We start from the raw sequence: 72,089 nt of genomic DNA, 5'->3' as shown, positions 1-72,089 counted from the left end.
GTATTGAGCAGGACCATTTAGAGGTCGTTTCTTTTATACTGGCTTTATAAAGGAACAATGACCTCAGTTATTATGGAAGTGTGTGCTCTTAATCCTAATATAATAACAAGCACATATATATGATATTTATTTCTTTAATTTATCAATGGGTGAGATTTAGTTCGATAAATCAATAAGCCTAATAAGTTGGGAAATGATATCACTTATAGTGTGTGTTGTTGATTATAGAAGGAAACTGTGTCCTAGTGATCTAGGTTGATAATGTCCCTAAGAGGAGCTCATAAGGATTGTCATGTTAAACCCTGCAGGTGGACTTAGTCCGACATGATGATAAGGTTGAGTGGTACTACTCTTGGACTAAGATATTAATTAAATTAGTTGTTAGTAACTCACTTAATTAGTGGACATTCGACATCTTAAACACAGGGAGACTAACACACTCATAATAAGAAGGAGCCCAAAAATGTAATTTGGGATTGGTGCGGTAGTTCAATAATAGTTCTTTAGTGGAATGAATTATTATTGATGGAATTAAGTTGTGTGTTCGGGGCGAACACTGGAAGCTTAATTTCATCGGGAGACCAAAACCAATTCCTCCTCTCGGTCCCTATAGTAACCTCTTGTATATAGAGATTTATACCCACCACATACCCACCTTCTTACCCAACCTATAGGGGCCGACCAAGCTAAGCTTGAAGCTCAAGCTTAGGGCCGGCCAGTGGTGGCCAATAGCTTGGGCCCAAGCTTAGGTGGCCGACCACATCATATTAAAAGGATTTTTATTAAAATTATTTCTTATGTGGATATCATGGTTTTAAAAGAGAGTTTGAAATTTAAATCTTTCCTTTTATAGCTTTCTACAAAAGATTAAGAAAAGATTTGAAATCTTTCCTTATTTGTAGATTGAAAGGTAAATTTTAATTTTGAGAAAAACTTTCCTTTTTTAACCATGTTCATGATTTAAAAGAGAGTTTAAAAATTATATATTCTCTTTTATAAGTTTCTACAAAAGATTAAGAAAAGATTTGATATCTTTCCTTATTTGTAGATTGAAAGGAGATTTTAATTTTTAGAGATAACTTTCCTTTTTGGAAATCATCCACATGTTTAAAAGAAAGATTTTAATTTATAAACTTTCCTTTTTATAATCCACCATGAAGGGAAAAATTATTGGAGAAATTTTTTATAAATTTCCGGAGACAAATTAGGAAGTTTTAATTCTTGTGTTAATTAAAACTTTCCTTGTTTTGGAGATTAGTGGCCGGCCATTATTTTAATGAGAAGAAAATTGTTTTTTAATTAAAATAAATTTCCCTTTTCATGGCAAAAGAATTAAGGAAGTTTTTATTAAAATTTCCTTATTTGCCAAGACCAAGGATTATAAAAGAGGGGGTAGAGGTGTCTTCATGGGAACAACTCTATTCTTTTCTTCCTCTCTTTTTCTCCTTGGTGTGGTCGGCCCTTAGAGGCTCTCCCTCTCCTCTTCTCTTCTTCTCTAGTGGCCGGTTTTATCCCCTCTTGGAGCTCTTGATGGTGATCGGTTCAAGCTAGGAGAAGAAGGAGAGAAAGGAGGTTTTGTTTCTTACATCCCTTGGAGCTTGGTGGTGGTGGCCGGACCTCTACTTCTCATGGAGAATTCTTGGTGGCCGAATCTAGCTTGGAGAAGAAGGAGCTTGGTGGTTCTCGTCTCGGAAGATCGTTGTCCACACAACGTCCGAGATAAAAAGAGGAATACGGTAGAAGATCAAGAGGTTATTTTGCTTACAAAGAAAGGTATAACTAGTAATTATTTTTCGCATCATACTAGTTTTCTTTGTATAGTTATTTATGGAAATACCAAACACAAGAGGCATATGATTCTAGAGTTTTCGAAATAGTTTTTTCGAGTTTGTGTTTTCTTCTTTTTCGAATTTGTGATTCGATTGTTCTTTTTGGTTAACCTAGAGTTATTTAAGGAAATAAATATTAGCTTTCCTTAAAAGGCTTTGCCTAGGCGGTGGTGGTTGCTCCCATATCCAAGAAGGTCATGTGCCTCGCCATGCAGTCCTGGAAGCCAATTTTGGAAATTAATATTTATGGAATTAATAACTTAGGCAGATTTGAATCAATAGTGTTAAGTTCCGCTTGCGATTCAAATCTAAACCATTAAGAACAGATAAGTTAAATTTGGAATCAATGATGTTAAGTTCCGTCTGCGATTCCTAATTTAACTTCTAAAGAACACAATAGGTTATTTAAGGAAAGGTTCAACACTTGTACAAAAAAAATTTGTACAGTGGAACCGGTACGTTTTCCTAGGACTAACCAACAATTGGTATCAGAGCTAGGGTTTGCCTCTTGTGTTTGGTTTTCAAATAGGTTATGCACATGTCATACATAATTTAGGCAGGATAATAGTAGGATGTGTTAACTTTGTGGTTGCAGGCTCCAACTATTATGACATATTTTTATTGTGTGTGATTGGACCCTTGGACATGTCAAGGGCATTTAATTGTGTGTGCATGATTGTAAAATTAAATACAGCAGGAGCTGTATTAGTTATTAGGATTTTACATTTTTTTGTTCGATCTAGAATACATGTACATTCTATTTATGAAATATAGGATTGATATATGTAAACTTCTATATTTGTCGCGGATCGGATTCTTGTGAGGCGTGGTACTTATGGAGCACTAGGGGCGCAGCGGAATAAGAAGTAAGATGGATGCGACGACTTGACCCGATGGCGGTGGCTAAAAAAGGCAGCAGCTAGGGTTGGAGCACACGGAGGACAGTGATGAAAATGCCATAATAGTTGGAAAATAATTTCCATATTTATTGCTTTTATTTACTGTAATGTGTGTGTATGCATGTGATGTATGCTAGGATAGTTTAAAATTCCTCACTTTAAATAACTAAGTGGGAGAGGGATTAGTATATTAATCCCACGGTCTCCATTACTGGTTTGTAAGTGATGCAACAAGCTTACGTGCTGGCTCTGAGTGTCTCCCTCCACAACGGATGAGTTTGTTTGCGGATCACTATATCAAACTTCCTTAATGGATGGTTATAGGAAGTTATTTAGGATGTGTGTGATCTTCTCCAACTGAAGGGGCACAATTCTATTTAATGGACTTAGTATCAAGTAATGGTATACACTTAGACGCATTTAATAGTATCCTCCCCAACGGAGTCACTGCTATCACTTGTGTGACCAAAGGGAAACCAACTATTAATTTATCATAAAACTAGGGTGACAAGATAATAAAATTAATGGGTTAAAACTCCTCTTACAAATGATTGATTTTGTATACGTCCATACTAACGTGGCATACAAAATTAACGGTGTTTGAGATAATTTTATTTGTCATACAGTTAGGTTGACAAGATAGTTAATGGATAAAACCCTCCTCTTACAAATGATGATTTTGTATACGTCCACACTAACGTGGCATACAAAATTCACGGTGTTTTGAGGTGTTGGTAAATTTAAATAGTATTGTTAGAGGAATCAATATTATTTTAAATTTAGAGTCTTGACCAAATATTTGATCAAAGACAGACCAACTATTAATTTTATTTGTCATAGGTTGATGAGATAATAAAATTAATGGATGAAATCTCCTTTTAGAATTTGTATACGTCCACACTAACGTGACATACAAAATTCACGGGGATTTTGAGATGTTGGTCTTGACCAAATATTTTTGTGATTCTTAGGATTTCAAATGTTAGTCAATCCCCTAGTTGTTATACTATAGAATAGACTTAGTAGTCCCAATTGTAATGATTGGAAAACTTGGACATTAAGGTAGACTGTCCTCTCAGAATTGAGAACAATAACGGTGTATTTTATTAGTTGTTGAAACATATTTAGTGGTGTTATCTACCGGTACCTGGTGTGTAGATACATGAACCACTGATTATGTCTGCAATTCATTGTAGGGGTTCCAGAAAATCCAACAACTATATAAATCACCGTCCACATGGGCACTGCTGTAAAAGTAGCAGCTGTTGCAGTGGGAGATGTTTATCCTTTGATAGGAATAAAATATGGATTATTAGAAATTGTCTTTACGTACTAAGTTTAGAAAGAATTCGATTTCGATTTCTAAACTATCAAAGAATAGATATTCTATCTATTTTGATAACAAACTTGCTATCAAGAAAATAGGAAAATTATCTGTTCCGGTACATTGGTTGACAATTTATAAATCCAATAACTCCCATGATGCAATAAATAACACATCTTCTAACTTTAAGAGAAAGCAACCTTCGAAAATGAACCAATTATATCTTTGGCATCTAAAGCTAGGTTATATTAACTTGAGTAGGATTCATTGGTAATCAATGAACTCTTGGGTTCATTGGTAGTGGAAATCTTTCTAACCTGAGAATCTTACTTGGAAGGAAAAATAACCGAGAAGCTTTTAAGTCTAAGGGATATGGAGCCAAAGATATAATGGAATTGGTTCATTTTGATTTGTGTGGTCCTATAACTATCCAGATAAGAGGTAGTTTCGAATAGTTTGTCTATTTTATAGACAACTATTCGAGACACAGATAGATTTACTTGATACACCGCAAGTCTAAGTGCTTTGATTAGTTCAAAGAGTACGAGGTTGATGCGGAGAAATGTCAAAGTAAAAATATCGAGACACTACGGTGAGATCGTAGTAGCAAATACCTCTGGGGAGAATTTAGGAGTCACTTATCAGAAGTAGGGATTCAATCCCAACTAACTGCACTTGGTACATCCCAACAGAATGGTGTAGTAGAAAGAAGGTATAAGGCTCTTATGGAATAATTAGAATGATGATGAGTTATTTAGAAAATTACCAAATTCGTTTTAAGGATATACACTGAAAACGAAAGTGAACATAGTACCTTCTAAGTCAGAACTCTCTACTCCCACAGAATTGCAGAATGGGCGTAAGCCTAGTCTGAAGCATATTCGGATTTGGGTGGTCTAGCACGTGAGAGACACTGAAAAGTTGGACATGAGTTCACTTGTTTGTGAGTTATCCTAGAAAAACGAAAAGAGGTTTGTAGTCCTTAAAATCGGAAGGTCATTGTTGGCACCAATGTCCGATTTTAGAAAAGGACTATATTATGAACCATAAGCCCATAAGTAAATTTGTTCTTAAGAAAATAATAAAGGATATGTCTAATCTAGTACCAACTGTACAAGATGAAATATCACAATAAACTGCAACACGTATCACAATTGATACACAAACAGTGTCTCATCGTAGTGGGAGGGTTGTGAGGCAACTTGAGAGATTCAAGTTTCTAGGAGAATCTTCGGACTTGATCCCGAGTAAATATGAACCTGATCCCCAGACATATGACGAAGCACTCCAAGATAAAGATGCAGCATCTTTGCAAAAAGCAATGAATACAGAATTAGAATATATGTATTCTAATAAAGTCTGGAATACTTCTAAACCGAAAGGAAAGAAGAAGAAGAAACAAGTTAGCGCAGCAAAGAAGGTGAATAAATCTCAGAGTACAGAAGCTAAAGATGGAATGAAGAAGCCGAAGGGCAAGTGCTTCATCTGCAAGCAGTCAGGGCATTGGAAGGCGGACTGTCCTCGTAGGAATCAAAACAACAAAGGTATATCTCATGCTCTGGTTGTTGAAACATGTTTAGCGGTATTATCTACCAGCACCTGGTGTGTAGATACGGGAGCCACTGATCATGTCTGCAATTCCTTGCAGGGGTTCCAAGAAACCCGACGACTATATGAAGGGGAGATAACCGTCTACATGGGCAATGCTACTAAGGTGGCGGCTATTGCAGTGGGAGACGTCTACTTATCTTTTGATAGAAATAAAAAATTGGTTTTAAGAAATTGTCTTTATGTACCCAGTTTTAAAAAGAATTTAATTTCAGTTTCTAAACTGTTTTTAGATGGATATTCTGTTTCTTTTAATAACAATGTAGTTATAAAGAGAAATAAAGTGATTATCTGTTCTGGTACATTAGTTGACAATTTGTATACTTTAAATCCAATTTCTCCCACAAAGTAAAATATGGAAATTTATAACACATCTTCTAACACTAATAAGAGAAAACAACCTTCGGAAATGAACCAAGCATATATTTGGCATCTAAGACTTGGTCATATTAACTAAAGTAGGATTCAAAGGCTTATAGCCGTTGGACTCTTGGATTCATTAGAGTTGGAAAATTTTCCAACTTGTGAATCTTGGTTGGAAGGTAAAATGACCAAGAGGCCTTTTAAGGCCAAGGGGTATAGAGCCAAAGAAGTGTTAGAATTAGTTCATTCTGATTTGTGTGGTCCTATGTCTATCCAGGTGAGAGGTGGTTTTGAATATTTTATCTCTTTTATAGACGATTATTCAAGATATGGATACATTTACCTAATGCGCCGTAAGTCCGAGTGCTTTGATAAGTTCAAAGAGTACAATGCTAATATGGAGAAACGACTAGGTAAAAGTATCAAGACACTACGGTCTGATCGTGGTGGCGAATACCTCTTAGGAGAGTTTAGGAATTACTTATCAGAGGTCGGGATTCAATCCCAATTATCCGCACCTGGTACACCCCAACAGAATGGTGTGGCAGAACGAAGGAATAGGACTCTTATAGAAATTGTTAGATCGATGATGAGTTATTCAGAATTACCATATTCGTTTTGGAGATACGCTCTGGAAACAGCAGCGCACATTCTGAACTTAGTACCTTCTAAATCAGTATCTTCTACTCCCACAGAATTGTGGAATGAGCGAAAGCCTAGTCTAAGACATATTCGGATTTGGAGTAGTCCAGCACATGTGCTGAAACCAGATGCTGATAAGTTAGAATCTCGTACAAAAGTTCGCGTGTTTGTGGGTTATCCCAGAGGAACGAAAGGTGGTTTATTTTACAGTCCTAAAGACCAGAAGGTCATTGTTAGCACCAATGTCCAATTTTTAGAAGAAGACTATATAATGGATCACAATCCCAGTAGCAAAGTTGTACTAGAAGAACTTAGAGATGACACGTCTACTTAGTACCAACAGTACAAGATGAAGTACCACAAGAGACTGCAACACGTGTCACACATGATACACAACCACATACGGTGCCTCGTCGTAGTGGGAGAGTTGTGAGGGAACCTGAGAGATTCATGTTTTTGGGAGAGTGTTCGGACTTAATCCCGGGTAAACATGAACCTGATTCCCGAACACATGACAAAACACTCCAAGATATAGATGCAGCATCTTGGCAAAAGGCAATGAATTCTGAAATAGAGTTTATGTACTCTAATAAGGTCTTGGAGCTTGTAGAACCACCTGATGGTATAAAAGCCGTCGGATGCAAGTGGATCTACAAAAGGAAAAGAGGGACAGACGGGAAGGTAGAAACCTTCAAAGCTAGGCTTGTTGCGAAAGGGTACACTCAGAAAGAGGGAATCGATTATGAGGAGACCTTTTCACCGGTAGCCATGCTTAAGTCTATCCGGATACTCTTATCCATTGCTGCTCATATGGATTATGAGATTTGGCAAATGGATGTCAAGACAGCTTTCCTTAATGGAAGTCTTGAAGAGAGCATCCACATGAAGCAACCAGAAGGGTTCATTGAAAAAGGCAAAGAGCATCTAGAGCGCAAACTCAATCGGTCCATTTATGAACTGAAGCAAGCTTCAAGGTCTTAGAACATCCGGTTTAATGAAGTAATCCAGTCATATGGATTTATTCAGTGTCTGGATGAGTCTTGTATATACAAGAAGTGTAACGGAAACGTGGTGGTATTTCTTGTACTATACGTAGATAATATTGTGTTAATTGGCAACAATGTCAAGGTATTATCGGGCGTAAGGGTATGGTTGTCCAAACAATTTGATATGAAGGACTTAAGAGATTGTGCACACATTCTTGGGATCAAAGTTATAAGGGATCACAAGAAAAGAATGTTGTGTCTATCCCAAGCTTCATATATAGATACAATCTTTGCTCGTTTTAGCATGCAGAATTCCAAGAAAGGTTTCTTACCTTTTAGGCATGGAGTAGCTCTATCTAAAGAGATGTCTCTGAAGACATCAAAGGAGATAGAGGATATGAAAGCAGTTCCTTATGCTTCGGCTGTCGAAAGCCTTATGTATGCAATGCTATGTACGAGACCTGATATCTGTTTTGCCGTGGGCATGATTAGCAGATATCAGAGTAACCCTGGACAAGGACATTGGACTGCGGTAAAGCATATATTAAAGTACCTGAGAAGGACCAGAGATTATATGCTAGTTTACCAAGCAGACGATTTGCTCCCTGTGGGTTACACAGATTCAGATTTCCAATCAGATAGGGACAACAGTAAGTCTACATTAGGCTATGTGTTTACTTTAGGAGGTGGAGCCATTGCATGGAGGAGTGTTAAGCAGAAATACATTTCGGACTCAACCATGGAAGCTGAGTATGTAGCAGCCTCTGAGGCAGCTAAAGAAGCAGTATGGCTCAGGAACTTTCTATTGGACTTAGATGTGATTCCTGGTTTGCCCAAAATCATCACAATTTATTGTGATAATAGCGGTGCAGTTGCAAACTCGAAGGAACCATGAGCTCATAAGGCAAGTAAATATATAGAGCGCAAGTACCACCTGATACGAGATATCGTGAAGCGAGGAGAAGTTGTTATCGCCAAGATTGCATCAGCAGATAACCTGGCAGATCCTTTCACTAAGGCCCTTTCAGCAAAAGCTTTCGATCGGCATGTGGAGGGAATGAGAATCAGATGTATGGCAGCAGATATGGTACCTTAGTCATTAGTATAAGTGGGAGATTGTTAGAGTGTATACTGAAAGCCTAAGCTTTTGTAAACATTTACTTTGAATAAAGAATCACATTTGGTCAAATTATCTACATTTGTTTGTAGTTGTTCAATTAATTTAAATTGAAGATAACATAGTATGTGGTGTCACATACAGAAGATAATGTTATCAGTACCTTATAAATTATAAATGGTAGCTCACGACCAAAATGGAAAGGAACAAACCATTGGAAGGTCGTAGTATAATTAAGAATTATTTTATCTTAACTATATAATTACACTAGTACACTTAGAGTGTATTGAGTAGGACCATTAGAGGTCGTTTATTTTATACTGACTTAATAAAGGAACAAAGACCTAAGTTATTATGGAAGTGTGTGCTTTTAATCCTAATATAATAACAAGCACATATATTTGATATTTATTTCTTTAATTTATCAATGAGTGAGATTTAGTTCGATAAATCAATAAGCCCGATAAGTTGGGAAATGATATCACTTATAGTGTGTGTTGTTGATTATAAAAGGAAACTGTGTCCTAGTGATCTAGGTTGATAATGTCCCCAATAAGAGCTCATAAGGATTGTCATGTTTAACCCTGCAGGTGGACTTAGTCCGACATGACGATAAGGTTGAGTGGTACTACTCTTGGACTAAAATATTAATTAAATTAGTTGTCAGTAACTCACTTAATTAGTGGACATTCGACATCTTAAACACAGGGAAACTAACACACTCATAATAAGAAGGAGCCCAAAAATGTAATTTGGGATTGGTACGGTAGTTCAATAATAGTTCTCTAGTGGAATGAATTATTATTGATAAAATTAAGTTGTGTGTTCAGGGCGAACACGGGATGCTTAATTTTATCGGGAGACCAAAACAAATTCCTCCTCTCGGTCCCTATCGTAGCCTCTTAGTTATAGAGTACTATACCCACCTATACCCACCTTCATACCCATGGTGTAGGGGCCGGCCAAGCTAGCTTGAGAACCAATCTAGGGCCGGCCAAACCTTGGTCCATGGGTGGCCGGCCCTAGCTTGAACCCAAGGTTAGGTGGCCGACCCTATTAAATTAAAAAAGAATTTAAAATTTAAAATTTTCTTATGTGGAAGATATAATTTATTGGAGATATTAAAAATTAAAATATCTCTTTTATAAGTTTCTACAAAAGATTAAAGAAAGAGATTAAATCTCTTTCCTTATTTGTAGATTGGAAGGATATTTTATTTTTCTTCTTTGTAAATTATTCACATGTTGAAAAATTAAAATTATAGAAATTTCTTTTTATCAACCATGAAGGGATTTTAAATGGAAATTTTATTTTTTAAAAATTTCCGAAGACAAATAAGGAATTTTAATTGTTGATTGAAAATTGCCTTGTTTGCTCTCCATAAGGTGGCCGACCATGACATGATCTATTAGGAAATTTTATTTATTTTTTCTTAATTAATTCATGTCAAGGAAAGTTAAGGAAATTTTATTGTAATTAAATTTCCATATTTGCCAAAGCTAAGGATTATAAAAGAGGGAGTTTTGGGTGCCTTCAAGGGGAACAACCTCTTTTGTTTCTCTCTCTTTTCTTCCTTGGTGTGGCCGGCCTCTTCCCTTTCTCTTCTCTCCATCCTTGTGGCTGAACCTCTCTTCCTCCTTAGAGATCAAGTGGTGGCCGGATTTTAGCATGGAGAAGAAGGAGAGAAAGTTTGCATCCCTTGAAGCTTGGTTGGTAGAAAAAGATCTTCATCCTTTGGAAGCTTTGAGCTTGGCCGAATCTTGAAGGAAGGAGAAGAAGGTGCTAGGTGGTCCTCGTCTCGGAAGATCGTTGCCCACACAACGTCCGAGATTAGAATAGGAATACGGTAGAAGATCAAGAGGTCATTATCTTCTAAGTAAGGTATAACTAATATTATTTTCCGTATCATGTTAGTTTTATCTTCATGTAAAAATACCAAATACAAGAGGCATGCGATTCTAGTATTTCGAATTAGTTTTCGATGTTGTTTTCTTTTGTTTTTCTTTTCCTTGTGATTTGATTGTTCCTTTTGGTTGACCTAAAGTTATTTAAGGAAATTAAATATTAGCTTTCCTTAAAAGGCTTTGTCTAGGCGGTGGTAGATGTTCCTATATCCAAGAAGACCATGTGCCTCGCCATGCAGTCCTGGAAGCCAATTTTGGAAATTAATATTTAATGGAATTAATAACCTAGGTGATTTGGATCAAACGTGTTAAGTTCCGCAGGAGATCCAAGTCTAAACCTAAAAGAACAAATAAATTAAACTTAGGATTAAACGTGTTAAGTTCCGCAGGCGATCCGAGTTTAATTTAAAAGAATACATGGTAACTAGGAAAAGGTTCAGACCTTTGTACAAAATTTTTGTACAGTGGAACCGTTAGGTTTTCCGAGTAGCAACCAACACTTCTTGTGATCTAAGAGTGTTTGGATCAAGGTTGTGGTGAAGTTTCTCCACCCAGAAGGAGGTTTGAGCTAGCCAGAGGTTTGAGCTACCGACGGATTAGGATCGCCCACCTTACGGACAGCTGTGGAGTAGGAGCCTGATGAGCGAATCTGTCACATCCGCTAATCAAATTGTACAAATGTATTTTCCACTGAACCCCTTAATTTTGCAATAACGTTGTAGTAACGAGCCCAGGATCGGTCTCGAGGAATCAACAGTATGATGTAATCTAGGATTGTCTTTTTATTCCTATCTTTGGGGGTTTCGATATAAAAATGGAGTTGGGGGTTTTAAAGCTTTGAATATAAATCTACAAAGGAAAACACACCAGTAAAGAAATTAATCTAAAGCATAACTAAAACCTACCTATATGCCAACAATCAAACCTTAACGCATTGTCACTCCTACATTGAGATTAAATCATTGACACACTCTTAAACTAAGGAATGAAATACAAGATGCAAATAAATCTGATCTACAACACCAATTAAACCCTAGCTTGAATTTAAACTCTAAACACTTAACCAAGCAAAAAATTAAAATTAAATTAAGCTTCAACAAGAAAAGAAATGCTAACTACTTGCATAAAAATATAACAAAACATAAAAGTAATCTGTTATAAGCTGTAAAAATAATAACAAAACGAAATAAACCCTAACCAATCCAACTCGCAACCAATCTCACCAAACTTCACACTCAAGCCGTCACACAAGAGGCCAAAATCGAGACCACCCAATTTTGGACCTCAGTGGAGCATCTAAGCGGCGTATCAATTCAAGGAGTGCTCAACAACGCCGACAGACCACCCCCGGCGAGCTAAGAACATCCCGGAACCCATAAATGCCGAAAAATCTGGAAATCTGGTCTATGGATCTGTGGAACGCGGATGAACGTCGGATGGAGTTCAGCAATGCCGGAGGACCACCGCCGAACGCTTCTGATGAGAATCGGAGCTCAGATTTGGAGGACCACCTCCAAATCTGAGGTGAAACAGGGAGATGTCGCGAGCCAAATTCCACCAGAGAGAACACCCTCCAATGGCTCCAGAAGATCGGGATGATACCGCCGAGAAGCTCTCCACCGAGATTGAAGCTCGGGAGATTGAAAGGAGAAGGAAATGGACTAAAATCCGGAAGAATCGCCATGGGACGAAGCTGCTGTGCGCTGTGGAGTCGACAAAGAAGCTGGGTACTGTAGCTTCTCATTTAAATCAGATCTGGATCTGGAATGGCTAAATCAACGGTGAAAAGTCATCCAAAATCTGATCCGAAGGTACTGATGTTGACCTAGGATCTGGATCTACCCTCCCATAGGTCGGATCGATCAGATCATCACTGGATGGCCCATATCGGCCCAGTCTTCATTGCACGGTCCAGATTAGTTCGGGATGGATCAATGGCTAGATGAACTTAGATCTGGATCAAAACTTCTGGATCTTCATCAATGGCTCAGATCTGCTCCCCATTAGGTTGGATCGGCCAGATCTTCAACGGATGGTTCAGATCTCTTCTATTCTTGATAAACAACCCATAATGCTTCAAAACTTGATCTTCTTGTTTGAACTCCGATTTAAGCCCAATTTCGGTCCAAATAGATCCAAATCTAAGATCCTTTGATGCCTACAAAATAAGAATCAAATATTAGCATCAAATAACACAAAAAATAATATAATTTGTAATTAAGTCCAAAAATACACACTATGCACAAAATGTGATGTAACCATGATTTAAACTATGAAATCAACATCAAACCATGCATATATGAATCAAAATAATGCAGTGAAATCATGGTTATCAAATCTCCCACACTTAGTCTTGAACGTCCCGTGAAAGTAAAGAAAACTAAAAATCATCTCCATAGAAAATTTCCTAGCAATACCTAGAAGATATTAAAAAGAATTTAACTAAGACCATCTAAAGATCACAAACAATCATGAATACAATTCAAACAATAATCAGTAGGTATGGTAGTTTCAATCTAATTAAAAAATTAAGCAAGTTGCAATCTCACAAGGTATTTACCTATTCTAGCTCTCACACTCAAACATGTGTATAAGTGGAGCTCACTCAATGCAACTCACAACATTTCACTACCCTAAGCTTGCTTATTTTCTAATTCTCCACCACTATAAACATAGCATACATGAATCTAAAGGATTTATCAACAAGAATTGAAATGGAAGCAAGAAGAACAATAAAAGTGAATGAAATAGGCAAAAGAAAAGTATTTAGTGAAAAATTGAGAAGATGAGAGTATTGGAGGAATATGTAATACCCCGGTTCTGAGATTCTGGTTAAGTATGGCTTAAAAGGTTAGATGGTACTATCCATATCACCAAGGTGCACCTTCCTTTTCGGAAGCCCAAACTCAAAGAACTCCAAAGTTAAGCGTGCTTGGCTTGGAGAAATCTAAGGATGGGTGACCTCCTGGGAAGTTTTCCAGGGTGCGTGCGAGTGAGGACAAAGCACGCTGAAAGGACCTCCGGTGGTCTGTGGAGCTAGTCGTCAACCCAATGGGCAATTTAGGTAACGTTCCCGGTTCGGTTCGGGTGGAGCCCGCCTAGGGCCGGGGTGTTACAGATGGTATCAGAGCAACCTTGCGACCGTGAGTGTGCCTGTGGCAGGAGCACCCAGGGCACCACCTAGCGAGGGAGATTCTGGGATTTGTTTGTGGTGTGATTCTTGGTTACACAACGAGGACGTTGTGTCTTTAAGTGGGGGTGATTGTAATACCCCGGTTCTGAGATTCTGGTTAAGTATGGCTTAAAAGGTTAGATGGTACTATCCATATCACCAAGGTGTACCTTCCTTTTCGGAAGCCCAAACTCAAAGAACTCCAAAGTTAAGCGTGCTTGGCTTGGAGAAATCTAAGGATGGGTGACCTCCTGGGAAGTTTTCCAGGGTGCGTGCGAGTGAGGACAAAACACGCTGAAAGGACCTCCGGTGGTCTGTGGAGCTAGTCGTCAACCCAATGGGCAATTTAGGTAACGTTCCCGGTTCGGTTCGGGTGGAGCCCGCCTAGGGCCGGGGTGTTACAGAATATACTTGATGAGTTGACCAATTTGATGTAAAAAGAGATGAATACCATTTGTCATTACCAATTCAAAATATCAAGCTAACCTCTCCTTCAATTTGATGGCAAACAAAGAATCTTGATACTCTCTTGATGTGCCAAAAAAAAAATATTTCTCACTATTTTTGCTCTTTTCCCACTTCAATTCCAGCATTTGAAACTCAAATCATCTCAAATCAACTAATGGATAAGGAATCCCTCCCCCACACTTAAAACATTTTCCGTCTCGGACAATGAAACACATCATGCTTTCCACTTACTTGAAACTCTTCAGAATATTATTTTCTCTTCTTATCCTCTGTTTCAGTGTTTTTCTTCCTGCTGCAGGATTGTAAATGAAATAGGCAGTGCTAATGACTAACTCTTTAAGAATTCAATTTCAGGATTAAATTCAGAAAAAATCAGCACTCAACAGCTGTGCATTCTTAGAAATCAGAAGTAAATATGGACAAAGCAATCGAAATCATTTAAGAAGTTCCTGTCGAAGTACAGAGAAGTTCTGGAATTTTCAGAATCTACCCAAACTTCAACCAATCAGATATGCAGCTACATATTTTAGAAGATAGTTTCACTGGATTCACAGAAATCCTGCACTCAAACTGTAAACTCAGTTTTCCGACTTCAGGTTTCAGAACTTGATTCCAGAAACAATTCCAGGTTCTGCCTCAGGGTACAAGTTATCAAAGATTGCAAGAACATTATATTGCAACTCTTGAAATCCAACTCAAAACGAATTACATCCTGCAGATTTAGCTTCTGGAATTTCTGTTCTCACTGCTTCAAAATTCCAGCAATTGCATTCTTCTAAGCTTCTGAATATATATCCTCAAATGACATTGAAAATTAGACCTTAAACTTGTATTAGCCACTGTCCAGGAAATTCATAAGAAAAGGTGACACAAAATAGACTTGGAAGTGCATATTATGAAATCTGAAATTGATTTCTGCAACCAGATTTTGTTACTGATCAAAGAATCAGTGACAATATTTCTTATCAGAAACAATACAATATTAGCAGTTGGCACAAGAAATTCAATCCACTGCAGCAACAAAAGTCCAGATTTCTTAGAATTTGAGCTATCATCATTTCGGAAACTCAGTTTCAGAAACTCGAATCTGTGCAGTTCAGTGTGCAATACAATGAAATGTTTCAACAAAGTGCAGAAATTTTTAAACTCAGATACTTTAATAAAGAAATCAAATTCAAAGAAATCAAGTTGTAACTCAGCTTGAGAAGTTCAGAAAAATGCAGCAAACAAACAGCAACTTCTGCATTCAGCTTTCACAGCAACAGCAATTCCAGAAGATATCTTGAAGATTTACATCACCTTGTATCACTTATCAATCTGAGCAAAGTTTTTGGAACCTAAACAACTCCTTTATTCCTTTGATAGTTTTACAACACAATTCTTGAAGCTGTCATCAATTAAAACTCACAATAGAATTAGGCACATAACAATTTCAATTTCGTCCATAGCTCAACTTCCAACAGCTCTGCATTCTGAGTTCAATTTCAGAATCAATAAAATATACAATCATCCGACCTCTACAACTTCAAAAATTTCACCTTGATCCATGAAGAGTTAAGTTTTGTACAGGGCTTCATTTAGCACTTTGTTATGTAAGAGTTTCAAAAATTCTGATATCAGTTTCAGATTCAAGATGATGTATTGCTGCATCTTTTGTCTTCAATTTTCCTTTTAATTTACATTTTCTTTTGCACTTGGTCTTAATCAAAACTGCATCTTATTTCTGTTCAATGGCAAATCTCACACAATGCAGAACATTATCAAATGACACCATTCTTGCATTCCTAACTGCATTCTTGTTTCTTAGTAATTCAGTTCTGAACATTTCAATTTCATACATAAAGCTAATGGTTCCCTTTACTGCTCAAGTATTCTTCATTGAAAGAAAGGTTTTTATCTCATTTCAAATGCCAAAAACTCATGCCATCATTGGAAAGCTCTCCTAACACAGAATCCAGAAATTGCAATACAGAATTTCAGAATTCTGTTTCTTAAATCTAGATATGTTCATTCAAATAGTTTGATTCATATGCTTGGATTCCGAAATTTCTGCACATATGCAAGAAGCAAAAACCCTCTTAAAATAGCCAAATTGAATTCGAGTTACTCTCTTTGTGTGCCACTCAAGTTCTATAATTCTTCACAGTCATCTCTGATTTCTTTTCATATTCTTTGCAGTGACAATATGAATCTGCCATTTAATCTCCAAACTGGCCAGCATGATGTTTAAGCAGAATTTCTTGACCCATAATAATGTATCTCAGCAAATCAACTTCAGAATTGGCAGATCAGATTCCATAATTTGGTACACAATTGGTATAACTACTGATTTCAATGTTTCTTCAATGCTGGACTTTGTATCAACCTATCATGTTCAGCCACAAAAAATTTTCAATGCTCCTTCATCTTGTCTCTATAGACCCTTTACAATGCATATTTGAAGGTTCTCCAGTATTCCAGCAGCTTTTGCTCATCTCAAACCTCTTCCCAATTTGGCACAGAATTTCCTCACTATTCTGCAAAATCTGCATTTATGGAGTTTCTGTTTCTCTGTCAGTTTCTGTTATTTCAGCAGCCACACCTCAGTTTCTAATTATTTCCATTGCTGGTAAATCAGAACACCCTTCAAATTTGATAGTTCATTTGCTTATCAAGTAATCTTCATTAGAAGCAAAGTTTCTATCTTAGCTCAGGTGCTAGGGATTCAACTTCTAAAAATTTCCAGCATTAAGGCCGATTCTGCATTTTGGTTTCAGCATTGAGATTCTAAGGTGGCTTCAGCTCAAATCAAATAGAATCCAGCTAGGATGAGGGTATCACTTGACTCTGGAATGCTAGAAGATCAAATTTAGATTGTTGTTGATCAGAATTAGCACGCAGAACTTGCACTCTGTAATTAATACTCCAACCAGCAGCTTTGAACCATAGTTTCCAGCTGCTACTACAACTTACAGCTTTTGATTTAACAGATTTCATCAACAATCTGACTTCAAAAATTAGCAAATTCCACTCCAACAGCTTAATTAAATTACACTTCCAGATTTCAGGATTTGATTCAAATTTTCTGCAGCTTTTTCTTCATTTCTGTTCTTGCAAATCTGTCAAAACTTCCTAATTCAGCATTATATTCAGAAATCAGCTTCAATTCCTGTGCAATTCATTACTATCCAGATTATGTTCCATTGCAGAATTTTGGTACACTCATTGCCACATAATGCTATCTTGGTTACTCCCTTTCAGATGGCCAATTCTGGCAAGAACTTTAAGCACCAAGTTCATTATCCGAAATGAAACCTGTTGTTTTGTTAGCAGCAGTAATTCAGCTTAAAATTCTTCTATGCAAGTGTTCTCTATAAATTTCCCTTGTTACAACAATCTAACTGCTAACTACAATTCTGCACTGCATTCTTCCAAGCTTTTAAGTATATGCCATCAAATAACTTTGCAAATTAGATACTTAACTTGGACAACAACAACCTTCAGAGAATTTGAGAATTTGAAATTGAACTTGGTTCCATTCCAAAAGCAATTCCAGAAATCAGATCTGCTTGTCCATCCAACTTCAGAATCCAGCATCAGTAATTCAATAACCATATCAAATTCTGAAACTCCTCTTCTCCATTGGCTTCAAGCTTAACCCACAGATTCTGCATTGACAGATTTCTTGAAAGCAGATTTCTGTCAAGCTTCAAATTGAGGCTTTTGATTTAATGAAATCTGAACTCAATCTCAGCTGCTATATCCTTCGATAGCCCAACCTCCAATTCTGCTCCACCTTCCAAGCTTCACAATTTGTTACTCTTTCAATTCTAACAGTTGATCACAACTAATAGAAATTTAAGTAATTGAGCAGAAGCAAAGCAATTCCATAGACTTGTCAAATAATCACTCCTTTCCCCACACTTAAAACCTTGGACAACCTTACTCATCAAGTATTCAACCCAAAACACTCAATTAAAGAATGACAAGCAAAGATTATCAAGAATAAAATTGCTAGATGAGAATGTATAAAGAAAATCGTGAGGAAAGGAATTAGAAAGTATGAAGGGAACAAAATTGACAAAATCCTCAATTTCCATGCACACAAATGCTATCGTGACTTTGAAAAGAAACTAAGCAAATTCTAGAGTTTCAATTGTTATGAGTGCATGCCACACAACAATTAAATAAAATGTAGGCTTTAAGTGGTTCTCTCTAGGTATTTTTTATGCAATCAAGCTCAATTAATCAACATGGAATCCACTACCATTTTAACCAAAATCATGTAAGTAGAGTATCCAATCATGTCAAATGACCTAAAGTTGATGATCAAATTTAAGAGACTTTTACCATCTTAAAAGTATCACTAGAAAAATTCATGGAGAATTTTATTCAAATGACATACTATGTATACCAAACTAAATGTAAAGTATGGAAATAAAATTGCAAAATGTATAAACAAAGTGCAAATGCAAAGTATTAAACTAAAGACACGTATAAAGAATTTATTAAAGGAAAACTAAACACAAAGCATGAATTTAAATGCAAGAGTAAGCAAAATTGGAACTAACTTCCCTTTAATTTCCGGTGGTTGAAGAAGGTTTAGAAGTAGTAGCCACCCCGGAAGTGGAATAATCATGGTTCCACTTAAATTCTTTTTATTAATCCTTTTTCCCTTGAAAAATTTTTCTGGAGGTCGTAGACGGTTCAGTTTTAATACCCACTCCGGACGCTTAAATTCTCTTACACAATCAATAAAAGAAAACACCTCCCACACACATGTGGGGTAAAAAGAAAATAGGAGAAAATTAGTGTGGGTATAAGATATTTCAAGAAATGAATCACAACTAATAAAATCAACAAATGTTACCTCTATAAAATTCTCTGAAAAATCACACAAAATACTCACCTTGTCATCTAGAAAGGTACCTGGAGTAGTGTTTATTACCTCTTTCTCATCAAATAAATGCTCAGACTCCAATTCTGGCGAATGTTCAACTTCATGTAGTGATTCTTGGGTGCTTGGCTCCATAGCACAAGTCCCTACACTTACATCCTCCATTCTGGGTGATTCTTGAGGTAATGCTTCCAGTAAGCACTCCCCTACACTTATATCATCTTCTACATCAAAACCTGCATCTTCAACAACATCTAAAGCAACAACATTAGTTGAATCAGAAATTTGAACAACTACATCATCACAACAATAAAAAGTACTAAAAGAATCTAGTAAAGAAGTAGATGCAGTGTCAGGCCTGACAATATCTCCACAATCCACCTCTTCACTGGCTCTTTGTGCTTGTAACTGATTAATAGATGATGCTATCTGATCTAACTGACTCTATATATTCTGTATCCTTGCAAATTGCTGCTCTTGATGCTCTCTCATTTGTTGCATAACTTCATTGCATTTCCACATTGATTCTTCAATTTGTTCTTGTGCATCCTCATACCTATTCCGCTGCTCCATAGGTAGGTAGGACTGAGTCTGAGGCTGATAGTAGTTATTCTCCATCCTATCTCCAAAATACGGATAATATGGATCCATGGTCACATAAATTTCCTATTCTTACACTAAAACACTAGCAAATAAAATCAGAAGACTCGGGAACAAATAAAATCAACACATGAATATATAATCATGAAAGCAATCAAACAACAATCCTAAAATTACCAAACATTGCATATTAATGTTTTCCCCGGCAACGGCGCTAAAATTTGATGAGCGAATCTGTCACATCCGCTAATCAAATTGTACAAATGTATTTTCCACTGAACCCCTTAATTTTGCAATAACGTTGTAGTAACGAGCCCAGGATCGCTCTCGAGGAATCAACAGTATGATGTAATCTAGGATTGTCTTTTTATTCCTATCTTTGGGGGTTTCGATATAAAAATGGAGTTGGGGGTTTTAAAGCTTTGAATATAAATCTACAAAGGAAAACACAGCAGTAAAGAAATTAATCTAAAGCATAACTAAAACCTACCTATGTGCCAACAATCAAACCTTAACGCATTGTCACTCCTACATTGAGATTAAATCATTGACACACTCTTAAACTAAGGAATGAAATACAAGATGCAAATAAATCTGATCTACAACACCAATTAAACCCTAGCTTGAATTTAAACTCTAAACACTTAACCAAGCAAAAAATTAAAATTAAACTAAGCTTCAACAAGGAAAGAAATGCTAACTACTTGCATAAAAATATAACAAAACATAAAAGTAATCTGTTCTAAGCTGTAAAAATAATAACAAAACGAAATAAACCCTAACCAATCCAACTCGCAACCAATCTCACCAAACTTCACACTCAAGCCGTCACACAAGAGGCCAAAATCGAGACCACCTAATTTCGGACCTCAGTGGAGCATCTAAGCGGCGTATCAATTCAAGGAGTGCTCAACAACGCCGACAGACCACCCCCGGCGAGCTAAGAACATCCCGGAACCCATAAATGCCGAAAATCGGGAAATCTGGTCTCTGGATCTGATGGGAAGCTGTGGAACGCGGATGAACGTCGGATGGAGTTCAGCAACGTCGGAGGACCACCGCCGAACGCTTCTGATGAGAATCGGAGCTCGGATTTGGAGGACCACCTCCAAATCTGAGGTGAAACAGGGAGATGTCGCGAGCCAAATTCCACCAGAGAGAACACCCTCCAATGGCTCCAGAAGATCGGGATGATACCGCCGAGAAGCTCTCCACCGAGATTGAAGCTCGGGAGATTGAAAGGAGAAGGAAAGGGGCCGAAATCCGGAAGAATCGCCGCGGGACGAAGCTGCTGTGCGCTGTGGAGTCGACGAAGAAGCTGGGTACTGTAGCTTCTCATTTAAATTAGATCTGGATCTGGAATGGCTAAATCAACGGTGAAAAGTCATCCAAAATCTAATCCGAAGGTACTGATGTTGATCTAGGATCTGGATCTACCCTCCCGTAGGTCGGATTGATCAGATCATCACTGGATGGCCCAGATCGGCCCAGTCTTCATTGCACGGTCCAGATTAGTTCGGGATGGATCAATGGCTAGATGAACTCAGATCTGGATCAAAACTTCTGGATCTTCATCAATGGCTTAGATCTACTCCCCATTAGGTTGGATCAGCCAGATCTTCAATGGATGGTTCAGATCTATCCTATTCTTGATAAACGACCCATAATGCTTCAAAGCTTGATCTTCTTGTTTGAACTCCGATTTAAGCCCAATTTCGGTCCAAATAGATCCAAATCCAAGATCCTTTGATGCCTACAAAATAAGAATCAAATATTAGCATCAAATAACACAAAAAATAATATAATTTGTAATTAAGTCCAAAAATACACACTATGCACAAAATGTGATGTAACCATGATTTAAACTATGAAATCAACATCAAACCATGCATATATGAATCAAAATAATGCAGTGAAATCATGATTATCAGAGCCCTAATCTCTGAACCACGTAAATGCCTTGTGTTACGGTTTATTTTTGGTTTATTGTCTTTCCTTATTGTTTATAGGGTTTAGCTTTCTTCTTGTTAGTTTATATTTTGTTTTCTGCTGCGTACTAACAAGTGTAGGAAGTGATGATTTGGGTGAGACGCTATTCACCCCCCTTCTAGCGGACGTCAAGGTCCCAACATTTTCTACTTGCCAATCGGTTGGGGGGGTCAATCGATCGTCCAATCGATTGGTTGACACGATTTGGTGCAGAAATTATCTTGATCGATTGGGTAATTGATCAAAACTTCCCTAATCGATTGGTCAATTGATTGGGAGAGTTTCTGAGTGAATAATGAGCTTCTAAATCGATCAGTTGATTGATTGAAAGCTATCAATCAATTAGCCAATCGATTGGGCTCAGTTTTTGCCGCGAGAACGCGAGGTAGACGGAATTGATTGGTCAATCAATTCTGAATTTTTTTCAAAGAGCACAGAGGCTTTCTAAATCGATTAGTCAATTGATTCAGGCATCCCCAATCGATCAGCCGATTGATTGGAATTCGACCGTTGCGCAAGAAGCGAGCGATGGATGGTTGGGATGGCGCAAATCTGACGTGACAATCGATTGAGAGCATGCCCAATCGATTGGGAGCCCTAGGAGCGCGAGGTATATAGCCGTTGTCGAGCTTCTTCTGTGCAACACTTCTCCCGATCCTCACACTGTCTTCCTCGACGCTCACATCCAGTTCTTGGAGGCTCTTGGGGACAAGTGCTGGTGCACTTCCAATGTTCAAGAGGCAATAACAAGCAATAAGTAAGCAAGAAAAGAGGGTTTTACACTTGTATTGATTGTATTTTTCTTCTTATGTTGAGTGTTGTATGTGTGAGTGTTGTATGAGATTTCTCCATCTCTGGTAGTTACCGAGAAGGGGTATTTTCTTAGTGAAGAGTGCTCGTGTGTGTGGATCCTTGGATTAGTCACCTCATCTTGAGGTGGATACCAAGTAAATCCTTGTATTATCGTTGTAAGTTTGTTTTTTGTTCATTCCCTGCATATCATCACGAAGCAAGCAACGACGAGTACATGATGAGCTATTCATCCCCCCTTAGCACCAAACAACCCTAACAAGTGGTATCAGAGCGAGGTCACTCTTTACCATAATCATCGCCGAAATGGGTAAAAAGGCTAGAGGGTGAAGAAGTTGGAGCAAAATTTATCAAATTAAAGAATTCATCAAGCGCTCAACTTCAAGATAAAATTTCAAGATGGACTCTGATTCGACACAAGGGTGTCTCCACCATTCATATCAACAAACTTCGATTCTTGGAAATCAAGAATCGAAAATTTCCTTATGATGGGGATAGAGTAATGGTTTGCTCTAATGGAAGGCTTCGAAGCTCCAAAGAATTCAAAAGGTAAGATCCTTAAGAAGAGCAAATGGAGTCAAGAGCAAATCCAAAGGTGTGAGGCGAATGACAAAGTAACCAAATTATTGGTTAGTTTATTGCCAAGCATAATTCTATGCAAAATTGGAGAATTTGAAGATGCAAAAGAATTATGGAGCAAATTGGCCAAGCTTCATGGAGAACCCTCCACTACCCCAAACCAAGAGAAATCCAAAGAGGACAACTCATTGGAGCAAGACCAAAAGGAGGAGGACACCAAGGTTGAGAGATGCTCAACATCGGAAGAAGAAAAAGCTTTATCCTCAACGGAGTGCAATGAGAAGGGCAAAGAGGGAGCATACTCTTTGTTCCATGTAGAGGATAAAGATGAAGAGGCCTCCACCCTAAGGATTGAGGGGGAGTGACCTTCGTTGACACCGGATCAAGAAGAAGGAGAAACTTCTACTTTCGGGTGAAGAGAAGAAGAAGATGGGGCAACCTCCACAACACAAGCAAAATCAAATGGAGAATTAAGTGTCATCTATGCTCGTGAAGGTATAATTAGCTCAAGTAAACATAAAAATCATATATATGTTTTGAGTGTAGGGAACATGGGCACTATAAGAGAAAGTGCCCCAAATTGACCAAGAAGAAGGGTCAAGTGACACCAAAGGGTAAGGAGAAGTCCAAGGAGACTGCCCCCACAACAAATAAGAGCAAGGAGCACATAGTGTGCTTCTTGTGTAATCAAAAAGAACATTACCGAAGCCAATGTCTAAAGGGGAAGAAGTCAGTCAAGCTCAAAAGAGGAAGCACAAGTCAAGGAGGAGCTCTTAAGAGCAAACCCAAGTTAACATTTATTGATACAATTCCTCTTAGAAATGGTAAAGAGCATGTTAATTCTAGTTTATATCATTTTAATGTCATTTACCAGAAAAATAGAAAGCATGATAGCATTAAGAAAAAACATGTAGCTCTTTATGCAAAATACTAAGGATAGTAGATACTGTTGGGACCGTTGGGCCGGCTAGAAGGGGGGTTGAATAGCCCTGCACAAATTAAAAGCAAAACCCTTCTCGGACTTTTAAAATAACACTTGCATAAGATTAAATAAAGAACTAAAAGGTAGAGGCACAAGAATTTTTACTGGTTACAACCGAGGAGGTTGTTAATCCAAGGAGTGAATTGCACTAGTATCTCCTTCTGGCGAAGAAGCCTCTTACAACAATGACGTACAAGAAATGAGAAGCTAAACTAGACAAGAGAAGCGCACAAGTGTAGAATTTGCAATTGCTTGTCTTATTCAGCTTCTTAGACCAAGGCTATATTTATAGCCTTGGTCGGGGCGGCTGAAAACGTTCCAAACGCCTAGAAGGGGATAAAATTTTATCCCTTTCGCATAGATCGTGTTTGACTGCGATCTAGATAAAATCTAGGTCCGAGAGCCCGGAAGGGTTCCGGGCGCTCAGACCAAGAAAGTCAACAATGTTGACTTTTTCGGTCCGGGCCCTCTACTCTAGTTCAGCTCGCCTCAGTCCGGGTCTTTCGCTCCGGCTTCGCTTGCTTGGGTGATCTCGGTCATCCGAAATAGGGCTCACCCGAACCCAACTTCTGACCTTCTCGAGCAACCTTCCGCTCCGGCTTCTCGTCCCTCGGAAATGCCGCGCGCTTCCTTCTTGTTCGCCTGCGTACTCTTCCGCAGCACCTCATCCCTCGGACGCACCGAGCCCGTCGGCTCTCTGTCGTGTCGTCCTTCTCGCTAGCTGCGTCTTTTGCTTGACTACTTGTGCTCCTAAGCTCCTGCACACTTAGACACAAGGTTAAAATACCACATGACCTAACCTAACTTGGTTGATCACATCAAAACAACCTTTGGATTCCAACAATCTCCCTCTTTTTGATGTGAGCAACCTAAGTTAAGTTAGGATAAATTGACATAAAAGTAAAACAAATAATATTGTAATAAAGTAAAAAAAAAAAATTTGTAATCTGCCTCCCCCTAGACTTAACATTTTCCTTCTCCCCCTTTGATCATATAAAAAATAGGGTGCCAAGAGAAAATCTAAGGGTAATAATTTTGGAAAAGTTGAAAAAAAAAATTTCTTTCTCCCCCTTTGTAATAATTTTCAAAGAAAAAAATTTCTAAGTAAAAATGTTTATTAAATATTTTTGAGAAAATTTTCTAAGTTTTTGCAAGCAAAATTATTTTTGAGAATAAGTAAAAAATTTAAGTAAGAAAATTTTCTAAAAAGAAGATTCTAACTTAGGCAACTTTTAGATAATTTTGAGAAATTTTTCTAAAAAATGTTTGAAAATTTTTTTAAAGCATTTTAATTTCAATGCTTTATCAGTAAGTTAATTAAACATTTTATTTTAATATTCGGCTTCCAGACAGCGGCGAGACACTAGGCCTTCTTGATTATTAGAGCAACAACCACTTTCTAGACAAAACCTCATAAGAAAATTTAATATTTAATTTTCTCGCTGAAAGCACTAAGTTTAATTCAAAGTTTTAGGTTAGTGATGTTTAAATTTTCATTTTAGTTTTTCATAATTTCTCAAATTTAAAGTATGGAATTTTGAACATGCAGAAAATTGTATTTGTTCCCTTAACATGTCATTTTCTATTGTTAGTTTGTCGAAATCCTTTAATCGACAAGTTGTTGTTAGAGTTTCTTTTAACTCACTATTCTTTATTAATAACTTTTTAGGTTTTAATTCGCAAAAATCTTTCGACAATATAATTTCTAATTCACAAAAATCTTTCGATAAAGTTTTGATTGAATTAATCAATTTGTCAGGAGGTGGATATCATACCTGACTTACCTTGTCGGCTATTGATTCTCCCCCTGTTGAGTTGTTTTCTTCCAAAGACTCTCCCTCTTCATCGATACTCATCTGGGAGGAGCTTTCTGTGTCCTCGGGATGGAATTCGGTTGTTAAGGCTATCCCGGTAATTTCCTCGATCTCGTACTCTTCTGACGATGAATCGGTGTCGATCGAGGAGTTGGATTTAAATTCAACTGGTTCTTCGTAAAGCTTCAAGAATTTTTCCCAAAGTTCTTTTACGCTTTTGTATTTTCCGAATTTGTCGAGATCCTGGGCAGGTAGTACGCTCAAAAGACTGGACTCAGCCTTACCATTTGCCATAACATCATTACGTTGCTCGTCAGTCCATTGATGCTCCTCAAGTTCTTCTCCTTCTTTGCTTTTGGGCACTTCAAAACCATATTTCATTGTTAGACAAATACTAAAATCAGTTTTAAAATAAACCTTCATTCGTCGCTTCCAAAAACCAAACTCCCCCTTGAATACTGGTGAGTAGATGTTAACTCCAACCATCTTGTTGCTTCAGTCGGCGGTTAGTTTTTCTGAGGCGTCCTGGCTCTGATACCACTTGTTGGGACCGTTGGGCCGGCTAGAAGGGGGGTTGAATAACCCTGCACAAATTAAAAGCAAAACCTTTCTCAGACTTTTAAAATAACACTTGCATAAGATTAAATAAAGAACTAAAAGGTAGAGGCACAGGAATTTTTAATTAGGTTACAACCGAGGAGGTTGTTAATCCAAGAAGTGAATCGCACTAGTATCTCCTTCTGGCGGAGAAGCCTCTTACAGCAATGACGTACAAGAAATGAGAAGCTAAATTAGACAAGAGAAGCGCACAAGTGTAGAATTTGCAATTGCTTATTCTATTCAGCTTCTTGGACCAAGGCTATATTTATAGCCTTGGTTGGGGCGCCTGGAAGCGTTCCAGGCGCCTAGAAGTGGATAAAACTTTATCCCTTTCGCATAGATCGCGTTGGACCACGATCTGGATAAAATTCAGGTTCGAGCGCCCAGAAGGGTTCCGGGCGCTTGGACCAAGAAAGTCAACAATATTGACTTTTTCGATCCGGACCCTCTGCTCCGGTTCAGCTCGCCTCAGTCCGGGTCTTTCGCTTCGGCTTCGCTTGCTTGGGTGATCTCGGCCATTCAGAATAGGGCTCACCCAAACCCAACTTCTAACCTTCTCGAGCAACCTTCCGCTCCGGCTTCTCATCCCTAGGAAACGCCACAGGCTTCATTCTCGTCCGCCCGCGTACTCTTCCGCAGCACCTCGTCCCTCGGATGCACCAAGCTCGTCAGCTCTCTCCCGTGTCGCCCTTCTCGCTAGCTGCGTCTTTTGCTCGACTACTTGTGCTCCTAAGCTCCTGCACACTTAGACACAAAGTTAAAATACCACATAACCTAATCTAACTTGGTTGATCACATCAAAACAACCTTGGGATTCCAACAGATACAAGTCCAAAAATAGAAATGCTTAAAGATTTAAAGAAAAATCTAAAACTAAGGATTTAATGATGAAAAATCAAATCTTGAGGTCAAAGCTTGATAACATGGAAAACACCTTAAAGAAAATCAAAAAATTTCCTAAAGGCAAAAATGAGCATAACCTAGATTTAGGACATCAAAGGTCATCCAATGACCAGAGAGGTTTGGGACACAAACCCAAGGCTAAGAAGGATGTAATATCTTATCATAGTGTTCCATATAGCTATGGAACCAACCCTAGATCTAGGGGTCAAGTCAAGGATACAAGGGAAGTTATCTCTAGGAGTATCTTTGCAACAACAAATGTGACTAAGACCTCTAAGAAGACTAAGAAAGTCATTAAGAAGGTCGCAAGGGAGGCGATCCTAAAGTTGACATAGTGGAAGTGACCAAGGCTTCTAAGAATCCTAAAAAGGTCATTAGAAAGGTATCCAGGGAAGTTATCCCTAGTGAGTACCTAAAGCATCCAAGGAGCACCAACAGGTGTTGGGTTTCTAGGAGCATTTTCTCTACCGCTTAGATGGGTTAGAGAGTGTTAACTCTAATTGGAATGGTAGTTAACCTAACCTTGATGAAGTTGGCACTTGGAGAGCATTTTCAAGGTTATTGTTAACCTTTGAAAATGAAAATGACTTATTGTTTACTCTTTGAAAGAGTAAAATGTGCCAAAATTTGAGAAATTGAACTTAATTTAAATTGACACAATCAATCAAGAGTAAAAGAAATGTCAAGTTGGGTTTTGACATTTTCTTGAAGGAAATAGGGGCAATCTAGACTTAATTTTAGATTTAGCTAAGGATTAAGGATATTTAGATAGTTTATCTAGGTATATTTTATTTATGCAAATTGTCATGATTGTTTACCTATTATATGTCATGACATCATATTTTGCATTTATGATTATTATGAAAAATGACAAAAATACCATGGCACGTCATACATACATTATGTAGCGATAGTATATTTTTTTTAAAAATTATTTCTATTTTAATGTATGCCATAAATCATCATGCATTATTTTAATTTCCTTGCAACTAAAGACAATGATATCTACTAACGAGTGGTGAATCCCCTAACAAGTAAAATCCTAACAAGTGACATCCTAGGTGGATGATCATAACTCTTAAAATACCTAAATAGATATGCATGATTTCTAGTTTAGGGCAAAACCAAAATTTACATCTCACAAACACTATAAGATGACTTGTATGTGTTTTAGTACACATTAAATACAAGTGAGATGTTAGGATAATGAGCAAGACTCAAGATGTTGATTTAGTGCTTTTTTTTTGTCTTGATTTCATCTAAACACATAGTTATGTGTACTCCAATCATTGGGAAAGCTAATGTACAAGTCATGTGTATTGAGCCCAAAGAACATGGTTAGAAATTGGTTTTGAAAATAATTTCAAAATATTTTTGGAAAACCTTGGTGAAAACTATCTTTTGATAGTAATCATCATTGAAAAGTTAGACACAAATTAGAAGAAAACATTGAAGTTTTTATAAGTTTTCAAGTTTGTTTCAATATTTAAAAATAGGAAGTATTTTCATAGAAAACTATTTTTTCATGATAGTATATACCCTAAGTAATGTCTACATGAATTTTCATGATTTTTAGAATTTTGTAGAATTTTTAGGGTATTTCTGAATTTCGTTAAAATTGGATTTCAGGAAATCAAAAAACCAATTGATCAGCCGATCGATTGAGAATGCATTTTCTATGACCAGAGCATCGCGGAATCGATTAGCCGATCGATTGACCCAGGCTAGATCGATCAACCGATCGATTCAAGGGTAATTTCCACGAACAGAAGCTCGCGGAATCGATCAATGGGTCGATTGAAATGGTTTCAATCGATTGAGACCCAACTTCAATTGATTGGGAGTGCTGATTTTAGCTGGGAAAAGCCTGATTTCAGCATTTTAAATCATTTTTAGTCTAGGTAATCATTCCTAATCCCTTGACACACATTTATATACATTTAGGGGGAGTTTTCATGATGAAAACAAGGATGGATTGGTTAAAAAAGACTAAGTAGAAGTTTAGGTTGAGGTTTAGTTTCAATATTAAATTTTTGAACCTCAAAACTTCTAATTTTGGATTTCCTAAAGGTTTAGGGATTTCAAGTCATTGTTAGTGCAACGACAAAAGTTCGAAGCATGTTTTTAGGGGGAGCTACTCTTTAAAAACATAGAAATATTTTCCCGAAACCATTGAAGGTGGTAAATCCTTCACTTGGAAAAATGCTCAAGGTTGAGCATTGAAAAATAATGGAGAGTGTATATCTTTATTGTTGAGTTATGGATGCTCTAGGATGAGCATTATAACGTGGATTAATGCTTAAGGGTGAGCATTTGATGCAGTGAAGGGTATGGGACCTTCATTGTTGGAATGATGAATGAGTTAGGATAAGCATTGTGAAGAGGATTAATGCTCAAGGGTGAGCATTTGATACAATGAAGGGTATAAGACTTTCATTGTGGTGTTGTGAACAACGAGTGAAGTTGTGAACAACGGTGAGTAACATTTTAGGGGGAGAGTTTTTTATGTGTGTCAATAGGGGAAGAATGTAATGTTAAGTTAGACCTTCATTACCAAAGAGGAAATTTGCCCTCTAGGAAAGGGGGAGAATGAAGGAAACCCTTATACTTTGGCATGAAAGGAAGTTGAGGCTATGACATTAGCCTAACTTAAAGGTATTGTCAAACATTAAAAAAAGAGAGATTGTTGGTGCAATATCCTTCTGGTTAAGGTTGATCAGTTTGATTAAGCTTGAGTTGGCGCAAGCTTGAGTCTTGACGTTTAGATTTTGATGTTTGACAATACATTGAGATTGACAATACGTGAAGATTGCAGGGGCAATCGTCCGATTAGGGAGGTTGTTGGAGTAATTCCCCTCTGGTCAAGGTTTGACTAGTTTGATGTGAAAGTCCTGGTGAGTGAAGCCAGATAAGTGAAAGTTCCGGTGAGTGAAGTCGGGCAGTGGGAAAATCCTGGTGAGTGAAGCCAGGTGAAAACCCTAGTGAGTGAAACTAGGTAAAAGTCCTGGTGAGTGAAGCCAAGTAGATGGGAAGTCCTAGTGAGTGAAGCTAGACAGATGGAAAGATCTGGTGAGTGAAGTCAGTCACGTGAAAATTCAGGTGGGTCAAGGTTGACCGGGCACCTGATATTGAGAAGTCCAAGTAGATCAAAGAATTAACCAGATACTTGGTACAAGAAAATCCAGATGAGTCAAGGGTGACCGAACATCTGATGGAAGGAAGTCCAAGTGGGTCATGAAGGACCGAACACTTGGCACGAAACGATAAATCTAAGTGGGTCAAGGAGGACCACACTTGGTGATCAGAAGTCCAACGAGAAGTTGGCAAAGAAAAAGTTTAGATGAGTCAAAAAGTTGATCAAACACTTAGCGGTCGTAAGTCCAATAAGGAGTTGGCATGAAATTAGGAAGTTCGGGCGTAGTAAACTTCCAAAGGCCATAACTTTTGACTCGGATATTGGAATGAGGTGATCTTGGATGCAAAACGAAGTTTGTTTCAAGCTCTACATAATTTTCTACTTGTCAATCGATTAGCCAATTGATTGGGGGGGGGGGGGTGTTAGTGAGAGCCCTAGAGCCAATCATGTGATGGTTACTTTTTGGACTCTTTGTATCATATTCTTGTACATATATTTCTGATATATAAATAAAGGCATTGTGATTATTATACTTGTGTGTATTTGTGCTATATAAATAAGTATAATAATGTCCTAGGATAGTAGGTTCATATCTATATCAATCGATTAGTTGAATCGATAGTGAGATGATATAGAGAACACTACACTTAATTATTCCTAGTCAAGTATTAACATAGAAGGACAATGTTAATGCATTGAGACTAGCATGTAGGTCAACATGATGACTTGATCTCACAAGTCATGGATATGAGATATCAAGTTGACACATGGGTATACATTGGAGAATGTATACTGAATGACCCGCCATGAGAAAGTATCATGGATCGTTATATGAGTGTCATATACTTTCTCAAGTGACTATTAGTATGACTTTAGTCCTTAGACCAAGTCACCATGGTTCCCTACATAAGGAGTTATGTACTTTGGTTTCGTCAAACGTCACCGTGACTGGGTGGACTATAAAGGCGATTATTGGGTATGTAATAAATTATGCGGAGGGATGTGAGTGATGTAGATGGGATCTATCCTCCTATATTACAGGAGTGATATCATAGTCTTGATAGAGTGAGATCACTAAGTGCATGGCCATGCCCAAATAAGGCAATATGTGATATTGCGCTTATTTGATTATAGTGAGTCTACTTGGAGTTCAAGACACTTAGATTGATTGGAGGATGACACGGTCTATGCCTCATATAAGATCAATCTAGATATCAAGGATAGAAGGACAATGTCACATATTGTGAGAGTCACAATTATTAGTCATATTGGTGATGTTGGATCTCAACATTCTTGTAACTTGGGTAGCAATGATGTGTTGCTAGATACCTCTCATTGCTTATGTCCCTAATTGGATTTAGGGACATTGCCAACGTTGACAAGAACCTATAGGGTCACACACATAGAGCAATAGATGGAGACTAGTTCATATGATGAACCAAGAGGAAAGATGAAGTCAAGTTTGACTTGGCTAAATATGGAAAGTCTATAAAAGGCAAGTTTGACTTGACCTAAATCCACAAGTTTGACTTGACTATGAGTTAGACTCAAGTATGATCCAAATGTTGGATAAATCAATTAAGGGAGTTAATTTGGTCATGTTTGACTTTGGCCAAATTAGGAAGGTTGAAAGTCAATATTGACTTGACTTGGATGCCACCACATTTGATGAGGTGGCATGGGAGAACCAATGGGGATGCTACACATCACCATGCCACCTCATGCTTGCCACCTCATGGGAGGTTACCCATGAGTGGCCGGCCACATTAAGGGGGCAATTAAGAGCATTAATTGCCCACTTAATGACATTTATGTGGCCGGCCACATGATATGGTGGATTGATTGAATTTTTTGAATTCAATTTTTTGATTCTCCTTCTTCCTTGGTGCTCTCGGTAACTTCTCCCTCTCTTCCTCCTCTTCTTGGCCGAAAACCACATAGGTGCTAGCACACCTTGTTTCGGTCATCTTCTCCACCTAATTGCTTGTGTGGACACATATAGAGGGACTCTACTTTGTGCCCTCTAGATCCAACTTCAACCTTGGTTGAGCGGGATAAGCGAAGGGCACGCATCAAAGGTAGTTTTTCTTTAAACTATAGATCTAGGAGTAGATCTAACATATTCGGGTATTAAGCATGATATAAATACGTGGAATTTTTCGAATCGGATTTTTTTTCTTTGCACGAGATCCTTGGCTAGGGTGTTTCGGGGTTTCCGCGACGCGAAAAGCGGTTTTCGTGGCCCGAAAAATTCTAACAGGGGGAGTGGTCAATCGATCAACCAATCGATTGGTTGACACGATTTGGTGCAGCAACTATCTTGATCGATTGGGTAATTGATCAAAACTTCCCCAATCGATAGGTCAATCGATTGGGAGAGTTTCCGAGCAAATAGTGAGCTTCTGAATTGATCATTTGATTGATTGAAAGCTGCCAATCGATTAGTTGATCGATTGGGCTCAATTTTTGTCGCGAGAATGCGAGGCAGACGGAATCGATTGGTCAATCGATTCCGGATTTTCCACAAAGAGCACAGAGGTGCTCTGAATCGATCGATCGATTTAGGCCTCCCCAATTGATCAGCCGATCGATTGAGATTCGACTGTTGCGCAGGAAGCGAGCGATGGACGACTAGGATGGCGCAAATCTGATGTGGCAATCGATTGGGAGCATGCCTAATCGATTGGGAGCCCATGGAGCGCGAGGTATATAGCCATTAGCGAGCTTCTTCTCCGCAACACTTCTCCCGATCCTCACACGCTCTTCCTCGACGCTCATAGCCAGTTCTTGGAGGCTCTTGGGGACAAGTGCTGGTGCACTTCCAAGGTTCAAGAGGCAACAACAAGCAACAAGTAAGCAAGAATAGAGAGTTTTATACTTGTATTGATTGTATTTTTCTTCTTGTGTCGAGTGTTATATGTGTGAGTGTTGTATGAGGTTTCTCCACCTCCGGTAGTTACCGAGAAGGAGTTTCTTAGTGGAGAGTGCTCGTGTGTGTGGATCATTGGATTAGTCACCTTATCTTGAGGTGGATACCAAGTAAATCCTTGTGTTAGCATTGTAAGTTTGTTTCTTGTTCATTCCACTGCATATCATCACGAAGCAAGCAACGACAAGTACGCGACGAGCTACTCACCCCCCTCTCTCTAGCACCAAACGACCCTAACATAGGAAGCGAACGATTTGGATGAGATATTATTCACCCCCCTTTAGTAGACGTCAAGATCCCAACACATAATACAAAGTTAATATTTCATGTAAACTTCTAATTTAAATTTAGGATCTAAAGTAAATGTAATTAAATAAATTTCAAAAATAAAATAAAAATATTTTTTCTATTTAGTTTTCATAGCTAATATATTAGAAGATAAAGATTCATTATTTTGCTAGTTATCATTCTAAATATCAGAACATAAATAACCTTTATTATTTAATTTACTAAATTCATCAATTAAATTCTTTTTTCTTGGTTTACTAATTTTTTAATTGTACAAGTGTAGTTTTAGGAACACGTTTAGCACATGAATTAAGAGATTCTTTATAAAAATCTTTAAATGTGCATTTAGATCTAAAACTAAAAGAAAGATATTCTACATAAATAAATTTAGCTTATGATTTTCTTAATTTATTATCATAATATAAAAATAAATCTGAATTAGCATTACCACTAGTTTAAAAAAATCTAGATAATCGTGTTTGAGAATGGTCGAGTTCATATTCCATCGGGTGTTTCGTTTCTACGTGTTGTCTCAACGACCCATAGTTACCGCAGGTTTGAAATTTGTAGGAAACATTGTAGCGCTTACATTTTGCATGCAATTTTCCTGACGGAAGAGTAACATTCTCAAAATATTTAGTGAAAATAGATGATTTTAGAGGAGGAATTTCTTGAACCTTGGAAATAATTGCATCGATACTTTCTTGTATTTTGAATGTTAAAAGATGCTCGGTCTCATCATCGGTGGATTGAATATTAGGATCCTCATGCAAATTCACTATTTTCTTTCCCATCTGAGATCGAGATGATGAAACTCCACGACCTTCTTCTATTATAGTTGAAAATTAGAAATGAAAGTGTGTAGAAATGGATACTTAGAGTAAAAAACGTGTAGAGAATATGAAATTGAAAATGAGAGTAGTGAAAAATGTGTGGAAATGATGAAATGAGCTATCTATTTATAGAGTTTGGATAGTAACATATACTAAATCGTCATTGATAAAAAAAACAGTCAAATGATATTAACTATTGAAAAAATACTTAAAAAAAACCATCTCCACCCCCCAATGACAATTCCAATGGATATACAGAAAGAAAAAAAAAACTTGAACCAATGGGTTGAACCGGCTGTTAACCGACAGTCCGTCAATTTTTAGGGGCTTGGAACCATAATTGGTTTGACATCCTTCCAACTTGGTTATGATTTAACCTGGTGACCTAGGTCAATGGACAACCGACCCATTGACTCGATTATATGCCCAAGTTGAGTTCGAGTCGAATCCAACCTGAGGTCAGGTCTATATGCATGTAGATAGCTGGTTAGCTTAGTGGTATTATTTTATATAATAGGAAGACATTTATATGAGATTCTATATCCGAGAAAAAGATACATAATATTTTATATGTTAACATTAATATGACAAAATACTCTCTTATCAATTTTATATTAATATTAATATAAAATTAAAGAAAGATATGTAACTTGATATATCCATATTAATATTATAAAATACTCCCTTACAATTTTTTTTTTGCTTTTTCAATATAAATGCATGGTATCAATACAATCATAATTTTTTAGCAATCTTAGTTCCGGCCCGGCCCATATGAATGAGATTCGCATAATACGGTAAACTCTCCGGTCTTTACCCTAAACCCTACGGTTCTCATGAACCGCCGCCTCTCTCTATAAAATCATCCCTCGGATGACTTCTTCAGCGCAACTACGCCTCCCTTATCTCTAGGGTTTTAGGGGTTTTGTTCCGACTCCATGGCGTGCCGGACTTTCGTGTCGTTGCTGCGCTCCGTCCCTCTTTCCCCTCACGCGTCTCGGGCTCTCTCTCTCCCCGGCGCTTCTCCTTTACTCCGCCTCCGCCCCCTCGTTGCGGCCGTGCCCGTAGGCTTCTTGCTCCGGCGTAGTCCGGTGAGATCCGGGTTCCGGTGCTTCTCTACTCGGCCCACGACATCATCTTTAAATGATCCGTCGCCGAACTGGAGCAATCGCCCCCCTAAGGAGACTATACTCCTCGACGGCTGCGACTTTGAGCACTGGCTTGTTGTCATGGAGCCACCCGATCCCTCCCTCACTCGTGATGAGATTATTGATGGCTATATAAAGACCCTAGCCGAGGTCCTTGGCAGGTTAGTTTTTCTTTCCCGGTTGACTCGGTGAAGCTGGTCGCACCGCGAAGCTATCTTTGATAATCACTCCTGTGTATTTATTTAGTGTCGAGAAGATTATGTTTTGGTGATCTCCGCTTTTGTTTCAGTCGCTTTCTCTTTTGTTCATGCTGTGTTCCTATCGATGCAAACTATCGCTTCCTCGTGTTTATTTTCTTTGAAATGAAAGAAAATGTTATTTATTTTCTTTTCCCTCTTAAATTACTTTCTCTCGTCCTAATTCCTCTTCCAATTAAACACCTCATTTACTGTGGGATAGTGCTGGAGTTATTTGCCTATTTGAAGTTAGAATTTTTAGGTTAGTTAATAATATATTTGAAGTATTTGGCATTCAAATCTAAAATTAGCAGCTGTAAGACGCCTTTATTCTTTATAGTTACATCTTAGTGATTTTTTTATACAATGAAAATTATATCAGTTGCTAACCTTGAAAATTTTCCTTATAATCTTTAATACGTGTGCAATAATTTACATTTTTCGCCGTCATGCTGTTTTAGAGGACTCTTTCTGATGATATGTTCAGTTTTCTTTTTGTGCCCTTCACTTTGTAGTTGAATCAGGCATTCTCTACTTTGTACCACTTTGTTAAATTTGTTTCCTGTGTTTCTTTTAATCCTCTCTTAGCACTCTGCTAACTGGTCTGGTGTTACAGTGAAGATGAAGCAAGAATGTCAATATATTCAGTGTCTACCAAGCATTATTTTGCTTTTGGTTGTAAGGTTTCTGAAGAAATTTCATATAAGATCAAGCGTATGTCGATTTACCTTAATAATGTTAATGTTTGGCAATATATGTGTGACAGCATAATAAATTGTATTTATTTGTGTGTTCCAACTTCAGCTTTGTCAAAAGTCCGCTGGGTTCTCCCTGATTCATATTTGGATGTAAAGAACAAAGATTATGGAGGTGAGGGCAATGCCTTCCTCTTCCACTACTACCTTTGCAAATTATAATGCGTATATTTATTATAGTATAGAGAGTTCTCTACAAAGTGACTATTTCCAGCTTAAAATTTATGATTCAATGTGTTAATGTTGTAGATATTGTTGATTTTATTCTTGGGTTTGTGTAAAATAAGTTGATAGCGCACTAGTGAAGGAAAAACATCTACAGCACAATTTATTTAGTTGTTAGGGAAGCTATTACTATCCTTCACATAACATGGCATAGCAAACAGGCAATAGGGAGGCCAAGGAAGGTACTCTGTCACAGTAGTATACTGAAGTCAAGTTGTTGACATTGTTGATTGGGATCATGGTGTTTCTTGGTTTTCATAAAGTTTAGTCTACAAGGTACAAATGAAGGAGAAAGCTATAGTACTACAATTTCTTTTAAGTTGTGGTTTGTTATTACTCATTTTGGAGTTGGTATTTTACATGGATTATTACTACTATAAATTTGATGTTTAGGTTGCCTTTCAGAATGACAGCATGCATATTCTGTAGTGGTTTGTTCTTACTCATTTTGTGGCCTGGTATTTTACATGGATTATTACTGTTATAAATTTGATGTTTAGGTTGCTTTTCAGAATAACAGTGTGCATATTTTGTTCTTGACTTTGGCGTTTGAATTTCTTTTACAGGAGAACCATTCATTGATGGAAAAGCTGTTCCTTATGATCCAAAATACCATGAAGAATGGGTCAGGAACAATGCACGTGCTCAAGAGAGGTCTAGGCGTAATGATAGGCCTCGCAATTTTGATCGCTCAAGGAACTTTGAGAGGAGAAGAGAGAATATGCAGACTTTCCAAAATAGAGAGGCTTCTCCAGTTCAAAATCAGGAATTCCAAAATTTTTCGTCACAGAATACTACACAACAAAGTTCCCAAGCTCCACCTGTGAGAGATGGTGCCACTCCAAACTTCCAAAATCAACAGCCTTTGAGAGATGGCGCCACACCTAACTTCCAAAATCAACCACCACCTAATGCAAGTGCCACACTGAACTACCAAAATGAAATGCCACCTAATACCACTTCGATACCGAACTACCAAAATCAAACACCACCTCATTCAACTGCCTTACCTAACAAACAAGGTGGCTATGTTCCTAACTATCAAGGAGGTCCCCAACGATATCAGGGAGGACCAGGGGGTCCTGGTTACCAGGATGCCCAAGGATATCAAAGTGGCTTTCCTAGGAGCAATATGCCTGGTAATGGCTTTGGTAGTAATGGAAGCAGCCCTGATTATCCAAGAGACAACCTTACTGGACCACCCACTGGAAGTAGCCCTGGCTATCCAAGAGGCAATCCTGCTGGACCACCCACTGCCTATCAAGTTAATCCTGGTGGTTATCAAGGAGGCAGTTCTCCGATGCCTCCCACTTATCAAGGGGGTGGTAGTTCTGCTCGACCTGGGCCGGACAGTGGTTATCAAGGAGGCAACCCTGGTGGTTACCAAGGAGGTAGTTCTATGCCTACCAATACTTATCCTGGTGGCTACCAGGGAGGTGCTCCTGCATATCAAGGAGGCAACCCTGGTGGTCATCAGGGCTTTAATCAGCAGCCTTATCAAGGGCAAGGTGTTACTTCAAGTTATCAGCCTCCTAACTCTAGATACCAAGGAGGCAACCAAAATAATCAAGGCGGAGAGGGTTATCAAGGAGGAGCTCCTGTTTATCCAGGAAGAGACTTGCCTGGTAGAGACTGAGACATCGCTATTTATTATGGTTTATCCAGGAGGGCCTAAGCTTCTTGCTTTTATTATATTTTCTGTGTATTTCTATAATTTGGATTTTTTAATATTTGCTTTGCCTTCAATATTTGAAACTGTGAACACCTAAGGCCAAGGTTCCCCAGTTCTTGCTTGTATGTTTTAAGTCAATGCTCCATCAGGTAACGCCTTTCTGTCTATTGCTTCTGGTTGCGTTTTCCTATTGGCAAATAAGTGAAAAGAATTGAGTACCAATGGTCATGATAGTAGTTGGATCTTGTTCATGGATAGAAGATAGAAGGCAATTTAGTCCCCAAAGAAAACCCTTTAGAATTCTAAATGTTGGAAGGAAATTAGTTTTTATATATATGATCATTATACTTTTTAGGTTTTTTGCTCAAATTTAGAAATGAGTAACATGTTTAATGGTAAGCATCCAAGCTATAAATTCATTTGACTCAAATTGAATAAATTCATAAATTTATTTGCCTATCTTATAAATGGTGATGTAATTATTATTTAAATAGTAGCAGCGGGTTGCTATGGAGCTGAAAGAATCACCTGACAAGTAATCAATTGGAGCAAGTGCTGGGAAAAAACAAAGAGTGGGAGAAGTAGAAACTGCTGCTTCTGGAGAAAATTGGCAAAGACTACCAGCAAAAAAAAATTAGGATTTTTTTGAGAAGTCACCTTTTAGTAGTGGGTGAAAATCAGTGTTGAGAACTGATCAAACCGTGAACCGGCCCTTGATCTGGTTTGGTCAATTATTAAAGTCGAAAAAATTTAAAAATCAGTCAAAACGGTTTAAAATCGGTCAAAATTACAGATTCAACCAGGCTTGAATCATGATTTTTAATTATTGAAGCATGATATATATATATATATATATTTAACAGTTGAATCACTGATTCGATAAATCTCAATCTGATCACATCACTGGTACAGTAACCGGTCCGGTTTTCAAAACATTGGTGAAAATCAAGCAAGAGAATAAAAGAGATGAAAAGCAAATGTCGAGTACTAAAAGGTGGATGGATGCTTCAGGCAGGGAACCTATTTTGAAGATCAAGTACGTGATTTCATAGACAGGAAAGGGCAATGCACAATTTGATTATAGAAATTAAAATAATACTACTAATGGAAAGAATATAGTGCATCCCATCACAAGTATACGACCTTAAAAAGGACTAAGAATAGATTGTTTCAATTTGTTTAATAAATGCTCATTTGAGTCATTAGAAATAAAAATGAATGCTAATCGAAGAATATAGTGCATCCCATCACATGTATACGACCTTAAAAAGGACTAAGAATAGACTGTTTGAGAAACCCATCAGGTTCCAGGCATCTAGCTGGATGCAACTGACTTTGCCATTGCTCTCCTGATGGCTTCTGCATACGTCCTGTGTTGATAGGTCAGTGTTGAATCTAGCAAGTCCCACAGGGATGTCTTTGGGTTCCAGCCTGCAATTACATCATCATTAACTTGTATCTGGAATTCAAATCTGTAAAGTGAAACTTGCTTTAACGCCAGCAAAACTACCTAGCTGTTTGTTGATAATTGTCATGTCAGGAATTCGCTTATCACTGTCATCGTATCCTTCACCGTAGAACTCTTTGGAACTCACATCAATGGTAGGCACCTCCGCAGGAGGTTCCCCAGACACCTTTGAATACACCTGAAGACGAGACATCAGAACACAAGAACACTTGCATTACTAATGGCAAGCACGTACCTGTATCATGATCTCAGCAAGTTGCTTTACAGTGACTTCATTGTTAGGATTTCCCACATTAAAGATATGACCATTAGCACGAGCAGGATTTTCCTGCAGAGATGTAACAACTGCTTATTTAATAGCAAATATAGAGGAAGGATAAAGGTTGAAAAAGAAAGTTATTAGCTCAAGCAAGATTTTCTAGCAAGATGTGAGAACATTACTTTAATTGAAAATATACAAGATAGGAATATTAGATATGCTCACAATCATAAGCAGAACAGCCTCTATCGCATCTTTAATATAGACAAATGTTCGTTGGGACTGTCCACCATCAACAAGTTTCAGCGGCTCATGACGTAGAAGATTCTGTTTCGGGTGGAAAAATGATGTCATGTCTCAATGTCAGAAGTATATGTATTTACTCCGATATAATGGCTAATACATACATTGCTAAAACATGCCAAAACCCTAGGAACACCCTCACTAGGACCATCTATTCCGGGAATAAAGTCCATCCTCGGTCCAATCCAATTAAAAGGCCTCACAATAGTGAACTCAAGACCATTTTCCGCACCCTCAGCTTCAAGAAATTGACATTAAATGTAAGTACTAAATGTAATAATAACAGTACACAAATAAAAGAATTTTGTAAGTTATTTCACCATATATTAGTCTCTCAATAAGTTGCTTTGCACATGCATATGACCACCTTTGCTTCTCGATAGGACCAAAAATGCAAGGGGAGGCATCTTCTTTAAGTACATAGAATTCTGGGTCCTATTTGATCACAGACACCCATATTAGCAGACACAAAGAAAATATCGTGTAAGAAATATATTGGAGTAACAATATAAGCAAACATAAATAGTAGTGCTGCAACAACATAAAAATGATTTGCTAGGTCTAGTGTGTACAACAATGAACCCTATCAGTGCTCTTAATGTGAGTTTCACCAATTCAACTAGCTTGACTATTGAGGAAGTCCCTAACAAACCCACGGACAATATGGCATGCAATAGGCTGTTGTCTTTGGGTACATTAAAAGTGTAGGAAACTTAGGACACAAAAGCAACAATAACTTAGCGGATCTACATTACAGAATCCCATAACGTGGTGCCAATTCAAAATTAAGAATGACAACTGAGTCACTTTACCACATTATGCGAACATGTAAAAATATGACCATTCAGCATACTTGTATGTGCATTTTGAGGGTGGAATGACAAGAGACCAAATTTTGTGCAAAAGCTATGACATTAAGAGTAGATGCAAGTTGCTTGCACTGAGTTTCAGCAACACCAAGTCATCCACATATGGACGGACCAGACGAAATGACACAATTACTTACCCTTTCTGTCTCAACATGAGGAAATTTAGCAAAAAAATATGTTTTACATGTGTTAATGTCAGTTCTAACAGATGAGGACCTTCTGATAATGTAAGAGCAAGTTAGAAGTGAGCTGAGATGGAAAAAAGTTTTGAGAAACCATCAAGGTAGATGTGGATAGAGGTGAAGCACGGTGGTGGAAAACCTCTTTCCCTATCTGTGATCTGCGTTCACCCTATACCATGCTGTTACATGTGTGGGTGTTGTCAAATAAATCACCATCTATCATGATGATGTCAATTGGGTGTGATCAGATTGGTGACATGTCCTTTAGGCAAGAAAACACCCGGAGCCTCATCAACCATCAGGGTCGTGCGTTGAACGCACATACACACTCAGCAGGTTGGCCCTTGGGTCATGGGTATCATTATCCGCATCTACATGAAAATCCATGTGATCATAAGAATCGAACCAACTTCTTTTGCTCGAACTCTTGATTAGCTTCTATGTTACTCTAGATGCTAGTCAGTATAAGTAATGAAGATGACAAACTTTTCCACCACAGGCGCTATCAAGAAAAGTAGATAGATGTGATCAAGCTGTAATCTATTTATCTACAAGTCATATATTTCTGAGCTTGCATATAATCAACTGTTCAGGAAAACCATGTATTCAGAAAAAAGATGAGAATCATGTGATGAGCACCTTTCTAAGGGGGTGATCCTTTGGCAGGAAACTTCCAATTGTTTTTCCATACACTTCACAGGTGGAAAAATGAATAAGACGCTTGCTGTTCTCTGAGCAGTACCTGGCCTGCACAAACACGCTACAAGAAGTCAGGCAAACAGTCTAGTCGAAAATTAATCAAAATCAAATCAAGAAACCGAAAACTTACAACGGGGAGAGCATCAATGAAATTGCTGTAGATGGTGTCTAAAGGTCGGGTGTTGTAATCCGCTGGCGTGCAAATCGCCGCCAAGTTGATCGTCTGCAAAACCAAGCATAGGCAAAACTGGATCAGAATAACCCATGAAAAAAGACAGCAATCGTCATCAGCGCCATCATATTGCAGTGGAGTGGACGAGCAAGTGGTAATTAGGACGAACCAGGTCGGACATCTTGATGAGCCCCTCGAGCCTGGAATCGTGCTTGATGTTGAGGCGGTGGAACTGGATCCGGCCATCCCATGGGTGGCGGGCCTGCTGCCCCTCTGCGTAGGCTGGCGGGTCGAGCAGGTGCTTGATCTTGTCATTGTAGACGTCGACGGCCAGCACCGTGTGCGGGGTCTCCGCCATCAGCTTCTCGCAGAGGTGGGATCCGATGAACCCACCGGCCCCGATCATGCAGATGGTCATGGGCGCGATGGGGCTTCCGTCGAGATCCAGCCTAGCAACCGCTGCCATCTCCGAATCCCTTGGTTTACAAAGAAAATCGTACCGTAGACGAAGAGAAAAAGGTCAAAGAGGGAATACAGTATGTGGCACTTGTTTGTCGCCTAGGTTTCCGCTGCCGATGCGATTGGGATTTGGGCGGTGTAGGAGGAGGAGGAGGAGGAGGAGCAGAGCGACGGATTTGGAGCAAGCGGAGCGGAGGATGTTTTGGTGCTGAGCCAAAGGAGAGAATGTTCCAATGCGGTATTTAAAGGCGGAGGACCGGTCCGCCCAGGCCTTCGGCCCAGGCCCAGCCCAAGCTTTTCTCTCCACCGGTGGATTAATTGAAATCAGATCTTCTGTCTAAGATTTTTCATCCGTATGTCCCTTCATCGAACGGACGGATTAGATCACATCTTAAAAATACAATACATATCATGAATATATCATAATCATCCGATCCATGAGGAGACATGGGACACGAGAATCTGAATACAGATAATCTGATTTCAGATTAATTAATAGTTTTAGTTTAATTAGAAAAAAAAAGTTTTTCGTCAAATAATTGAGGTGTACGTGTGGCGTGCTCGTGCTGGATCCAGGCTCAGCTCGGTGGGACCCTGCTGGCAATAACGAGGATGGAGGAAAAAAAAATGTGATCGTATTATTGTGAGGAGCTGAAAGCGGATCACCGACAAATTACACCGACACTTTGTGCCAGTACAAGGCTGAGCTGCTGTTGTTTTCAGAAAATATATTTTCCAACTTTTAATGTGAGAAAAATTATAATAAATAAAACTTTTTAATACAGTGAGATTTTTTTTTTAATAAAGAGCAGAAGTTATTTAGACCTTTCGATCAAGACAATTTGACCCAGCAGTCTAGTCAAGGGCCTAATAATTGAGCTGAGTGGGTTGGTTAGATATTAGGATGACAAAAAATGGTTAGATATTAGGATGACAAAATATATATATATATATATAATCCGTCCCTAATTCATTTGATCAGATTTAAATTCATCCTGAATAAGATGGAATTAATACAAGATCAAATTTAAACCCGACTCATTCTCATTCCTGTTTAGACAGCTTGATCTGAATATCCTCATGGCACGCCCTTACCTTAGATATTTATAATAGATCTATCCTCTTCAATCTGGACGTCCAAAAATATTACCGAATGTCCTGATTCTTAAAAATAAATCGGAACGTCTGCAAAATCTCTTTTTAAATGTTAGAAATATATAGAGCATTTATGCGTGTGTATCCCTTTAAGCACTTCAACAACTTGAGCACAGGAACAAATGTTTTCTAAAGGTCTACCCCTAGTTAATCGTAATAGACCTTGGTCAACTAAAGTGCCGAATGTAGCCATTGGAGATCAACGACTCTTTAACTAGTCGATTGCTAAAATGCTTCCTACCCAATCGACTAAACTCTAAACAGAAATATTCTATACACTAAGACCACTTGGACAATTGCCGTGTTTTGACTAGCTTTAATCTCATTTCAATCGAGTAGCAACTAGATAGTTCCCTTTTATTTGACTTAGTATTCATAAGCCTAAGAAAAGGTTCAAAACTGAAGTTCCTTGACAAATACAACTCGGGAATCCATTCTTCAGTTGACGGTTTTATTGGTGCTACAATGTTTCTAAATGGTTAGGTTTGACTAGATCACTTTGATTTGTTAAACAAAAAATTTAAATTAGGTTCATTTTATAATTTAACAAAGTGAACATGGAGCTTATAGAGCATGTTGATGTGAACATGAAGTTTGTAGAGCATGTTGATTCAATAGGGTTATGTTGGTTTGATGTGATCATAAGATCATTTGCCTGGATGGCTCAGAGATTTATGATAAGACAAACTCAGAGGTAGGATGATGAATAACCTGGAGCAAACTCAATGAACTTAGGTGCAAATGCTTGACAAGGTAAATTCTAAGACGAACAGCATTGAATGACTAGGGGCTAGATGCCTCTAACTATGTTTCCATTCAAACAGCAAACCTATGACTTAATTTAATTGTTAGAATATATGCCTTTTGAGTCATCAAAAGAATTATTATCAAAATCTTTTTAAAAATATATTTCAACTCAAAACACTAACAATTCACACGACTTAAAGTTTTTGGTTTGATTGCTAGCATGAAAATTAAAGATTGACAACAACAATTTTCATTAAAATGTAAACATGATATAATCAAAATGTCAAAAATTTGAATGCTTTATATTTTGCCAATGCAAAGCCTTAACCATGTGCTTAAATTTACCCTTACTCAGATTTATTTAATTCCAATTGTGCTTAACGTTGTATTTACTTGCAGGGATTGATCAAGTGGAGGGAGGAACGAGGTCCGACTAGCTGCTTCTTTTGAATTAAACAACAAAAAGTCAAAACGGAGGGGGCCATGAAAGGTCTAGCAATATGATAAACGATCAGGTCTATACATCATGAACACAAATGATTGTGCAAGCTTAAGTTTTACTAAAACTACCTGTGTTCTCAAATTTTGGCATAAGAACAAATCCTCTTTTTCTTCTTGGCAGTGATCTTTTTTTGCAGTCATTAATTTCGATAGCTGATGCTACAATCAAGGTTAGGGTGTCAAGTGTGTAACTATGACCAGACTCTGGTTAATATATCTAAGAAATTTGAAGACATGGAATAGCTGCAGTTTTGAGTTGTATTTGTGAGTATTTCATGTAACCTGTAATTTGTCATTTTGCTAATGTTACATCTTGTTTATGTGCATTATGCAATGAGGTGGATTTAATTATTCCTGGAAATGTCTCATTGGAAGTCTAAAAATTCCCTGAACATCTTGTTAGTTTAAAAAAAAAAAAAAAAACAAACCAAATTGCAGCAGTTTCAATAGTACAAATCACTTCCTAGTGTTCCCTGATATCATCTCAGTTACTTCGTTTAAACACTTCTAAAGCAGTAAAGGGCTAGGCTTGTCTTTACTTTCGGGATAAATGAGTTCTTAATCCTACTATTGCACCTAATAAGTTAGACATGATATCATCAGACATATGGAACCATTTCTTAAACAAAATGTTTTCATATTAGTGTGGAATCATATTTTTTGTCCCAAAAAAGGTGGCTAAGGTAGCAAAAAGTTATCAAGTGAAAACAACCAGTGGGAGCACTATAAAAGTATAAACCTTCTATGCCTCACAATTTGACCATAATATTGCTTAAAAATTGTTGCTGATAATGTAAGTGAAGCCTTACCAGATCAATCAATATACTTCCAAGCTACAGTGGCTTCCCTGATCAAGAGCTAGGAATTGAGAGACAAGTTATATGCAATAGATGACCTGATGGCGGGGATGAAAGATCAGACGATCCCACCTCAAGATATGAAGATGAATCGGCTAGATATGCTATAATCAAACTTGTCAGCTGTCTAATCCTGATGAGCTTGCTGCCAGCTCTGCTGTTTCTGCTGCTGTCGGGGAAAAAGAAGATCATTTAGCTGCTTTTCTGCGCTAAACTCTGATGTTGCCTGAAAGTATAAAACAAGAAGAGATTTAAGTTTTGCAGTAAACACCAAGGTTTACACATAAATGTTATCATGTCAACTGAGAACCATAAAAAATAGATTGTTTTGTATTTTCTGTAGTTAAAACGAAATGGAGCTTGATAGTAGTATAGAAAGTCAATATAATGGATCCTCTAATGTTTATCAATTGATGCGGTGATAAAGGAGGCCCCGCCCGGTACGGGTCAATTGCCTAAGTGGAGGTCAAAGTCGAGATGGTTAACACCACGGTGTCAAAGGGCTGCCTATGGAGGCCAAGAGGAGGTCGACCACAAGGGCCGGTCAGGCAGACAATGTCCGAGCGGCAACGGGCTTGGCCGAGTTGACCACCCGCCTAGCTCGAAACAGTATGGTAAGATCGCCAGACGCTCAGTACAGAGCGGTAGAATACCAGGAGACCGGAGCGCTTGTCCGATCGAGAGGCAGCAGCCTACTATACCCAATTGCCGCAAAGAAGAACAATCGAGGTCGACCAAGTGGAGGAGTACTGGGTTGAGTGGCTATCTCGCTCGGTCGAGCGGCAAGATCGCTGACCTATCTCGAGATATCCTTTTGAGAGATAGGGTTGCCGACATGAGGCATGGTCAATAGACGAATCGTATGGCAACAAATCGGAGGACGCGCCCACGACCAATTGGAGAACGTGCCCATGACCATGTGTCCAGGACCAATTGGAGAACAGGACTAATTGGGGAACGTGCCCACCACCAATGGGAGAACATGCCCACGCCTCAAAAGCGCGCACATCGCCCGCCAGGGCATTATATAAAGGGGGGTCCGTACACCGACAGAGGTGCACATTATTCACTGTTTATGCTTGTGCTATTGTTGTTCGGTCTTTTTCTTCGTGCCAATCACTGACTTGAGTGTCGAAGGACTAACGTCGGGACCCCTTCCCTGGCTCAGCACTGACGTTTCTTGTGCTTGTAGATCGGAGCGTGGTTTACATCGAGTCAACGCAGTAGCCACATCCCAGCTTTCCGTCTCCACGATTTTCGGACAGGATCATCAATAATTCCCAATGTGTATTAAAAATCTCAGAATTGGTTAAATAAGTGGACATACAAAAGATTTCATATTGTAAGCCATATGGAAAATGCTCGCACCAACGAGTCAGGTTGGCAAAAAGGCAGAGAAATAATTATCCCAGATCAAGGATACACAGAGAAAGAAAATATCTCTTGAAAAAACCAACATTGAAGAGAAAAGGTGGATAATCATTGTGATGGCAATATGGCATAATCGTTCATGGCCTTCCAAAAGTGTCGGGCCATTATATTCCATATGCAGACCTCAGAGTATGTGAAATAGAATAGTGTTAAGGTTGTGTTCTTGTATAGATTTGAGTTAGACTGAAGCCACTATGATAAGTGAGAAAGTGCCTGCTTGACAGATAACACGAGTAAAATTCACCATGCTAAATAAAAACAGTTGCTTGCTGTTGTCTTCATATTCCTTTTAATAAGATTGATTGAAGAATCGTCCATGTGCAATTTGACATCATAGTCAAGTCCTTCAAGGAAGCCTGCTCTTAGAGAGAGCAAATTCAAACTTCTAGGATACAAGAAGTTCAAGACCGGAAGTGTTCCAGTTTCATATTTCAACTGCAATCTGATTTCAACTTCTTTGAGAGATTATGGTAAAAGGGATCCACCGGCACACAATGTTTTGCCTATCACATGGAATTTATTCAGGGACAACCATTATTTGTTGCTCATGAGACATCACTTTTCATTGTGTTAGAGAAGGCTGGAAGAACTAAGTAATATATTGTTTCTTTCCTTTTTTATTTCCAACAAAAGCATGCTCGACGGGGCAAAACCTGTTGTTATATGTTGTGGTCTTTTAAACTGACTATTGAATATACCAAAGCACGTTGTATTTTTTTAATGTTTTATTAACTTATTTCCCTTCATATTTCTTTCACCTTCCAGTTATTCACGGTGGACATGGTTAATGTTATTGTTCCCTACAGTAACAATTCCTTCATCAGCTAGACACTTTCACACCCTATTTGTGTTAAGTCATAGAGATAATAATGAGCACATTGTCTTCTAATATTTTTCATTTCTTTTTCAAACAATATCACTTTTCTCATTCTCTACTTGGTTTGTTCTTATATGTTGCTTATGACCATGGATGAATATAGTTCATGCAATAAAATTGTACATAGAGAGGCAATTGTGAAACTTGTCAGCTAAACCATGCCATTGAAAATATTTCTGGCTGGATGTAGATTTGCCACACATGAGGGTTCAAGAGCATATCATGGAATTTATCACATCTGATGAGACGTGATTGTCCTATGGTTTGAAATATGTCAACACAAGTGAAACATCTCATCCTGCTTGTCGATTTGCAAGTAGAATGGGATGAGATAGGTGAAACAAGAGTTTTCTTCCAAGCAAGCATTCTGTGAACAACTTCTGTAAGAGAGGACTTTGAACAATTTCTCCTGTGACAGCTAAGAACAACTGAAAACATCTTCATCAAGAGAAGTGGTTTCTTCAAGCTGCACGATGACTTGGTACAACTATGCGAGTGCAATGACTCGTGAAAGTGAGGTAAGGACCATGCAAGATAAATTCACAAAGGATTCTACTTAGCTCAAGAACAACTCTGCGAGGACCGCATAAGAAAGAATTTCCACAAATAATTCTAAAGGAGCTGAAAGCTAGACCGATTTCCATTAACTAAAGAAAGAATCCATAGAATACTTGCTCCAGGAACACAACTACCTCCTCCTCCTTTCTCCCTCCACCCCTGATTTACCATTGACACCATTCACTACAAAATAAATACAATTTGGGGACGAAAATTTGGGACGAATAAAATTCGTTGCAAATTAGCGACTAATTTTGCAACGAAACCCTAATTCATCGCAAATTAGCAACGAAAATAGAAACGAAAGAAATTCGTTGCAAATTCGCAATAAATATATTTTCGTCGCAAAATTCGTTGCCAATCAACGTCAAAAAATAACTTTCGTCACAAATTTACGTCGCAAAAAATTGTTCATCGCAGAAGCATAGATGAACAGATAAATTTTTGCAACAAATCTCTAGTTTCATCGCAAATTGGCGATGAATATATATTCGTCGCCATTTTCGTCGCAAATTAGGGACGAATTCCCGAGTTCGTCGCAAAATTTATATTTATTAAGTGATACTTTAAAAATTTGGAAGATGACCCTAGAGAGCTCGGAATGACACGAAATAAGTTTCTATGGGTTCGTACCATTGTCCTCGTATTATTAGTGGGCTCAAACAAAATTTTTAACCAATATACAGATGTTTAAAAAAATTTTACGCCGAACGAGTAATAAATATTAAAATCTTGTTCCAAAAATTTATAAACATTGGTGTATTGGTTAAAAATGTATTTTGAGGTGAGTAATAAGATGAGGAGAACGATACGAACCCAAAGAAATTTGTTTCGTGTCATTCCGAGCTCGCTAGGGCCATCTTCCAATTTTTAAAAGTTTAACCTAAAAAACAGATTTTAGGGACGAATTTCGTGTTTGTCGCAAAAATTAATTTTTTCTAAAATCAAAATAAATGCGTATAAAATACAGAAGATGAGCCTAGAGAGCTCGGAATCACATGAAACAAGTTCCTATAGGTTCGTATCGATCTCATGATCACAATGATGGCCTCAAATAACTAATAAAATTTTTTAATCGTAATAATAGTTAGATGGACTCTATAAACCTTAAGACTTGGTGAAAAAGAGTTAGAGTTTGAAAATGATTAGGTGGTTTTGGTATCCAAAAATCACTCACCTAAATATATTGTGTGAAAAAAATATTTGAGGTCATCATTGTGATCAGGAGATCGACACGAACCCATAGAAACTTGTTTCATGTGATTCCGAGCTCTCTAGGTCCATCTTTCGTATTTTATACGCATTTAATTTGATTTATGAAAAAATTAATTTTTGCGACAAACTTGAAATTCGTCCCAAATCAGGGACGAACTCAGAAGTTTGTCCCTAATTTGGGACGAATTTCAAGTTTGTCGCAAAAATCTGTTTTTTTAGGTTAAACTTATAAAAATTGGAAGATGACCCTAGAGAACTCGGAATGACACGAAACAAGTTTCTATGAGTTCGTATCAATCTCGTGATCTTACTAATGGGCCCAAACATAATTTTTAATTAATACACTGATGTTAATAAATTTTTGCAACAAGAATCAAATATTTATTACTCGTTCGGGGTAAAAAATTTATAATCGTCAGTATATTTGTTAAAAATCATGTTTGACCCCATTAATGAGATCAGGAGAACTATACGAACCCAAAGAAATTTGTTTCGTGTCATTCCGAGCTCTCTAAGGTGATTTTCCAAATTTTTAGAATCACTTAAAAAAAATAGAAAATTTGCGACGAATTTTTACTTCGTCCCTAATTAGGGACGAAATTGGCAACGAATCGTTTTTCATCGCAAAAATCGCAATAATCCCGATCCCTACCGTGCCCTAATTATTTTTCTTCTCTTCTCCATCAGCTTGTGCGGCGGCGACGAACCTTCTGCCCTATTCCGGCCACGATCTCCAGCAGGTAAAGTTCATTTCTCCCCCTCTTTTTTCCCAACCATACTAGAGCGTAAGGCGACGACCGCTGCTTGGTTGCGCCGGCTGTTCTTGCATGGCACGCACGGATCTCCGACCCCCTATATGCTGCTGTCGGGCCTCGGTGGCCGCTGGTGACCTTGGCGGCCGCTGCCAACCCAAGGTCGTTGCCGACCGCCTGGCGACGCTGGCTTGCCGGTCGCCGCCCCCCCTGTGATGCCTCGGGGGTTGTTGTCGGTCTCCTTCTGCCGTCAGCAGCTGTTGCCGGCAGAAGGACAGCCGCTGGTGGCCTTGGTGGCCACTGCCGACCGCTTGGCGACATTGCCTTGCTTGTTGTCGGCCACCTGTGACGCCTAGGGGGGCTGTTGCCAGTCTCGTGCTACTGTTGGCAGCCGCTACTGGCTCCTAGCTGCTGCTACTGACCCCGGCGATCGGCTGTTGCTTTCCATCGGTGTCGGAGGATATAATTATTTTTGAATCTTATATACAATTGTAAACATTTTATTATTTCTTGTGTAGGTTTGTACACCGACACAGTTTGGAGAGACGCTCATTGTTGTTCTCCTTTGCAAGTATATGTATTTATACTTGTTTACTAATAATGATAGTAATAATGTTACTGTATTTGTCTATTGTACTATCTCTTGTTTTTATTTTGGTTGTTATATAGTATTTTCATATGTATGTTCACTTGCTTCATATTTACCATTAGTTTGTTGTCTAGAAGTTTTTTATTATTGTAATTTATTGTAAACAGACAAAATGCAGAATGAAAGAAGTTGGATGTATAAGAAGAATTTGCCTAACCGTCGGGGTTTAACTGATGAGTTTATCATTGGCTTGAGGCAATTTTTGAATTTTGCATGTAGTCAAGCTGAGTATATGGATGACAATAAGATAAGGTGTCCGTGTAGAAAGTGTCACAATGGTAAATTTTTACCCTCTGATAAAGTTGAATAACATCTTTGTAGATTTGGATTTACCCTGAATTACTATAATTGGACATCTCATGGTGAGCCGTTTATATCTGATGAGGATTATGAACGAAATATACAAGTCTCAGTTAGTGGTGATCAGAGTTATTATAATCAACTAAATCGATAATTGATGCAGCAGGTCAGAATTTCAATCCCGACATGCATGGTATAAGTTCTAGTTATCCTCCACCAGTTGAACAAATGTTTAATACTTATACATCACCATTGGAGGAGGTAGAAGTACCAGGTGTTGATGAAACATATAATAAATTTCAAGAAGTGTTGAGTGTTGCTAATGAACCATTAAGGGATGGTTGTGACACTCACACGAAATTATCTCTCACCGCAAGACTGTTGAATGTCAAGTCAGAGTCTAATTTGTCGAAAGATTATTTTAATAAGTTTGTTCAAACTTTTAAAGAGGCATTGCCGCGTGATAATATATTGCCTAATGATTTTTACAGTATGAAAAAACTTATTAAAGAATTAGGTCTTTCGGTGGAAAGAATTGATGTATGCAGAGATGGTTGTATGCTATATTGGGGAGATAATGCAGATGCAGATGTTTGTAAATTCTATAATCAAGATCGGTACAAAAGCACCAGAAGGAATCAACAACGACGTAAATCATACAGTCAGATGTTTTATTTGCCTTTAACTCCTAGGTTACAAAGGCTTTATGCATCAAAGGCAACTGCTGAACACATGACTTGGCATGCAAATCATCAAACAGAAGAGAGGTTAATGTGTCATCCATCAGATGCAGAGGCATGAAAAAATTTTGATAGAACATATCCAGAATTTGCAAAGGAGATTCGAAACATTAGATTAGGTCTGTGTGCTGATGGTTTTGCTCCGTTTGGTAAATCAGGCAGAAATTATTCATGTTGGCCAGTTATCGTAACTCCGTATAATCTTCCACCTGGAATGTGCATGAAAACACCCTATATGTTTTTAACTTTGGTTGTCCCTGGACTGCAAAATCCAAAAAAGTTAATAGATATTTATATGCAACCACTGATTGCAGAACTGAAACAATTATGAGATGAAGGTTTTCCTACATACGATGTTCAAACTAATCAGATGTTTATAATGAACGTTGCTCTTCTTTGGACCATAAATGACTTTCCGGCTTATGGTATGCTATCGGGTTGGAGTACCGCTGGGAGATTAGGATGCCCAATATGTATGGAGAGATCGAAGTCAATCCGATTGAAACATGGAAAAAAACTGAGTTATTTTGATTGTCATAGATAGTTTTTATCACCAAATCATATTTTCAGAAGAAATAAAGATGAATTCACTATGAATAAAATTGAAAGAACCCCTCCACCATTGAGATTAACTGGCGAACAGATTTGGTGGCGAGTAGTTAACTTTTCATCTGTTATTGAAGAGCCACATGGTACAACATATGAATATAGAAGTACACATAAATGGACTAAACGGAGTATATTTTGGGATTTGCCATATTGGTTTAGTCATTTGATTCATCATAATCTCGATGTAATGCATATTGAGAAAAATATTTTTGATAATCTCACAAATACAGTGATGGATATTAATGGAAAAACCAAAGACAACCTGAATGCATGAAAAGATATGCGACTCATTTGTAAAAGGCCCACTCTTGATGTCGATGAAAATAGTGGGGGACCAAAGCCAAAGGCTGTTTATACATTGAATAAGGATCAGAGACGTGTTGTGTGTGAATGGTTTAAATCATTAAAATTTCCAGATGGGTATGTCTCTAATCTTGAAAGATGTGTCGATATGAAAGAATGCAAATTGATTGGTTTGAAAAGTCATGACTGTCATATAATCATGCAAAGACTCATTCCTATTGCCTTTACGGAACTCTTACCAAATTTTGTATGGGTGCTATTACAGAGTTAAGCATTTTTCTACATGATATATCCTCCACAGTTTTGAGACAATCACACATGGAGAAATTAGAAAGAGACATTCCAATCATTTTGTGTAACTTGGAAAGGATATTTCTACCCTCATTTTTTGATTCCATGGAACACCTTTTAATTCACTTACCATACGAAGCCAAAGTTGGAGGACCTGTTCATTTTCGATGGATGTATCCTTTTGAAAGGTAAATTTTTTTCTACTATACTTCCATACTCTGAATGCATAAAAATTTACTAATTTAATTATAGATTAATATCTAATACAATTTATTTTTATCATCATCATATTCTTATATCATTTGAAGAAAAAAATCAAAAATAAGGCACATGTTGAAGCATCTATTGTTAATGCATACATTGTTGAGGAAGTGACAACATTTGCATCATATTATTTTGAGTCTCACGTTCAGAGCAAAAGGCAAAGGCCAGGAAGAAACGATGAGGGCCCTATTGATCCGAATTTAAACTCATTCTCAATTTTTAACTACCTTGGTCGATCAAGTGGACCCTATAAGCAGAGATATTTAACTGGTCAAGAATGGCGAGCAGCCCATACATATATTTTACTGAATTGTCCAGAAGTATCATCATTTTATGAGTTAGTGTATATATATATATATTATATTTTTTATGTCATAACATTTAGAGTTATATATATTTTTTATCGTAGGATTTTTTAAAACTTATATTCTGATTTGTCGACACAAGAGTTTGATCGCTTATGTCAAGAAGAATTTGCACCATGGTTCAAATCATATGTAAGTAGTCTATTTAAATTTGGTTTTCGCTTATGAATTTTGTAATAATTGTTGTATTTGAATTTAGGTTCTTGATAATCAAACTAACATTCAGCAAGAATTTCTAATCCATCTGGCATGGGATCCAAAAGCAATGGTACGCACTTGGCCAGTTTATTTCATAAATGGATATAATTTTCATACTGAAAATTATGGAATGGGAAAAACTACAATGGATAGTGGAGTTTATGTTAAGTCATCCAATGATGGAGATGCAAGCAATGATTTTTATGGTTTGCTGGATGAAATTTTAGAGATAGAATATCCTGGCCCAGAAATGCGAGTAATTCTATTCATGTGTCGTTGGTTTGACCCTATCAAAGGGATGAAGGTGCATCCACGATAAAATTTGGTTGAAATAAATCATAAGAGATTGTACAAGAAATATGAACCATTTGTGTTGGCACAGCAAGCAATTCAAGTTTTCTATGCTTCATATCCTAGTTTGAAACGTGACAAAGTTGATTGGTGGGCCGTTTGTAAAACGAAAGCACGGAAAAAAATTGAGGAACGTTGGGAGGGCATTGCTTATCAACAAGAGAAAGTTACAAATACATTTCATACTGAGGAATATATTATTCCAACGTTACGAGATCCCAGCGGAGTAGTCATAAACGTGGATGCAACTGAAATTGATATTGATATTGATGATGATGATGATAGGAGGAGGAGGAAGAGGAGGAGGAGGACGACGACGACGACGAGGATGATAATGACAATGAGGACTTTGATTTTTTGTAATGGGTAAGTTTTGTTATCTTAATAAAATAAACTTTATGCTATTTTATTTTCATATATGATACTGATTTTTTAGGAGCAAATTTAGTTTTAATCTGCAAATTACAAAACTCATAGCTCAATTAGTTAATCTGTCTCAATTAATATATAATTATTTTATTTTTTCATTTATATATTTTATATGTTAATACTCTGTAGTTTTTTCTATAGGTGATTAGAAGTTATATCTCATCGTCATCTCAGAGGTTTGTGCACTCTCTTATTTTTAGGAATTATGGTGAGTTTTTTTTTTTCAAATTAGTCATTAAGCATAATATTTGTATTTACTTTATCATATTTTTGAATTTTCAGAATATGTTTCGACGGGGTGGTCGTAGACGGAGCTCTCAAGTTACAGCACCTGTAGACACTGTTGCTACACCCCCAGTATAGGATGCAGCACCGTCGCATACACCTATGCCAGTACCATCGCATACACCTATGCCAACCCCATTGCATATAGCTACGCCAGTACCTTCCTCTACAGGATCGCCTTCTCCTTCGGCAGTGTCTTCTCCTTCCACAGTACCTTCACCGATTGAGTCGCCAGTACCCTCTTTCGTTCCTTCTCGACACTCGGTTGACACTCGAGAGCCTATATCCCCTTGTGGAGATTCGTAAGTAGAATCAAACTATTTCATTTTTTAACTATTTAAATTATTTAACAATTTTTTTTGTAATTTATAATAGATTTGATAATTCTGTCCGTGTTATTCACGAGATTAATAGAATCGTGAATAACCATTGGAGAGGAGACTCGATGAGTTATACAAGCACTCCAGCACCGACAAGAGAGCTATGGTGGAGTGAATTTAAGGTATATCTCAATCATTTTATATCTTAAATAAAAGTGAATATATAATATTTATTTTTCTTCTATTGCAGCGATCATTCACTTGGGACATGTTTGATGAGATGGAAATAAAGAGGATTTTCATGAAAAAATGTGGCGATCACATTCGTCATGTACTCAATCATGCAAAGTCGAGGGGGAAAAAACCACCATTCATCACCGAGGAAAATTGGATAAGGATTTCAAATTTTTGGAAAAGTGAGGAGTTTAAAAAAAGAAGTCAACAGAATAAAATAAATCAATCTTTTAATTCTAGAGAAATGTCTGCGACATATGCAGGAGGCTCTATCAATGTGGATGAGCATAGACGTAGATTGGTAATTTTTAACTCTCCTAATATTTTCTTAATCTATTTTTTTACTATTTAATTATTTCTAATTATCTTTTTTAGACCAAAGAATTGGGAAAGGAGCCTAATTTTATAGATACTTTCACCCGCACATTTCAGAAAAAAGATAAGACTTGGAGCGAGGACAGAGCTAAAGCAATTAAGGTTTGAATAAACTTTGGATCTTAATTTATAACTTAGAATCTATTATTAATGTATCTGCTCTGACTTTATACTCTTGCATTCCTAAAATTTTATTATTATAAATTTGTTTTATTTTTTTTTACAATACAGGAAAAGTATGTTGAGCTAGAGGTAGCACAGAGATGTTAAGCTTCTGCTAGTTCTGATATTGAGAGGTCTGAGCCGTCTGTTGGTAGTGATTTCAATTTATGGCTACAGGCGAGTGGGGGGGGCCAAAAGGGGGAGGAAAGATATTCGGAATGGGTTCATTGAGCAGAACCATAGAGTTGGTCGTATATCTTCTTCCTCCTCCGCACATACCTAGCAGATGCATAACTTGACTGAAGAGGTTTCCCAGTTGAAGGGCATTATAAAGGACAGGGATGAAGAAATGAGAGAAATGCGTTGACAATAAGATTTTATTATGCGGCATCTTCAGTTAAGTTCTGTTTCAAGTCAAATTCCTCCCGGTGACGGTGATGACGGTGATGATGGTGATGGCGGTGGTGGTGATTCTTAATAAATTTATGGTAAATTTTATGTTTGAATTTTTTTCATGTCATGTTATAGTTGATTCTATATTTTCATTTTACCTTGATACATTGCTTCTTATGTCATGTTTGCTATCTATATAAGATAACACTGCAAAGCAAATTCTACTACCTTATTATTAATTTAGCTTTGTATCTTCATGTCCTTGCTCTTTTGATTGTTTTTTAGAATGCCTTATACTGTGATGTGTTATACTAATTCCATGCTGCCTTTGCATAATTTTGATGTTTGAGTTACAATTATGTCATCTTTTTGATGCAGTGACTAGTTTAATTTGGTGATCATTCTTTTGAACCTTTCATAGAGTAACTATCTCTAATATTGATTTGAGTTCTTTTGTCAATTCTTTTACCAACATTTGTTATTATTTTTGTTGGCACTGGAAATCTTGTTCTAGTATAATCACATTAGTATATATGTAATATATATGCTAATAGATATACCAATTAGATAAAGTAGAATAAGGAGCAAATATGGAACAGAATTATGAAGGGGGCTGATCAGTTACATGATTTATCATTTGAGCAATGTAGTTCTCAACCCTGGAAAGTTACATAACGATAAGCAAATACATATTGAAATATGAATCAGGAAGGCTTATGTTTGGCATATTCACTGAGTTGCAATTTAAAGAGAATAAAGGACGACATATAATCATCACTGTCAAATCAGATTAGTGTCAACTATTTGGGATTGGCTGCAGTTCTTATCCCTCCATTGTACAATTAGAACACATTACATATGAATGATTTGAACAAAAGATTTTGGCCAACATGGAAATAAGCAAGGCTAAACATAAGCAAATACGGGATCCACTCCATGATCATTAAAAGGAGTGCATGTGGTCATACTCATTGAGGAACTATTTGAATGTTCAAATGCAAGACTCGAAACAGTTCTGAAGAAATCTATTAGGTTAGACGGTTTCAAACTAAAAATGATGTGATACTCTGCTAAAGAAACAGAGAAAGAATATTTAACAAATGATACTTTGAAAATATTCGCACATAGGAGATGTGAACATCTAACAACATTTTCTAAAAAGTGAAATAATGTAATAAGTTCCACACCCAAGTGATAGAACAAGCGGATCCTCCAGATGCAATACAATCAAATGCATACCAATTGAACAGCAATCAACATGGTAGGGGGGATAACAGTGACTATTAGGAACTAATAGTGGATTTTATGAGTATATATGTAATATATATACTAATGTGAGTATACTGATGTGCCCTTTTTAAGAGCACGTATACACACATTTAACTATACAAAATTAACCACACAAGTAGTAAAAGGATTATCAATGTACTTATTTCATTATCAATTTGTTGAACTTGTTTGGATTTTGGTTATTTATATATATGAACATGAGGCTTGAACAAAGGATATGAATTACAAACAACTTTAATTTCACATTGATACTTTGCATTTTATGTCATGATGATACTTTGCATGTTATGACAAACAATCTTAGTAACAAATTTCATTCATGTATGTAAATGTTAGATACAGATATCATTAATATGTTTGATACATTTTTTTTTTAGTTATAAATGTTACTTATTGTTTGTTTGTAATTTAACGCAGGAAAAGAAACATGGAAGGCGACCGAAGCTCCTGAGACATGACGATATGTATTTTATTTTCCTTTGGATGTCTTGTTACATTTGTTGTTTGGATTGTTATAGAACTTTCATGTTTGATATTATGAGTTGTTGAACTTGTTTGGATTTTGGTTAGTTGTATATATGAATATGATGTGTTTAGTTTTGGAATGATTTGTTTGGATATAAGATATATGGATTATGGATGTGTTGGATATAATGTGTTTAGTTTTGGGATGATTTGTTTGGATGTTGTATATGGATGTATTTGATATAAATTGTTGAAGATGTTGTAAGTGTAATATGTAAACAGAATAACAGAAAAATCAAAAAAAGATTCTGGATTTTTTTTTATTTTTGGGACAAATTTTGCGACAAATATGTTTTTGTAGCAAATTTATCGTAAATCTTTTGCGATTAATCAAAATTTGTCCCAGAATTCGTCGCAGATTTGGAACAAAATTAAGGTTTTCATCGCAAATTAGGAACAACTTTTGGGACGAATTCAGATTCGTCCCAAAACTCGTCGCAAATAGCTTTTTTACCCACCGTCGTTAAAGCGACGTTTTTGGGACGAATCTAGGTTCGTCGCAAATTTGCGACAAATCTGGATTCGTCCCAAATTTGGGACGAAAATATTTTTTTGTCGCAAATCTTCGAGTTTTTTTTCCCTCTAGTCATTTGTAATTAGGCAACGTTTTTTGCGACGAAAAATTTTCGTTGCAAATTTGGGACAAAAGAATATGTTTGTCGCAGATATAAAATTATGAAATTTGCAACGAATAAATGTTCGTTGCAGATTTGCAACGAATTCTGCGACGAAAATTTAAATTTGTCGCAAATATTTCCAACGAAATTATGTATTCGTCGCTAACATTTTTGCAACACCATTTTTGGGACGAATATAAATTCATCTCAAAATTCGTCGTAAAAAATTTTGCGACGAATTTTTTTATCAAATTCGTCCCAAAATTCGTCCCTAACTAGCAGTTTTTTTTGTAGTGATTGTTGGTACTTCAGCATGGTACCAAAATTGTCTCGCTTTGGCCTGTCAACTAAAGGAAGACACCAAGGAATAACTCCTTTAGGAACATTGATGCCCTTCTTTTCTTTTTCTTCATCTTCTTCCTATCTCCACTCCCAATGCCATTAACACCTGTTGGCACTCAAACATGGCAACAACTCGTTTAAGCCAACTACTGATACTTATCAAACCTAAGTCATCAATTCTTTCTTATAGTTTTGTTAATTTTCAGATTTCTTACTAGATTTACTTTTTCTTACTAGATCTGGTTATGAGATCCATCTTCACAAAGTTTTGGTAACAGAAATATCCAAGAAAGAACAAAAAAATTGAAACTTATTATTGAGTCAAGCAAAAGCTTACTTGTGTGTCAAATGAAAATCTTAAGGTTTGAACTTGCCTTCCTGAGCAAATTCTCAAGTCGAAACCAAGACTATCAACTCCAATTGCAACAGCCTCCTGAAGCACAACAATATAGGATCTCAAAAATGAAAATAGGATTAAATTATAATATTTAGGAACTTGACCAATGGCATGGAATCAATACATGGAAACAATATAATTCTGAATCTCTAGGAGAAAAATGCAATTTACTCAAGTAAGCGGTATAACAATCATTACGTTAAAAAAATCAAGGTGCATACAATGACCATTACATTATTGCACACCATAAATTCACATTTTCAATGTTGTATGTCTTAGTGAATGTAGATTTAAAAGTGTAGATCAAAATATCACCCACCATAATGTCATATTTCAACATAAACTATTATATTTAGTGAAGGTTTAAGGTTTAAACTTTAAGAAGCAACTCGTTAACCACATAGTATATAAAAGTCTAAGCTTTCAATTTATTTTATTATTTATTTAATAAATAAATTTACATAAATTTTAAATTGAGCAAGCTTTTCCTATTGGACGAAACCCCTTACCAAGTCAAATCCTTTAACTTGTTCTTATTGGATCATTTATTTAAAGAGGAGATGGCTATCCTTTTTCACAACAAAATCCTCATATTCCCCCTGTTTTCCTAAAATCTCTACTATGCTACTAAACTAGAAGGGTGTGCTTGATGCACGAGAAGAAAGACGAGAGGATACAAAATATAAGGTCTTCTCCTTAGAGGAATACTTCTTTGTAAATCGTAAAAGGGCGGCTCTAATACCCTGCAAACTTTGGGGGAAAGAGAGATAGTGGATTCTTATTATGTTATTGTATAGAATTGTCCATGTATTTATAATCCTTAAACATGAATAACTTTATGAAAGGGAGTCTTAACGCAACGATAAAGTTGTTGTGTGACTTGGAGATTACAGATTCAAGTCATGGAAACAACCTCTTGCAAAGAGGGTACTTCGTGCACCAGGCTATCCTTTTAAACATGAATAACTTTATACAAATAGCCAATTCTATCTAGACATATGCCTTACAAAACAAGGTATCTTGTCTTATCTAACAACATGAAAGATATTGTGATGGCTACCACATTACCTCCACATTCATACTCTTTTGCCTCAGGCATAGGTTTTTAAGGGCTTGTGAGATCTTCTCACCACCAGCTTTTAGTCGAGATAAAATGTTTGCAGCTGAATGTGCAAGAACATCTGGTTGAGCTTCCAGAAAGTCTTGAATTTTCACAGCAAACTGTAAGTAAACATCGAGGAATATGTTTACTGAACATTAGACAAAAAAAAACTAAGTGACCAATGTGTAAACCCCAACCAAGAACCAAAACAATGGAATCCAAGTGAGAGAAATGGAACATAAGATTTTCAGTTCACCAATGATTGGTGATCGTTAATAGAACATGCTAAACTAAAAGGAATGGAGAGAAATCTCTGCAGTAGATTTAGACAACTAAAATGGACACAAAAACTATTCACGAATTATCAGTAGTGACAATCTTATTTCCAAATTGATTGTGATTTACAATTTTACATAATGGACACATGCAATAATAACCCTCTTGAAATAGCCATATAAATTTATATAAACCTTTTAGAGATAGACATGCTTTTTGAGATGAAACTTGGCTAACATTTGAAAAAGTGTGCAACTATCTGATTGTTTCCAGTTTGGATGCAAACTGAGATAGGGAAACTCCAGAGATGCATTTTGGTGTGTTAAAATGCTACTATGGCCAGAGTTTGACAAGGAAAAGTGCTACAATGCTAGTAAGTCAGATTTCTGTTTAAGGAAAAGTGCTGCAGTGCTACTACAATCTGGGTTTTTGTCAAGGAAGACATGCCTGGCTTCCATATGCAGAAACTATCTGAATATTAATCATCTCCAATTTATAAAAAGCAGCTCCATTACTCGAACTTCTGTCATTATCTGATTCTCCTGTATGACAAACATGCTACTTGATCACTAATGGAGTAAAGTTACCAGAAAACAGATATTTTATAATATAAGATTCTATATCATCTTTTCCAAAGTTGGAAGAAGCATATCTATTCTATACCACTATATGGAATCTTCTTGATATTTGTGTTCTCCTCAACAAAAGCAGGTCTCAAATGACCTCGAATGACAATGCTAGCAGGAGGTTGATCCATCCAGTCCAAATGATCAGTTAATATAGACTGAGAAGAAGAAGAATGAAACTTGTGTGGCTAAAGACTGCACATGAAAATATAAAACTTTCATGCAAAATAAACAAATAAGCAGTTTATGTACCTCCTCCATTTTCTTAGCAAAATACATAGGGTGACAAGATCGCATTGTTTCCAAATTTGTCCAATCACTTATATCATCAGAGAGAATCTCATCTATTTCATCTTCTTGAATGATCACAACATTCTGCCCAAGAAATACTAATAATGACATCTTCAATATGCAGTCACAAAAAACAATAAAACTCATATCACAGAATCATCTTGTCCCCAAACCTCTTCATATTCTTCATCACTGGTACTTTCATCACTAGAACTTTCTTCGACTCCATAATCAAGATCAGCTGGCCCTAATAGGTCCATCTCTGGCAGCATTTCCACATTGTCCAAACCAATTATAACTTGCTGCACTACAATTAATTTTCTTGTGAAATCTAGAACAAATACAAAAGGCAACAAATTCATTAAAAATTAATAGTATAATACCACTAATGTATCATCTGCGATCAGAGTTTGCAAAATTTCTTTCTCATTGCCCACCTCAAAATAAATATCTGCCCAAAGTGTATCATGAAAAGCATAAGTGAGCAGATAAAACAGGGGGAAAAGTGTTTGTCCCCAGTGTAATAGATATCACAACAGTTAAACAAGTATTTCAGTGTACCTCCATGTTCATCAGTTAAGTATGGTAAATAAGGCAAAACAATATTTTGATCCACTACATCATCAGTGAATCCTGAAAAGACAATAGTTGCTTTGCTGTTCACCTAGACAAGGCATATACATGCCAAATTGCAACATAAAATAAGTTTAAAATCTAAATTGCAAACATGACATATTTAGCTTTTACGACATTATCAAGGAAAAATAAGATTGTACAGCACATAGCATTTCCTTCATCTTTCAATAGTTGGGAAGAAATTTCACTTGAGAATAGGAATTGAATTTTAGTATAAGTTTTGATTGTGCATTTAATATGGCATAGGATTGTACGACACTTAGATTGGCTTCAGCCTTAATTTTAGTATAAGTTTTGGGTGTCCATTTATATGGAGATCATAATGTCTACAATGAGATGAACATATGCGCATTTACTTATATTACAGGAAATAATGATTAGATATTTAGATTTTTTGCAATCAAGAATAATGAAAATATGATTATGGCCCTTCAGATATCTATGAGGCCTAATCTTAAAAATGCAATTTTAGTGCTCCTATCTGAATGTATTATTGAAATTAGATCTGGGACCAAGACAAGCAACAATGCCAATCAACAAGGCATGAATTTTAATGAATGAGTGACTATCTATACCTCTATAACATGTAACCAACAAGATAGTATTATTTTCAGGGATGCATAAAAACATGATGCATTTGTCAAAGAAGATAAGGGCAAAAGAACAAAGCAAGAAACCTTAGGGTAAATTAAATATAGGCTGGGTGGCAAGCCACAAAGAGTATAGAAAAAAGAAACAACTTGTTGTAACTTGGAAACTCTAAGGGGAATTGCAAGTTCATAAAGCAGAAGTTAAGAGGTAAAAGAAGGTAGAAAATGAGATCAGCCAAGTGGTGCCTATAACATTATAGCATGCATCATCAGTTATTTGTTACTAGATATGATTTTAGTCCACTTCTGGAGACAGAAAAAAGGAAATTCAATTGTTCACGAACAGTTGAATCACTAGATATGCTTTAGGCCAGGTATAAACAATATTGTTGGCTTTGTGAGCAAATTTCTCTAAAATTCTATAGAGAAGGAGAAGAATCATCAAAGAATGTGAACATACATCTTGGAGAGTGTTCAACAGCAAGACTAAGTGATAAATCAAGCCTTCATCATGATTTGAGGTGCTATAGATGTGGAGAACATCTCTGCACAGGGCAAATCATTTTTAACATCAGAGATAACTTAGGCATGATTTATGTTATACCATTGCCTTTTTTTGTTGCATTATGCCGTGATATGCTTGGATAGATTAATTTGGCAATATTCAATAGAGAATAGTTGTAAACTCCTTATACTGCTGTTTAATGGATTTCCCTGTTGTGGTTTTCATCCTTACTCTTGCAAGAGATTTTCTAAGAAAATTTGATTTTTTTTTTTTTATATGCGAGTTTATCTGCTGACTCGTGTGTACTCTTTGGCTAATTGGCATTGTGGATGCATTATTACCTTATGTTGCTTATTGTACTACATTGTTTAGTGAACAACATAGATCGATAATCAATGCTATTCTACCATCCCAGAACGATTTGCTTTATACTGGCGGAGTTCACAAAGCACGATCTATACTATTCTACAGGTTTGAATCTCTAGTCAAGTAAAAATTATAGCTGCGATTCGGTCCTGACCTTACAGGCATTATTGTTAACTATCTTGCTCATTCAGTAATTTATGTAGCTGTTACCTCTATTATGGTCCTAGCAGTCTCCGCCACTGTGAGACACCTCTCTTCTCCAGTAGCAGAAGGATCCAGCTCTTGGATTTCCTCAGAAGGATGGTAACGTGGCTTCGAGTTGCTTCTCGGTGAATCCGGCAGCGAACCTGCATCGCCTTGCGAAGAACGAACTCTGGAAGAAAGAGGAAGACCCCGGCGAGATTGAGAGCAGCTATCAATAAAGATCCTAGTGAGCATTTCCGAGAAAAGGGATTAAGCATCAAAGACGCCACTAACAAAAAAAAAAGGCAAGGAGGGGGCAAGAGTTCACCCGAAGCCTCCTCCGGAAATTCTCCGCTTGCCTTGGGACGGGAACCTTGGGAATGCCCCGACGACAACCGACAGAATCGCCTGAGGCGGTGGCGCAGGCGGCGGCGGCTGAAGACAGGCACCGCCGCTTGAGCAGTGGCGCAAGCGGATAGCTAGGGAGGAGTCCATCGCGGTCAGCATCTTGACTTTAGGAGGTCGTCCGCCTCCGGGCGCGAGGCGTGGGCAGCACCAGCGGATGTCCGCAGCGATAGAAAATGGGTGGCCGAGCTTTCCCTGGATCGGAGATTGGTGCAGCTCGCCATCGAGGCGGCTATGATTATTCGTATATGCAGATCCCGATGCAATGTATGTAGCACCGATGTGGATATCGACTCGGGTCTAATCTGTGTGCGGACCGGGTCGCGCTAAGTGCATATCCCATCTCGAGTGCCGAGTTTTTTTTGTCCCAATGTGCCACATTAAAAATATAGAAATCCAGTGGTTTCTCCGTTATAAAAAAAAACTTCCAATAATTTTGAAGAGATTTGTAAAATTAAAAAACTAAACAAAAAAAATCGTATCATATATTTAAGATCTTTATTTTAAGAACAATAATGAAATTTGAAAGCTTGTTTCTTTCACAATTGAGTAGGTAGGTCGGATCATAAATATTAAATGAAAAAATAGTAAATAAGAATATATAATTTGATAGTGTAGGGATATTGTTGACATTCATGTAGTTTATTAATGATAATATGTGAGATAGAGAAATTAGAAAATAAATAAGTATTTTTTAATAATAATTATTTTTTAATATGCTCTCTCAAGATAGTATCCTAGAAATGACACCAATGTTACTGTAAATAGTAAACAGTCGAGGTCGAGAAAGTGACTTAGTAAGTGCAACAGTCAATTGATCCTTAGTAAGAATATGAGTAACTTGTAATTCGAATGTCTGCATCAGATCACGAACGAAGTTATAGTCAATAGCTAGATGCTTTATCCGAGAGTGAAAAACAGAATTAACTGAAAGATAGGTGTCACCCAAATTATCAGTGAAAAGCACAGCAGATATGGTAAATGGAAGAAGCAGGTCTGTCAAAAGTGACTCAATCCATTGGATCTCAGATGCTGCAGAGGCAATGGCGCGATATTCAACTTCAGTCAAAGAGCGCGCAACCGTGCACTATTTGGTAGATTTCCAAGAAATCGAATTAACACCTAGAAAAATAATAAATGCACATATAGAACACCGATCATCTGAATCTCCTACCCAGTCGGCATCACAGAAACCATGAAGAATAAGAGGTGTATCCACAAGAAGACGAATGCCAAGATCCCTAGTACCATTGAGAAACCAAAATAGATGCTTCACAATGCCTCAATACATCTTTAAAGGGGCATGCATAAACTGTGAGAGCCTATTGACGGCAAAGGAAATATTAGGACGAGTCATACGGAGATGTTGTAAGCTCCCAACCACTTGTTGAAATTTAGTCGCATAAAAAAATGAAGACCCATCATGTAAAGTAAGACGAGAGTCGGCAATAATAGGAGTGAAGACTGGCTTGGAGTCAAGCATGTTGTGTTTGGAGAGAAGATCAATGACATACTTTTGTTGAGACAAGAGAAGACCATTTGAGGTTGGGCGAACCTCAACACTGCAGAAGAGAGAAAGAGTCCCAAGATCCTTAATCATAAATTTTGCATGAAGTTTACACACTATGACGTCAACAAAAGAAGCATTACTCCTTGTAATGATTAGATCATCAACATATATAAGGAAATAAATAAAAGTGTCTTCCAAAAAATAAATAAATAAGGAGGTGTCAGCCCGAGATGCAATAAAGCCAAGAGAGACCAAGAAAGTGTGAAGCTCCAGGATGTTGATGTATTAATAACAGGGCTAAATGTATCATGAAAGTCAACATCAGGATGTTGATGAAAATCCTTGGCAACAAGGCGAGCCTTATACCGATCAATTGAGCGATCAGAATTATGCTTAATGCGAAACATTCACTTGTTACCCACAAGATTTTGGTCTGCGAAGGCGGGACAATAGTTCAAGTCTGATTACAGAAAAGAGCATCATACTCTTCATACATGGCCTGTACCCAATTCGGATCTTTGAGCGCCTGCATGATAGAGAAGGGTTCACAGGGTTGTAAAAGGCTAGTATGAAGAAGATACTTTGGATTGAGTTTATAGATGATATTTTTGGAGCGAGTTTGCATTGGATGTTGGTTTTGAGAAGCGAGAGGGGGATAGAGAGGCGGTGGGCTAGAGGGTCGGTTGCCACGAGGCAGCGTGGATGGCCTAGCAACAAGAGGCGGTGATGGTGGCTGCAATGACAGCAGTGAAGAAGTTGGTTGCAAGCGGCTACGGCTAGTGGTAGGTTGTGACACCGGTGCCGGAGGGTCCTATGAGAGGACTGGTGCAGCAAAGAGCTCAGAGTCAATGTTTATTACTGTGAAATCCAAGGAGGAGATGATGGCAAATGGGGAAACATGTTCCACAAACTTAACATGACGAGATACAAAGACTCTTTTGAAAGTGACATTATAGCACAGGAAGACACTCTGAGTGAAAGAATAGCCAAGAAAGACACAAGAGGTTACTTGAGATCAAGCGTATGGTGAGAGTAGGGGTGCAGCCACAGAAAACATAAACACCTAAAAACTCAGAGTTTAGAAAGATCAGGAACATTGGTGAATAATTTTTTAAAAGAGGACATGTGGGAAAGACCGACCTTAGGCATGCGATTAATCAAATAAACTATAGCAGCAAAGACATAAGGCTAAAAAGTGAATGGAATAGACGTTCTGTGCAATCAAGTGAGACCAATTTCGATAATATAACGATGATGACATTCAGAATATCCATTGTGTTCAAGAGTGTGTGGAGGAATAGTAAGATGACTAATATCATGAGTAGTAAGAAAGAAACAAAGGGTTAAGAATTCACCTCCATTGTCATGAAGAGTGTTTTGACAGTCATCAAGAACCGATTTTCAACAAAAGTTTTGAAAGCAATAAAGGTATATTATATATCCGATTTTTTGCGTAAGGGATAAAGCCATATATACTTTGTAAAATGATTAACAAAGATAACATAATACTTGAGTCCATTAAATGATGATATAGGAGATGCCCAAATATCAGAAAAGATAATATCCAAAGGAGCACGAGGTGAAATACTAGATTTATAAACGGGCAATTTATGACTCTTATTACTATTGCACGAAGTGCATGAAAAATTATACAAAGTATCCGCAGGAAGTTAAAGACCCAAGGATAACAAAAAGTGTTGCAAAACACCTAATGACGGATGACCTAAATGACTATGCTATAAGGAAATAGATGACGAGACAGACACAGAAAACATAGAAGGGGATGATAGCGTAGACATAAATTTTGGCCAGATACCATCTCTATAGACCCCGTTGACCAGTGCCACTCCCGTACGACGATCTAACACCTGAAAATAGAAATCAAAGAAAAGAAATATAATAGGATTAGTAGCACAAAGTACAGCAACAGAAATCAAATTTTTTGACATAGATTATACAAATAAAACATTAGAGAAAACTAAAGGGAAAGATGGAGTAGAGAAAAAAAACCAATGTGTGTAATGGATAGTCCAGAACCATCACCAATGACGATGCTATCATTCTCAGAGTAAGGCTTATGCAATGAGAGAGTAGTGAGATCAGTGGTGACATGATGAAAGGTGCCAGAGTCAACCACCCATTCCTGAGAATCAGACGGAGGTGTAGAATGAACAGCAGTGTGCGCAAATGATGCACTATACGTTGGATGCAAAGCACGCGGAGGAGTCGACGGAAGCAGAGCAAGCATTGAGGCAGTCATATGACTGCACTGGCGAGCAGCTTGGACACCACAGATCTGACAGCGCCCAAGATAACAATTGAGACTGGACACAACTAGATGTGCAGGAGGACACACAGACAACCCAGGAAGAGACAGGCGTGGCTAATGGGACATCGATGGAATTTGTTGGCAACCGCCATAATAGTTTGAATACCGATTAGGAGAATTCCTTTTTGGAGTCACAAGAGCAGTCATTGGCATCAAAGATGGAAATGGTGTCGAGACTTTTAGTTGGGCTTCATAGCTGAGGAGTTGCCCGAATATCTCATCAAAAGTAATAGGGATGCCACGAACTTGTAAAGCATGTGAGATATTGCAGTAATCTTGACTAAAACCATTTAGGACACGAATGGAGAGCTCGTCAAAGTTAATTTTAACATTCATAAGCGCAAGAGCATCAATATTTCTTTTGATGTCCTACATATAATCAATAATAGATCTGTTACCCTGTTGAGGGCTGGCAAGATTTTGACGATGAGTCATAATCCTTCCACATGAGGGAACAACATAGGTTCTCTCCAGCGTCTGTCATACATCTCTAGATGAAGTTGATGAAGAAATAAACTGCATAAGAGTAGGAGACATCGAACCTATAATAGCGTTGAGGAGAAGTTGATCATACGAAGTCAGATAATATGATCAAGATTCACCTAAGGGAGCGTGGCGTCTGTAGATGTTATCTGCACAAGGGGTAGGGACGTGTAGAACTGTCAATTTGGATTGGGTCCGTTAGGTTGGCCCGTCTCGTCAAACAATTTAAACGGGTTGGGTTCGAATTTTATCAACTCAAGCTCGCTGCGCCTAGGCCCGCGACCCGCGTGGGTCAGCCCACGACGGGCTTGGGTTGCCCCGCGGGTTGAGAAACATATGTAAGCTACGTTTTATGTCAATTTATTATCTTTATTTGTGATAATTTTGAAATAAAAATAGTATTTTTCATTAAATATATGTACTCGTTTGTGTCCCTTTATATTTAAAATATCTATTTCTAAACATATTTGATTGATGAAATCTTTCAGAAGTAAAATGTTTAAGATATTAAACTTATTTTTTTATTTTTTAAAAAATTGATAGGCCCGCGGGTTAGCTCGGCTAACCCGCAACTTGCCTTGGATTGGGTTGGGTTAGAGATTTCCCAATCCGCCAAGATGACGGGTCAGCCCGTCTCGTCCCGCCAAATGGTTGGCTCGCCACGGGCCGACTTGCCCCGCCACAGGTTGGCCCATCTAACAACTCTAGGGATGTGAGCCATCAACAAAATCCAGTAAATCATATCCAAATATAAGAGACGTGAACTGCAAGTGCTAGCCGAGTAATTGAAGGTGGTGAATTTCAACGGTGTCTGAACATTGACATTGAGAACCATAAGGGCAAAAAATGAATCAAGAGTATTTGTGAGAGATAACCGGCGAGTGATATCGTTGACGACAACCATTGTAGAAGGCGATCGGTGGGTATTATGAAAAAAAAAAAATGATTGCTGTTAAGCTTAGCGCTCTGATACTATGTCGACGATATAATTCATGCATTTTATTAATGATAATATGTGGTATATAAATACCATTACAAGTGAAAAAATAGGAAAACACATTAAATATGAAAATACATAAAAAACTAAAAAACAAATAAATATTTCCTAATAATAATTATTCTCTAATAACTAGTAAACAAATACGTCTTTACTAATAATAATTATTTCCTAATAGATATGATATATTGGTAGATCCAACTATGTATCGGTCTGAATTGAACATGAATTGAGTAAACGGACTGGTAATCTATTGACTTAGTTATCGGGCTTAAACCGTAACTAATGGTTCAAATGAAGATAGTTATTATGCTGTCGGTAGGTCTTGGATGACCGCCAAGTATCCTAATTAATTAGACATGAACATATAATATTCATGTTTGGGTAACGGTAGTTAATTATTTAATAACTAATTCAATAATTTTCTTTTTATAAGAGAATAAATAATTTAAAAATTAGAGGGGAGAAGTAAAAATAATTTTGACAATTAGATTGATGTTCTAACTATCGAGGGAGAGCGGAAGTTTTTTTATTTTTTTAACGGTTCAAATTATTTGGTTTTTTTTTATCAATGACTAAATTTAAGTGAGTTTTTCCCATGTGTTTAGTGAAGAATTTCACTATGAACTTGTTGTTTTTTTTTTCATTAATTAGTTTTTCGAATATTTTGTGGAAACTAGAATAGTTCCGTAGTTGAATGCATTGGTTGTGTATTGAGATACCTCGTGACATGTCGACTGTCCAAGGGTGGTATTTTGTGGGTACATATTTTCGCATCCTTCGGATAACAAGGTCAATATAAAAGTTCATACCACAGGTACTACTAGTTTATCCTTAAATTGCGCGCCTTTATGCTCGAAGAGATCGAATTATTGTGCTTGAATTTTGATTATTTTTTAGGATGAACCTTGCGATTATTAACTGAGGGTCTTATTCTTTTCTCTTAATTTCAAGATTATTCTTTTCTCTTAATTTCTAGATTGTTGCCGGCCGGAGTACACAATCTCTCAGTTGTCAATTGACTGTAATTTTTTTTTAATGATCATCTTGTTTTTTCGTTGCATAAGTAGCTTTTATTTTTTTTTCCCATTGGTTAGTAATTTTTCTTCTATATAAAGGAATATTATATATATATAATGACAATTTGTTAAATAATTGTG

General features: G+C 37.4%; 3 protein-coding genes across 8 annotated transcripts; 1 reads left to right on the top strand and 2 right to left on the bottom strand.

The window, feature by feature from the left end:
- The first annotated feature begins 35,519 nt into the window (after positions 1 to 35,519).
- On the top strand, positions 35,520 to 38,812 carry LOC121967535 (multiple organellar RNA editing factor 8, chloroplastic/mitochondrial-like). Its single transcript, XM_042517830.1, has 4 exons — positions 35,520 to 35,960; positions 36,652 to 36,749; positions 36,840 to 36,905; positions 37,582 to 38,812. Exons 1-4 carry the CDS (start codon positions 35,590 to 35,592, stop codon positions 38,649 to 38,651), a joined length of 1,605 nt encoding a protein of 534 aa, XP_042373764.1. The 5' UTR covers positions 35,520 to 35,589; the 3' UTR covers positions 38,652 to 38,812.
- A 1,012-nt stretch (positions 38,813 to 39,824) lies between these two features.
- On the bottom strand, positions 39,825 to 43,322 carry LOC121967532 (UDP-D-apiose/UDP-D-xylose synthase 2-like). Its single transcript, XM_042517827.1, has 9 exons — positions 42,809 to 43,322; positions 42,598 to 42,690; positions 42,408 to 42,515; positions 41,038 to 41,152; positions 40,822 to 40,955; positions 40,640 to 40,741; positions 40,391 to 40,483; positions 40,198 to 40,333; positions 39,825 to 40,118 (listed from the first exon to the last, which is right to left on the bottom strand). The coding sequence occupies exons 1-9, from the start codon at positions 43,103 to 43,105 to the stop codon at positions 40,003 to 40,005; spliced, it is 1,194 nt and encodes a 397-aa protein (XP_042373761.1). The 5' UTR covers positions 43,106 to 43,322; the 3' UTR covers positions 39,825 to 40,002.
- Positions 43,195 to 65,856, bottom strand: LOC121967529 (uncharacterized protein At3g49140-like). 6 transcript variants are annotated; one of them, XR_006107789.1, is made up of 12 exons: positions 65,534 to 65,855; positions 65,233 to 65,449; positions 63,487 to 63,589; positions 63,309 to 63,376; positions 63,099 to 63,227; positions 62,887 to 63,009; positions 62,672 to 62,792; positions 62,456 to 62,550; positions 61,699 to 61,851; positions 60,571 to 60,666; positions 46,311 to 46,584; positions 43,195 to 43,459 (listed from the first exon to the last, which is right to left on the bottom strand). XR_006107789.1 is itself a non-coding variant. In XM_042517821.1 (11 exons), exons 1-11 carry the CDS (start codon positions 65,710 to 65,712, stop codon positions 46,486 to 46,488), a joined length of 1,383 nt encoding a protein of 460 aa, XP_042373755.1. In that variant the 5' UTR covers positions 65,713 to 65,855; the 3' UTR covers positions 46,196 to 46,485. The 6 variants fall into 6 exon arrangements, 5 of the variants coding, with proteins under 5 accessions (XP_042373758.1, XP_042373759.1, XP_042373755.1 ...); XM_042517821.1 differs by lacking the exon at positions 43,195 to 43,459 and having other exon boundaries at positions 46,196 to 46,584; XM_042517823.1 differs by lacking the exon at positions 43,195 to 43,459 and having other exon boundaries at positions 46,196 to 46,584; positions 60,608 to 60,666.
- Positions 65,857 to 72,089: the final 6,233 nt, after the last annotated feature.

Source organism: Zingiber officinale, chromosome 3B (assembly GCF_018446385.1).
Source record: "Zingiber officinale cultivar Zhangliang chromosome 3B, Zo_v1.1, whole genome shotgun sequence".
Taxonomy (NCBI): Eukaryota; Viridiplantae; Streptophyta; class Magnoliopsida; order Zingiberales; family Zingiberaceae; genus Zingiber; species Zingiber officinale.
Note: the sequence above shows the minus strand (reverse complement) of the source record. Positions and strands in the feature narration are given on the sequence as shown.

Coding starts and splice junctions, on each gene's coding strand:
- LOC121967529 (XM_042517821.1), bottom strand. CDS start 65,712: ATGCTGACCGCGATGGACTCCTCCCTAGCTATCCGCTTGCGCCACTGC. Junction 65,450..65,533: donor ATTTCCGGAGGAGGCTTCGG/GTGAACTCTTGC, acceptor AATGCTCACTAG/GATCTTTATTGATAGCTGCT. Junction 63,228..63,308: donor TCGCAGATGATACATTAGTG/GTATTATACTAT, acceptor ATTGTAGTGCAG/CAAGTTATAATTGGTTTGGA.
- LOC121967532 (XM_042517827.1), bottom strand. CDS start 43,105: ATGGCAGCGGTTGCTAGGCTGGATCTCGACGGAAGCCCCATCGCGCCC. Junction 42,691..42,808: donor TCATCAAGATGTCCGACCTG/GTTCGTCCTAAT, acceptor TTGGTTTTGCAG/ACGATCAACTTGGCGGCGAT. Junction 40,119..40,197: donor AATTATCAACAAACAGCTAG/GTAGTTTTGCTG, acceptor ATGTAATTGCAG/GCTGGAACCCAAAGACATCC.
- LOC121967535 (XM_042517830.1), top strand. CDS start 35,590: ATGGCGTGCCGGACTTTCGTGTCGTTGCTGCGCTCCGTCCCTCTTTCC. Junction 35,961..36,651: donor CTAGCCGAGGTCCTTGGCAG/GTTAGTTTTTCT, acceptor CTGGTGTTACAG/TGAAGATGAAGCAAGAATGT. Junction 36,750..36,839: donor AATTTCATATAAGATCAAGC/GTATGTCGATTT, acceptor TTCCAACTTCAG/CTTTGTCAAAAGTCCGCTGG.